The sequence below is a fragment of the Lactuca sativa genome, chromosome 5 (assembly GCF_002870075.4).
Source record: "Lactuca sativa cultivar Salinas chromosome 5, Lsat_Salinas_v11, whole genome shotgun sequence".
Classification (NCBI taxonomy): Eukaryota; Viridiplantae; Streptophyta; class Magnoliopsida; order Asterales; family Asteraceae; genus Lactuca; species Lactuca sativa.
The window spans coordinates 300741283-300813371 of NC_056627.2; the positions used below are offsets into that span (position 1 = coordinate 300741283).

Here is a 72089-nt window from a genome sequence, read left to right on the forward strand (position 1 = left end):
TCAAATGAACCGTATTTGTTGGACTACTCAAGTAAGCTAATAATTTATTTTTTTAACTTAATCTAGTATTTACCAACACCAACTACTAACTTTATGATGTGATGGCAAACTAAATTTCTCACTCAATGACTTAGTATATTCAACAAAATCTTCATTTTAAACGAGTTTGAAATGAAGGTTGATTTCCTCAAGAACAATGCTTCCTTGCCCAAACTTCCATGCTTCGTTCACTTAATAACACCATAAGAGCATAAATGAGCACCAAAATGGACTTAGGAAAGAGGATGATGAACTCCAAAGACTTCAAAAGAGGCAAGAATTTCATTTGGAACGTTCAAAGGGTGTTGAAGGCTAAAAATAACAAAACCCTAGGGATTAATGATCTTAAATAACACTATAAGAGCATAAATGATCCATGCTTCCTTCAAGTAATAACACCATAAAAGCATAAATGAGCACCAAAATGGACTTAGGTAAGAGGATGATGAACTCCAAAGACTTCAAAAGAGGCAAGAATTTCATTTGGAACGTTCAAAGGGTGATGAAGGCTAAAAATAACAAAACCTTAAGGGATTAATGATCTTAAATAGACCCAAATCCTTAGTTGTGATACATCAGTTCAACGAGCCATTAAGCCACAACTCTTACATGAGTTGTGATACCTTAAGCACACCGTGTCAGTTATTTTTTTTATTTTTAAAATGAACTTAAAACTTTTTTTAACTTAAATTTTGTATGTTTTTTTATGGCTTATCACTTTGCATGAAACAATTTTTAAATGAGCATGCCCCATAATGAAAACATCACTCCCCAAACCTATAAGAAAAGAATCTTTTATTAGATCCACATATACGTGTTTCCGTTATATCGATTCATAACTTAAAATGTCGGCCAAAATATTGATTTTTCTTTTGAATGAATTAGTAAAAAAATTCACATGTGTCTCTATTTTGGAAAATCTTCCAAAGGAAAAATGCCACAAATGTAAAACTAAAATCATGAAACTTACCTAATTAACTAGGGTTTGGACCGTCCGCGTGATGTTGTGGAAGCCCTAGTATGTTCAAAAACGCAGATCGACACCATACATATCACGGGGATGATTAAACCATATAATGTGGAGCACAAAAATATCAAAATAAAATTTGGATACAAATAATTATGTACGGAGAAGACAGACGAAAATAAGATTTGAAATTGTATCCTAAAGAAATTGATAAAAAAAAGATTATTTAAAAAATATGTAAGGGATCAAAGTGTAACTTTAAAATATAATAGAGGATCAAATCGAAATGTATAAAATACCAATAAATTAACTTTAAAATTATGAGGGGTGAAAACTGTTAAATAAAAATTAATTAAGAGGAAAAATTATAAATATGAAAATCTTCTATGACCGGAACCTAAATGGCTATTTCCAGAAAACTACTGTTTTACATTTACTAATACATGTTTGACAATATATAACATGATTTGGTTTTAGTAAACTTGAATTTGAAAATAGAAAAAAGAAACATAAATCGTGGCAACATCATAGAAAAAAAAGGAAAAAAAACAAACAATCGACGGATAAAAATAAAAGTTAAGATAAATAGTAATACACCTCACAAACCGATTTTGGTAATTAATAGTATATATATAATGCAACACCCAAGTCTTAAAATGAACCAAAAACGAAATAAAAAGACGAAACGAGAGTTAAAACTTGTATTAGACAAGGGACTGGAAGTAATATTTTTAATATCAGAAGGACTTATTATGTCATTATTGCAAATAAATTTTGTAGTGACCTGGCAAGCAACGTGGCTCAAGTCGAAGCTTTTATTTCTGTGACTTACATTATTTCATTTTCATGCAAAAGCCTTCACACATGCGGCAAAAGCAAAACCAAACAATACATATCGATAATATACTTGGTTATTGACTTATTGTCACTATTATATATACTATACATTTTACACTACATATCAATAATATATCATTGTCACTAGCACATATACTATACATTTTACACTACATATCAATAATATATCGGGTCATTGTAACTTTTATAATTTATTATTGAGAAATCTTAATAAAATTCTAAAGTTTTGGTCCAACTTACGTTTTAGTTCTAAATTAATTTTTGTTTACGAAAAATTCTTAAAAACCGGTAAAAGTTTGCATTTTGACTATTTTTATCGATTGAAACTAGTGACAAATTAATTTGAAATTATTTTGTAAACTAATCCAAAGTATTGAGATTTTTTTGCAAACAAAAATATTATGATTTTTCTGTAAACAAAAACTTTGTTATCATTATTATTATTATTATTATTATTATTATTATTGTTGTTGTTGTTAAAAATGTAAATAAGTATACTATTTTTTTAATTTTTTATTATTAATATTGTTAGTAATATATATATAAACACATTTAAAAGAATATTAATAAAAAAATTTAAGAGTGAAGGTGGAGGGAATAGTGATTGTATGATTATATATGATCATTTCATATTTGTAACTATTCTTTTCAATTCAGAATATTAACATTTTATTGTTTTAAATTCAGAATATTAACCTTTAACAATTTTAAAAAGTTGTATATTTTTAAAATTATTTATAAATAGTGATTTTGCGTTATGGACTATCAATATTATCATTAAATTATATGTTCTTTTCTTTTCGTTCTCTAAGCGGACATTTCTTATATATATATATATATATATATATATATATATATATATTCTTGAATCGAGTTTGGGTCTGTAACTAGGATAAGATCAAGATTAGGACTACTACCACATGTATTAGTGTGTGGGCGTGTGCTATGTTTGTATGTGTTGTGTGTAAGTAGTTAGAATTTTGTCCTTTTCATTACTTTATTATTATGGTTTTTTGGAAACATAGCAGATCTAATGTCATAAAGCAAAAAATGTAATATTACTTTTTAGTAAATAAGATATTGTAATTAATACTTTTGAATTTTGATATAGGCTACTTATGTAAATGTTCGCAATGGATCTGTTGGATTTGAAAAAAAAAAAAAAAAAAAAACAACATTTTAGCTTAAACAAATTTATATACAAAATGAGAAATATTTCTACCTTAAACTATTTATAAACAGTTTTACAAATATGCAACTTCTTTTAAATCGTTAAATGTCAATATTATGAATTAAAAACAATAATAACAAATATGAAATTACCAAATACAAAGTGAGAATATACAAGCAGACATTCATGATTTCAATGTTTAAAGCATCACCACCCCCTCCACCTTCACCCTTAAAAAATATTTTTAATATTTTTTTTTCATTTAAACATATTTATATGTATTATTAACAATATTAATAATAACGAATTTAAAAAATAGTATATTTATTTACATTTTTAATAAATAATAGTAAAAATGATGATGATGATGATGATGATGATAATAAAGTTTTTGTTTGCAGAAAAGTCATAATATTTTTGTAACACCCTATTTTTACTACTTTCATAGATGATAATTACAAGCAGTTATTATGAAATACAAAGTAGAAATACATTACTTTTTAATCCTCATCATTATGTAGAAAACATCAACATGACTTTCGTGTGTGTGTGTCTATATATATATATATATATATATATATATATATATATATATATATATATATATATATATATATATATAGAGAGAGAGAGAGAGAGAGAGAGAAAGAACGTGTAAATTCGACTTCGTATGAAGAAGTTATGCTTCTCTGACGTTTCGCAATTACACCAACATGGTCATGCGAGTCGTAAAATACGAATCGAAGATATATTACTTATTAGCCTTAGTTATCTAAACAAGAGTCATAGTAGTCGTCAAAGCATATAGAGAATGTCCAAATCTGACTTCAACTGGGGAAATTATGATTTTTAGCAGTTATAGTGTAACAGTGTGCAACATAGAAACCGAATTGGAGATCGGTCGATTGCTAGAAAAAACGATCTAAACGAGAGTAGAATATCTCCTTCATACCTATCCGTCATTATAAAGACAGTTGAGAATATATATTGTATGAGGGAGTTATGATTTTTACACAAACTTTAATAGTCTAAGCCTGTGAATGTAACACCCGGTTCTAGGTATGGTATTATTTTCAAGTACATATGACAATCTTCTTTGGCAACCATGATGTGGTGGAGCCTCACCACGACGTAGCATTGAATTTTGGGCCTCGGGATTTAATGAGTCACCAAGACGTGGTGATTGTGCCACGACGTGGTAGTAGCTGTTAGAGAAAACCCTAGATTTTAAGGGTTGAGCCTTATTTAAAGATCCTTAGCCCCCTTCTAGCCTTTTCCCATCAGCCTCCATCTCTCAAAATCGTTCCTTGAAAACCCTAGAGCCATTTTGTGATTTTAGCCTTAAAAGTGTGAGTTTTTGGTGCTTGTGAAGGAAGAAGGTGGTGGAATACCTCATTAGGAATCCAAGGTAAAGAAGATCCAGGAGTTCACCTTCCTCTAGCATCTCAAGGAGGTATAAAGTCTTCATATTGATGAGTTTATGAGTAGATCTATGGATATTCCCTTTCTTTCTCTAGATCTTATTGCCTCGGGTTGTTAGTCTTCATAAAGCTTGCACCTTTACGAGTCTCTAGGCCATTTGGAACATTTGGCTCTTTGGATCTAGTCTAGAATTGAGTTTGAGGGTCATGCATGAAATCTTGGCCTTTTTGCTAATAAGAGTTCAAGACATGCATTGGACATGCATGTTTGAAAAACACTGACTTTTATGGTGTTAGAGAGTCTCTTGTAGCTTTGGTCAAGTAACCCCATGGATTGGACAATTATTGGCGAAGGCATGTAGTGCTTTAGACTTTAAAAGTCAAGATTTATGCATTTAGAGGGTTCCATTGGATAAAGTTGGAAACTTTATCCATATAGAACCTATCTTGGACCATATCTGAATTTAAGACCTTTTGGAATCAAATGAGGTGGCTGAATGCAGTAAGTTGCTGAAATCAACATAACCACGACGCAACAAGGTCACCACGACGTGGTACAAGGGTACCACAATGTGGCATCCGAGCTGAGTTAACTTTTATTGACCTTTTGCTCTTTTGGCTAAGTTTGATCTTAATGGTACTTTGGGTATTTTGGAAATTTGATGGAAATTGGTCACTTGGTGGTTGTAGGCTTTGAGTAGAGAGTTAAGATTCGGAGTCAGACCTTGTCAGATCTATGCAGCTTTTGATGTGAGTTTTCCTCACTGTACTTATGTGTCGAAGGCACCAAGGGTGACCCTTTGGATTGTTATCCTGGTTTATCGTGTGATTGAGTATTGTGGTGATCTGTTAGATCTGTATCCTGCTAGATAGGATGATGTTATGCTTAGTGATCTGTTAGATCTGCCTGTTATCTGTTCTAGCTATATGTTTTCTAGTAACATGTGTTGATGTAGTGAGGTTGGGTTGAGACTGTGTTGCTTTGTGTTGCTAGTCAACAAACCCGGTAATGTTTATATTGGTACATTATATGTATGCTTATTTGTTATGAAAATGCCAATATGGTTTGTGTATGTATGTGTGTGGTTGGGTTGAGGTGGACCTACTTTGTGCTGAAGGCCAACAGACCAAGGGCGGCCCGGATAGACTAAAGGCCTACGTGGCGGGCCAGTTAGGCCGAAGGCCCTGAGAACGGCCCAGATAGGCTGAAGGACCGGTGAGGCGGTCCAGACACGCTGAAGGTTCTTTGAGCGGTCCAAACAGGTTGAAGGTCTGGTGAGGCGGTCCAAACATGTTGAAGGCTTTGTATGCATGTTGTTATTTGTATTTGTTATCGGTTTGGTTGTTGGTACCTTGTGGGAACTCACTAAGCTTTGTGCTTATAGTTTTGGTTTATGGTTTCAGAAACTTCAATGTATCTTGTCAGGGTGAAGGCGTGACCATACACATTCTCGTGTTTTTGGATTAATGATTTTTGGGATGCTCTTATATTGACAAAGTTTTGAAAACTATGTGAAAATGATTCTGATTTTTAAACATTGTTTTGGGAACAATGGTTTTTGTAAACACTTGTTTTGAAAAGTTTAAATTTTATGAATTTTTATGGATGTTACAAGTTGGTATCAGAGCCTTGGTTTAAGTGAATTGGAGGAACACTCGTGTGAATCTATTCTCAAACTAAGGCAAAAGATTTTTTAAATGGTTTTCAAAATATGTAAGGAGGATGCGATGTCTATGATCAGTCGGAGCCAGTAAGTAGACCTCAAAATACCATATTGTTATTTGATATTGTGATTTGTTAGAACAACATGCTAGTGCTAGGCTAGGGATCTTCAAGAACTGCATGATAGAATTGCCAGATTATATGATACCTGATAACCCAGGATTCCTCTTTATATGAAATTGACATCATTACTGAAGTTGCTTAGCGTATGCATCATAGTTGTACACAATTAAGATTTTATAGCCTGAGAATGTTTGGTTTGGCCTTAATTCCTGTTCTTGTTTGATGAAGGGCTTAGGGTAGGATCATGTATTCAACTGTCTATAGGATCCGTTGTTATGTATGGCTAGCATACACGAGTGTTGCAGGGTTGGTGGAAGTTTCATGAGTGGGTGTAGTGTTTAGCAGGTCAGCGCGAGTAATGATTAGCCACTCTGGGGAGAGTGAGAATAGGGTTAACGTGTACCCGTGGTGTGGGTAGTTGAAGATCGAGGATTTCGTATGAGGATCTGTCCGATTTTATTGCATTTTAGTGTCAGTCGACTCCTCTGCATGAATGTTGCTTGCTTTGTGCTTTGCGGAACTCATGGGTAATGTGAGTTAGCTATTGGGTGAATATGTCAAGTCAAAAGTGGAAAAGGTTGGATAATCTCAAAGTAATGGATTTGACTCTAATGCGCAACTCTCGTTTGGGTCCAACCGTTGTAGGGATGAGTCTGTTACTTGAAGGATTATCGGAGCTTTGTTGCATGTGATTGTATTCATGTGATAGCTAATTGACATTGTGAGGAGTTCTTCAACAGCTGATGGTAGAGAAGTGTGGAACCTTAGGATAGCAGTTGTTTCACTGTTGCGCAGGTTTCAGGAGTATTTTGTGACTAGGTCTTAGAGGACCCGCGATGATTCTTAAGGAAGTATGGATAGGTGTGTAAGGTAGTATTGGGCCCATACTACTGGAAGCATAGGATCCATACTCGATTCAATGAAGATTTCGGAGATTCTAAGGACTGGTTAAACAAGATAGCATGGTTGGATGCCATGGTTCGAGGCAGTGGTTCCGTATATGTCGGTCTTTTGGCATGGGCTGCCCAGGAAAGGATGGGTTTTGTGTTTGTTCAGGCCTTTGTGGTGATATTGATGTGGGTTGAGTGGTTCAGACCAGGATGAGTATGTTGGTTGGAGGTCTCGAAGGTTTGGTTAGAGGTCGTGCCTTGGGCCTTGAGGCACAAGAAGGAAGCAGTTGATATGATCGGTTTGGAATTGCATTTGGAACTTAAGTGGCAGGTTTTCGAATTAGATTTTCGTTATTGGTGGCAAGGACCTTGACCTTCAATTTTTCCAAATTAGAAGGAGTGGATAGGCTTGTGACCTCCCGAGTTAGGTTGGATTCTCAGCTTGAGGTATGTTGGTCGCAATAGTTGGGAACAACATGTCAGTGCTGGTGTGCATAAGTGGTTTGATGTGGCACAAGTATCTTAGCAATGTGAGCAAGGGTTGTGTCCTTGGGAGATGGGAAAGCCAGGTGTCGGATTGTTGTGTGGGTGGCAAGCAAGGGGTGTATGTTTGGTTTGTACAATCGGTATTTTCCTATGTTTTGTACGTGGTCATTATGGGAAATTAAGAGGTTTTTAGCTGAAATTTAGGTTTTTATTGGGGTTCGTTTTATTTGTATCTGGAGAACCATTCTGTGGATGATATCCATTTCATGGTCAAGTATGGTTGTACCTGGTTGGGCTGTTTGGGTTATGTTTTGGTTTCACCACTAGTGGGCGGTAGTTCAAGTTCTAAATAGGGGATAATTGGGATTCTTAGGTGGAGCGTCAGTCATTGAGGGTTCTATTAGTTTGTTGTTTGGTTTGCTTCTTTCAGATTTGTTGGGTAGATGTTGATCGGTGAACCCTTTCCAAAAGCAGGTATGTTCAGCTCCAGGTGGGTCGCGGTTCTCTGGCTTAGGTCTCAAGGTGTCCTAGACCATTGGTCGTTGACTTCGTCTTTCAGCGGGAATTATCTGAACGATTCAAGTAGTGACAGTTTAGAGCAAGGAATGTGTCACCTACCCTCCCGTGCAGTTTATTTATGTTCCCTTGGTCTCTACGTATATTTACCCTCAATGATGAAGTGGATTTTTGAATTCGTAGCAGACTCAGATTTTGGTAACCTATAGGATCATCTTAGAGGACTTCTTGAGCTAGTGGTGTAGTGACGGAATCCGTTCAGTCATAAACAAGTATGGGGTCTTGTTTGAACTATCATGAGGATATTTTATGTTTTGAGTAAGGTGGCCTTTTCGATTATCTTTGGTGTTTCTTTTCTCTTCGGATGAGATTATGGGTTCTTAAGTATGTGTATGGGGGTACTCCTTGTGAGCTGGGCTAGAGGGCATTGGGGATCTTGGTTCAAATTATGTGCATGGTTCTCTTGGGTTACAACTTCTGATTTGGATCAAGATTGCAATCGTTATCCTATCTGCGGATCGTGTGTGACTTTGTTTTCATAAGGTTTTGCTTGGTGGCTATTTTGTGGTGCTTAGTTGGGATTGTAAGGAAGTTGTTTAGGTTCCTTCAAGGTAATGGAATGAAGTGGGTATCTTCAGGCCTGTAATGTTGGGCCAATGATGCGATGACAACAATATCGGTTGGTTATCGAGAACATTTTAACCATAGGTTGTGGGCCTAGTGATCTTAATGGTTCATTTCTTCTGTTTGTAGTGCTTTCGGTGTGGATGCGTTAATAGGGGTCAGGTGAGTCGTAAATCAGTTGGTTGGATAAAGAAAGCGGTAAGGATTGATGAAAGTATCAGTTTGGTATTAGAAAGTCTCGGCATGTTGTAGGCATTATAATTCCAGTTATTCGCAAGCTGTTGTTAGATTGTGATTCTCAAGTTGGAAATTTCTTATGCAATCGTAAGTCGTAAAGTACTTGGTGTTTGTATTGAGTGGATGCCTGGGTGGGGGTGCACCGGAACCGGTAAGGGTTGGATGTATCGCAGAAGTTCGTGGTTTGATCATCGTTGCTCGTCAAAGCAGTGGTTGGTAACAACATAGCAAAAAGTCAAGGATTGTTAAGATTTTGGGTTCATCATATGTTTTGGTTTTGGGTTAAGTTCGCGATCGGTGTGTTTTGAGGATCATTCTTCATGGTTCTAGTACTTCCCTGGTTAGGGAATGGGGGTAGATTCAAATGGACATTCATCAGTTTAAGGGAAGGTTCTGTGAGGAGGTATCATGGGTAGCCATTCTCGAGCATGCTTTTGGTGGGAACTCGTGTCGGGAATCGCGAGTGGTTCGTGCAAGGTTCATATCCAGAGCAGAGGGGTTAAGAACTCTGTATATCAAAGGCATCAGTTGGAGGATTCGAGATTTAGCTTATGTGTCTGCACTCCAGGATGGCTTCATCTTGTGAATAAAGGGCAAGTGATGAGGGTTCGGGCTCTTAGCAGCAGTGTATCGACCCGATAGTCGAGGAAGTCTGTATTTTATATCTCCTGTGTGTTTATGGAATTGTTATCATCAATGGATGAATAGATTGTTCAATGGATAGGTGTCATGGTTTTAGCAATTGGTTTAGTTTGGGAGGTTTGTCAGGGAATCAGACCAATTCGATACCCAAGTTTGGATATATAAGGTTGGGTCTTTGCATGGTATTATGGGTTATTCTTCTTCTGGTTGGCAGTTTTTGTTTGGGTTTCATTATTTTGGGAAGGTCGTTTTATGTACAAAATTTTCGGGTGCATTCCTCAAGTGTTGTTTTGTCATGAGTGTTAGTAAGCAGCGATTTCGAGGATGAAATCTAATTAAATGGGGGAGAGTTCTAACACCTGATTCCAGATATGGTATTATTTTCAAGTACATATAGTAATCTTCTTTGGAAACCACAACGTTGTGGAGCCTCACTACAACGTGGCGTTGAGTTTTGGGCCGCGGGATTTAATGAGTCACCACGACGTAGTAGTGGCTGTTGGGGAAAACCTGTCACACCCCAAAACCGGAACGGCGGAAACGTTCTGGGGTGGATGACGTCATGTCAAGTATCACAACACATGCATTATAGTAATCAAAGTACAACAAAACATTGCATTAATAGTAATAATTTTACATGGTTACATTAATACATCAATTCAAAGTAATACAAGTAATAGAATAGATACAACATGATACTAAGCTATCTTCATCAACAGCTCCGAGATGTACCTGTCTAATGCTAACCTGAGAATACAAGTTATTTGAAAAGCGAGTATCAGCATTTTCACAAATACTGGTGAGTTCATAAGTATTTAGTGACATTTCATTCAAATAACTTTATAAAGTAATAGTTTAAGTGTTTACCGTGTATTAGAGTTCTTTCCAGAAAATCCTATATTTTCTTTAATCAAAGCAGCCTTCTACCAAGACTGGTCAGTGTTATGTGGTAAAAAGTGGTTTTCCCTTAATTGCTATCATTATCAAAATACTGAATTTGATTATTAAAGAAAGCAAGAGACAACAGGGAAATAACATATGCCTCAGCAGTGAGGACTGCTGACTATGGCAAAGGAATCATAGACTCCAGGAGAGTATTGAACGAACGACACGCCTGGTTCAGTCTAACAAATAGAGACACAGACCCTATAAGGTACCAAATGAAAGGTACAGCTGGTAAGGTCCAAAACAGTGAATGCAGACCGCAAACAATATCAAATGAAAGATATGTCTAGCAAGGTCTAAAATAGTGAATACCATGAATACAGTGAATATAGTGGATACTCTGAATACAGTGGATACAGACCCCAGACACCATCAAATGAGAGATACGTCTTGTAAGGTCAAAACAGTGTGACTTTGAAATTGAATTACCAGCATACAGTGCAGATTGCTGGCGAAATACCGTTACCTTAAGGCCATGAATTATAAGGCAACCTGGGATACTCGTAACCATACTGACTAGAGTTCCAGACGCCCTACAAGCGTCTATAAGATGTGACATTTGTCACCCGTTGGCTTGGTAGGCCGGGACTGTAGCTAGCAGTCTGGGTGCGGGGTTGTCAATCCCATATAGATCTATACACACAATGTCCGCTCTCCCTACAGGAGACTCTGGTTACCAACTAGACTACGGAGAAGGTCGTGTCCTGAAGATGCATCCCAAATAGTGGGTAGAGACTTCCAACTAATGGGTTTCTAATGTAAGTGTTGAACTAGAGGCAGAGACTCTTAACTGAATTGACTGAAGTAAACCCGTATGTCTATGCTTGTGTACATAATATATAAGTAATGAATCAAACGACCTTTGGATGGACATCCGATCCCACCAGACCATATCTCAACGAAGAAAAGGAAATAGGGCTGACAAGCCTTCCTAAGTCCTTTAATCATTATTTATATGCATCTATACAAGCACAGACATACATCTAACTACAACTGAGTGCGTATCAAGTAGAAGTGGTTCTTGTGAAATAGGAGTGTCTAATATGTGAAGTAGGAGCGGTCGCAAGTGAAGTAGGAGTGTCTAATATGTGAAGTAGGAGCGGTCGCAAGTGAAGTAGGAGTGTCGAACAAGTGAAGTAAAAGCGGTCGCAAGTGAAGTGGGAGTGTCGAACAAGTATAAGCGTATCACAAAGTAGAGACGACTATAAGTGAAGTAAGAGCGTCTATCGGTATAAGCGACTACAAGTATAAGTGAAAACGTTACTAAGTAGGAGTATAAAATAAGTATAAGCGAAGCAACAGTATCTAATAGGTAAAAGTATACGTCGTGAAAGAGAAACTTTGATGAAAAACCTTTATGTTCGGAGAAAATCACAATTTATATCCTTTTGTAAAAACATGTTTGAAAACCTTTGGAAATCTTTCATAAATCAGTTTAGAATGAATTTATACAAAACAGTATAAGTAAGAGTTTTGAAACGAATGAAATCCTTTTAGAAAACCATTATAGTGTCCTACTCAGTAAAACAGTGTACAGTGTCGTAAAATCTTGTGCATGCGGGTTATCAATCACATGTGATTGATATGATAACTGGCATGTTTAACTTGTATTCCCCCCTATAAAACATGTAAAAACATTTAAAAGGTTCATTCAGGGGTATGAACTCACCTGGTGTAAGTAGGTCCGACGAAGGTGTCGTTTGGGCGTTCGGTGTCACGCAAGGACTTGAACACACACAATGACCTATTTAACACATGATAACATATGTTCACATACAATTAGTATATTTAATACTAATTAAGCAAATATACGCGCTCAAAGGAGCGGAAAACACTTTGGATAAGTGTTTGGGTGTCCCGGGTAGCGTCTAAAGGCGTGTATGGCTAGGGAATGGAGTTTACTATCTGAGAGTAAACCCCTTTATATGATGTTTACGGCCCAAGGACTACTCACCATGAGTTTACGACCGTAAACTCATGGTGATGGGTTCTAGGGTGTTTTAAGGCTTCTACTTGCTCATGGAATTATTCTAAGTACTTTTCCAAAAAGGCATGAGTGGGTTTAAGGCTTCTAAGGGCATTATATTGGAGTTTACGGCCTAGGGACAACTCCTAAGGGAGTTTACGGCCGTAAACTCTCATCCCTTTAGTTTGGTGAAGTTTCAAGCCCTTATTGCCTTGCTAGTAATTTATAATGAAGTATGATGCCATTTTGGGGGATTAAATCAATGTTTTGAGCATGTTTAAGGGTGTTTACGGCCTTGACACATGTCTGGGCCGTAAACTCCTTTTGCTCCTTCATTTTATTGAGTTTAATTGATCCAAACCCAAAGGACTAGCCCCTAATTTATGTCTTAAGCCTTGGTATGAATTTAGGGCACCCTTTAACATGTTTTTATGAGTTTACGGCCCTGGAACTATTTCTTGGGAAGCTTTGGCCGTAAACTCCTAAATGGAGGGTGTTTGACATGTTTAAGGTCCCCAAACTATTTTTAGATGATTCTAGGATTTATTCCAAGGCTATTGGTGGAGTTCTATGGCTTTTAAGCATGTAAAAATGAGTTTACACCCCATGTTTGAGGGGTTTACGGCCCAAGCACATTCCTTGGCCGTAAACTGCTATTTGCTCCTCAAAATTCATGACTAGGGTGTTCTAAGTCCGGATTTGCAAGCCATAAGGTCGTATCTAAGTCCCAATGTTGGTTTGGAGGGGTTAAATTGCTTAAAAACCCACTTATTAAGTGTCTACAGCCCAAGCATGCTCCTTGGCCGTAAACACATGTTCCAAGTCCAATTCTATGCTATAAACACGAATCATAATGTTTAGAGTAAGCTAGGGTAAGCGGACTTACAATTTGGAAGCGTTTGGTTGCGGATTTGGGGCGAAAACGGGTCTAGAGTGAGAGTATAGAGAGAGAGGGTGGAAAAGCTCCAAATGGAGTTTACTCCCCTTTATATATGGGTGGGAGTTGGAGCTCAGTGGAATTCTACCCAATACTGCCGTTAAACGGGGCTTTTGGTCGCACCCGATTTAGTGGTCGTAACAATAAAACTTAACATTTTCCAAATAAATGGAAATGGGTGTTATGTGTTTTTATTTCTTTTTATCACGACTTAACGACATATTAAATGTAAACAAATGGGATGTTTATTAAATTTGACGACCTCTAATTAACGGAACTTTATAAACTGGAATATTCCGTTAACGGTAACGGGGAAATGTAACGGAACAACTTGGGTTGTCACAAAACCCTAGAGTTTAAGGGTTGAGCCCTATTTAAAGATCCTTACCCCCTTTAAGCCTCCTCCTATCAGCTCCATCTCTCAAAAATCGTTCCTTAAAAACCCTACCCTAGAGCCCTTTTGTGATTTTAGCCTTAAAAGTGTGAGTTTTTTGGTGCTTGTGAAGGAAGAAGGTGGTGGAAGACCTCATTAGGAGTCCAAGGCAAAGAAGATCCAGGAGTTCACCTTCCTCTAGCATCTCAAGGAAGTATAAAGTCTTCATCTTGATGATTTTATGAGTAGATCGATGGAAATTTCCCTTTCTTTCTCTAGATCTTATTGCCTTGAGTTGTTGAACTTCATAAAGCTTGCAACTCTATGAGTCTCCAGACCATTTGGAGCATTTTACTCTTTGGATCTAGTCTAGAATTGACTTTGAGGGTCATGCATGAAATCTTGGATTTTTTGCCCTATTTTGACCTACTAAGAGTTCAAGACATGCATTGGACATGCATGTTTGAAAAACACCAACTTTTATGGTGTTAGAGAAAATTTTGTTTAAAGCACCGATTATTTCTTTACCTTACAGAGTTGAAGACTTTGCAGTTTATAGTGATGCATCTGGAGTTGGGTTAGGTTGTGTTCTGACCTAGAGAGATAAAGTGATATCATATGCATCTCGACAAGTGAAACACCACTAGAAGAACTACCCCACTCATGATCTGGAGTTGGCAGTGCTAGTTTTTGCACTAAAGATATGAAGACATTATCTTTATGGCATGAGGTGTAAGCTTTACACCGATCATAAGAGTCTCTAGTATCTCTATGGTCAAAAGGAATTGAATATTAGGCAACGATGTTGGCTAGAGTTACTCAAAGACTATGATTGTGATATAATTTACCACCCTGGTAAGGCAAATGTCGTAGCATATGCTTTTAGTAGAAAGATAAATTTGGAAAGGAAAAGGCCAAGGGCGTTGAGAATTGAAATTGTCTCAACAAGTGTGGATAATATTAAGAAAGCTTAGGAAGAAGTTTTGGAAGGAGATAACCGAAAAGAATAACGTTTAGGCAAAACATTGGAATCCGGTTCGAACGACCAAGAGTTGAAGGTATTCCAAAACAGGATATAGGTGCCTAAGATAGGAGGAATGAGAGATATTCTTATGGAATAAGCTCAAAAGACCATGTACACGATTCATCTAGGAAGCACCAAGATGTATAGGGATTTGAAAACTTATTACTGGTGGCCAATGATGAAGCTCGATGTTGCAAAATATGTTGTTGATTGTGTGACTTGCGCAAGAGTTAAAGCACAACATCAGAAACCTTACGGGAGCTTGGAACCTTTACATGTACCCATGGGTAAATGGGAAGACATCACCTTGGATTTTGTAACCAAATTGCCCAGGACAAAGAAAGGTCGCGATATGATTTGGGTAATCATAGATTGATTGATGAAGAGTGCACATTGCATAACGGTTAATGATAAGTGGTCTATGGATAAGATTGCAAATGTCTACTTGAAGGAGATAGCAAGACTTCATGGTGTTTCTTTAATGATTTTGTCGCATCGTGATAGTCATTTCATGTCGAGGTTTTGGACGAGCCTACAAAAAGAAATGGGTACGAAGTTGTGTTTGAGTACAACCTACCATCCACAGACTGATGGTCAGAGTGAAAGGACAATTCAAACACTGGAATATATGTTGAGAGCATGTACCCTAGAATTACAAGGTAATTGGGATTATCATCTACCCATGGTACAATTTTCCTACAACAATAGTTACCATTAGAGCATTAATATGACACCTTATAAAGCCTTGTACGGACAGAAGTTTCGTAGGCCATCTTGTTGGCTTGATGCTGGAGAAAAACAGTTTATGGCTCCCGCAATGGTCCATCAGACTGCTGAAAAGATAAAGGTGATTAGAGAAAGGATGTTAGCATCTCAAGATCGTCAGAAGAGCTATGCTGTCAAGAAGCGACAAACAATGACCTTCAAAGTTAGAGATTTGGTGTTGCTCAACGTCTCACCATGGAAGGTACTTGTACAATTTGGAAAGAGAGGAAAGTTGAGTCCAAGATTTATTAGGCCATTCAAGGTTCTTTAGAGAGTTGGGAATCAAGCTTACAAGCTGGAACTGCCAGAAGAACTGGATGGTATTCATAACACTTTCCATGTGTGTTATTTGAGGAAGTTCACGGGAGAAATTCCCTATATAATTCCGCTTTCGGAGATAAGGATTGATGAAGACAAGAGGTTAATCGAAGAGTCTGAAGCGATTTCTAATTACGAGACGAAGAAGTTACGATGTAAGATGGTTGATTTAGTGTTTGTGCGATGGAAACATACGTTAGGGTCGAACCTCACCTGGGAGACAGAAAGTGAGATGAAGAATCGCTATAACATCTATTTGTTAACGCATGATTTTGATGATGGAATCATCCTAAGGGGGAGAGAATTGTAACGCCTGCGTTTTCCCGCTAGACATTAATAAGATAATGTAATAGTTAGGGTCAACAATTGTAACCTTTATAGAAAATAAATAAAGAAAATTATTGGAGTATTATGTGTAATTATTTGTAGTGCACGTGCTTATAGTAATATAATAAAATAGGAATAAAATACGCATCTAAATAGAATAATAATTAGGACGGATATCCTTGACGAAAGTTGAAGTAGTCATAGCAAGGATTCCGGAAAATATATAGAACGCTTAAATCAGACTTATAACAAAGCAGTTATGATCATTTAAAGTTTCACGATTCGACCCGATACGGCAACGCTCGTCGTAAAAAACAAATTTTTGTTAGGTTACTTTTTAGCCTTAGTGATCTAAACGAAAGTCGTAGTAGTTGTCAAACTAATAGCATGCATAGAGAGAACATCCAAATTTGACTTCGTGAGAGGAAGTTATGATTTCTTGAAGTTTCAGCAAAACATTGCGGGCACAAAAATTGAACTTTTGATCAGCCAATTTTTAGCCGAACCAATCTAAACGAGAATTGAAGATCTCATTAATAGGAGTTCAACGATATAAAGAAAGTCGAAAACAGACGCCAGATGAGAGAGTTATGCATTTTATACGGACTTTAATAGTTTAAGCATGTGTAAAATTAATAAAGTCAAAATTAGCTGACGGAGTCTAAATGAAATTTATAGATCTTGTAGATAGATACGCGTGGATATAAAATATGTCAAAAATGGAGTTCGTATGAAGAAGTTATGCAATTTTGAAAATCCATGTGCGCGTATGCGCGACGCGCACGACCTTCTAAAAGCCGCCACATCGCTCCACCTATTGATCGCCATGTGTCAAGTTTTCAGAGGGGAAGAGTAGCGCCCAAGCAGGTTTGCGGCGCGCACCTGCCCTGTATGCGGCGTGCATGGGTATTTTCCTTCTTATAAATAACATTCCGATCCTTTGCCTCATTCCCTACAAGTTTCTCTCTCGAATTCTCTCTGTTGTAGCCCCATTTTGTAGCTAATAGCCCGGAGTTCCACCAATGGAATTTCTGGACTTTTGTCTAGAAAATCCCTGTAATTTAAATTACACTTAGCCTTGTTTTAGTGTAATTTATATTTGTTGTCATAGTCGTTGTTATGAACTTATAAATAAGAACTATCTGTAATTCCAAGTTATAATACTGATTGATCTACTTATGTGAGAGGTGACTAAAATGGTCATGTTGATTTAGTTGTTGGATTTCAGAAAAGGCTATACACCGAAATGCTCCTGCCTCCTAACTGTCCTGCCTGATTGATCCTTATTTGATAGAACCATCAATATTCACTGGAATGATTGATAGGTCTAGGCTATTTTTAGTTACGTAAAATATTAGACTAAGACTTAGTGATAATGATACTAGGTTACGTCAAAGGAAAAGTCAGTTGTTAAAAGCGAAGTGTTGTCCAAGTTTTGAGGCATCACTTTAACAAAGTGAGTGCATGGTCACTTTCATCTTATACATAGGTATGAAATATTTAATATTCATCTATGTTAGATGAATGATCTATACATGTTTTATCTGATTTAAACTGTATACATATTTTTATACCGATAAATATATTAGGTATAGATATGTAGATGAAAGATGAAATAGATGAAAGGGGCCTCAACTTTTTGGTATGACACGTGCTTGATGTTGAGTCATCTAGTGGAGTATAGATAACGACCACAAACTATTCTAGACAGTCCAGTGGAACGCTAGCAGACTCGCAACCTGTAGGTGTTTTTTGAACTAAGTGTTCACTAAGTGTACTCCACCCCCCATGGTTTCCTTATTGACATATATTGCCAAGGAATCCCCTAAGCATTATTTTCTATCCCGAAGATGATCCTTATGATAGGTCCCTTAAATTAGATGCTTTAGCGACAAAAAGTGAGGATAACGAGAATATGTAATCGGGTTGAATGATTTGAAAAAAGTATATAATTAAAAAAAAATTACTTATTGTGGGTTGAAAACCCTATGTGCAGGTAGTGATACGAGAGCACATGTGTGATAATCAGATGATATATTCATGGATTATTGGTGAGTAGAATAATAGATGTTTGTAAGGCTTGTATTATTTCAGTTTATGCTTGTGTACTATATTAATGATGACATCCCAAAGTTTTTAATATAAATAAAATACATTTATTTGGAAATGCATTAATAATATCATTATCATGTTTTTGGGAACAATTCCGCAATATTATTTTTCAAAAAGGATAATCTGATTTTAAATAAGCATAAATAAATCGGTCTTTTTTGGCAGTAAAATTGGGGATTTCGCACCATCTTCACAAGTATGAATCCCACATCCATGACTTTGACCTTTTGACCATTCATCGGAATAAGCATATCCGGTGTAGAATCGATACACACCAAATCCATGTCTCAATCCTTTCTTGTATTAAGCTTTATACTGGCTTCCCCTGACATGTTTGTGAGGTGTTGATCTAGGAGTTGGGATGACAACTAAATCGTAATCAAAATCACCGCCATCGATCATATTTGATGCTCATAATTAGGGTTGGTTGAAATCGAAAAACGGAGAACAGAGTGAAGAGCTGTCATCGATCAAAATTTGATGTTCATGATCAGGCGACTCTTTTGATAACAAAGAAGACGGAGAACAAAATGAAGAGCCAAAATAATGTTGATTGAAATCAGAAGAGACACCGATAATTTCTTTTCTGATTTGAACCTCCGATTTCTTATGATGTAGTTCATACATGATTAGTGATTTTTTTTTTCTAAAACGAGAAGCATACGAAGTCTTTGTTGAGTTCATGGCCTTGGCTATTGAATTTAGAGTTATTGACGCCCAATTATTGTATGTGGCAATTGAGTGGGAGTTTAATAGTTGGTTTGACATATTAAACATGCTGAATAGGAAGGGTTAACCGGGTGACCCCTTCATTTTTTCCAAAAGGACTTTTAACAAACTTTTTGCCAAAATAGGACATACGAAAAACTAAGGGTATCAAACTAGAATACTAGAAGGTTTGTGGTAGTTTTTGTAACTATTCCATCAAAAGGGGTGACATGCAAACAAATATGACCCATCGAGGGAAAACCCAAAACCCTAATTTTACTTTTTCGTCCAGACAGAACGGGCAGAAATGGTGGTGAGGCTGAGATTGGCGAGGTTGGGATGCCGGAACAGGCCATTTTACAGAGTAATGGCTGCCGATAGCAGATCTCCGAGGGACGGAAAGCATATAGAGGTCTTGGGTTACTTTAATCCTTTGCCAGGTTCTTCGTTCTTTCTTGATTTCTTATATTTTCTGATAATATCGACTAATTCTAATGTGTAACCATCCTGGGATTTGATCAGAACCTATTAATATCTGATTTTCAACATGAAATTCTCGAATCTCAAGGGCAAGATTAAAACTGAATGTTTGTATACGTCAATTGCGAAACAGTCTAAAGATTATAGATGACAAACTTTCAAGATTTGGACCAAATTTGGGTTCTTTCGGTTGGGATTATTTTCAGTTAATGGTATTTGGAGTTGCGATTGATTGAAACAGGACTCTTCCGTGAAATGATTTCTTCTATAATCATATGGTGTTTGAATTTGCATTTTTGAAGCAATTGTTATGTCGTTAATTGTTGGTTAATTCCCTTGTTAATGCAGGCCAAGATGGTGGCAAACGAATGGGGCTTAATTTTGAGCGAGTGAAGTAAGTTACTTGATACACCATTTTCTTATTAATTTTTCTTAATATTGATAAAATTTCTTGATTTATATATGAAACAAAATAATTTGGTTTTTGTGGTTGACCAATTTGCGATGATCTTTTGATGAAAAAGAAGAAATACAGTTATTGCCCCTAATAAAGATAATGATCCATATAAGAGTTTATTATAGCATCCAATTTTCATTTCTTTTTCCTATTACAACATTGTATTATCAATTTTTATTCATAGTAACACATTGTACTTTGAATGTTTTTCTCATCTATAGCATTGTACTTAATGAAAGTAGGTTGCTATAAATCTATAATAAAACAAATATATGAAAGTAGGTTGCTATATTTTGCATCTAACCATTTTATGTGCTACAGATACTGGCTATCGGTTGGTGCACAACCCTCGGACCCGGTCCAACGTTTGCTATTTAGGGCGGGGATACTGCCGCCACCACCCATGGTGGCAATGGGGCGGAAAGGTGGGCCCCGTGACACACGTCCGGTGGACCCGCTGAGTGGACGTGTCATGATGCCTGACCTACCAACCAAACCTAGTATTGAATCTGGTGATCAAGAAAATAAATCTTAAACTTCGCGAAGAGAAGATATGGTGGTAGTTTTAGGTTGTTGGGTTGGTGATTCTGGTTATAAACATTTTGTAGTGATATGAAAAGCATACGAGGGATAAATTGAATCTTTGGTTTTTAAAGATTGTGTAGCAAAGAACTATTATGTTGATTTGAATTACTATGTTAAGGTGGCATTCTTGTTACAAGGAGTGTGCGTATTTATATGATAAACTTGATGTTTCTGATGATATTTGGGTGACATTAAATATTAATTAATAGAGCATAAACTAAATAAATTTGAGTATTGAAACTTGTTTTGTTCTTTCTCATTGTTGGTAGGTAACTGGTTCATTGTTTCGATAAACGTGAATTTTCACTGATGATATTTGACTGGTTCATTGTTGGCATGCCCAAACATGGTCTCAACCAAGACTCACAACGCAAGAAACAAGAAAAAAAAAAAAAAAACCCGTTGGATATTTAAAAGAAATTATTTTATATTTTCCTTATAAATATTAACCAATTAACAGCAATACTTCCATACTACGGTTTTTCATTCTATACTCTCTAAACTTTATATTTTCTCGTCTACTTTTTTACTCAAACAATGAAGCAAAACCCAAACACACCACCTAACCCAAACCCAACACCACATACCAAGACAAGAGAGTCAACTCACACTAAATAAAAGACCTAGTTGAATCCCATGTTTCGATTCGTCGAGTGGTAGCTTCATGAATATGCTACAAGGTTCACCAATTCAACATCAAAACTTTTTTCAGCAACCATTTCAAAAACACTTTTTCCAATAACGCTATCTACCTAATCCTTAGAAACAACCAATCTAATTCCCACAACAACTCCCATTCCAACTAAACACCGTCTAACAACAATAATTTCTAGACCCCAACCTTCTCAACAACAAGAGCATGAATCGATATTAGATTCGGTACCCAAAACGTAATCAGAGGAACAACCCAAAGCTTAAAAAATAAGAGGCAAAAAAAAAAAAAAAACAACAACAACAACGATGACACAAAAAGGTACTAGGACTTGGTCCAAAGCCAAGGAAGTTGCATTAGTATGTGTGTGATATTCGTCTCCTAAGATAACTTTATCATGAAGACAGACATGAACCACCAAAATTCGCCAAAAGTTTTGGCAAAGAATTTTAGATCATTTCCACACGGAAATGAAAAAGGGAGTACATCAAAATAACAACTCTTTTTCCCAAATGACACTACTTGAGAGCTAGTTGCATCAAATTCAATTGTTTTTTCAACATTCTTAGCAATCTGTATAAAAGTGGAAGAAATGATTTTGACATCTTAACTAACACTGTCCGACAATATCATAACGATAACGATTGTAAAACATTTACCGATCACAATCCTTGAGAAGTTCTCAAAATGGATCCAAAATGAGCACTTTAGGCGGATATACTTACAAAATCAACCAGATCCAACAAACAATCCAAAGCGTCCGAATCAAACGAGTACACACAAACTGTGGATGCATGTACATAAATCGACCTCAACAATGATGTTGAAGAGATTTTACCTGAAGAACCCATCCAACGGCCTATTAGAAGAGATAAAGAAAAACGAAAGCAAAAGCAACCAAATAACTTAGACTTTTTTAAGTAAAAGTTTGAAGAACATCTTCGATCGCAAAATCAAAACATAGAGCTTTAAAAGGAAAGCAAGATGTAAAAAGAACTCCTACGTGATATATAAGTGTTAATACATCAATTAGTGATGTTGTGTCGCCGTGGACCTCGAAACAATGTTAGCGGTGATGTGGAATGGTGAATAATTTTATTTGACTTTAATGCAATTTTCATTTATGTAATTCATATTTAAATAATGATAAAATTGCAAAAATGGTCCCTATGGTATGCATTTTTTTGGGGTTTTAGTCCAAACCACGATTTTTTTGGCTTCGTGGTCTTTTTGGACTAGTTTGTATGTGAAAATAGTCCATCCGAAAATTGAAATGACTATAATACACTTGGGGTATTTAATTTTCATTTTTCTTTCATTTTTTTTTAAAAATTTAATATTTATTTATTTATTTTAACAATTAAAAATAATAGAGGACCTCTCTCTCTCTCTCTCTCTCTCTCTCTATCTCTCTCTTAATTTTTAATCTTCCTAACTATGGATTTGGCATCAAGATCCCGTTCACACAACCCTGGAGAACCTCCAGGTCAATCGCTGCCTAGAGTTGAGCTACCCAAACCACCGTCGTTTTGTGCTTGTTCACTGAAACAACCTTGGGGAAACATACAAGGAGAACGGTGGCTCTGTATCAAATGAAATCGCAAACAAAACATCAACGTCCTTTTGCCCTTTTGCTTCTAAATATACTCAGACCCGGTGCAAGTGCACACCTCTGTTTTTCTTCTCAAATCACCTGCCAGAGTAGTCACAGAAACACCTTAAAATTGTCCATCGTTGCACTAATGGAGTTCATATCAGGATTCAATACGCAACTGAAGCAAAATCAAGTCCAAGCCAATCTTCAATGGCGATGTGATAAGAACAGGGCTTCAATTAAACGACATGTTCACGCCCAGATTATGGATTCCACTCTAAAACTTGCAACTACTTCCAATGAGTTTTTTGCTCTTTCTTTGAAGATCTTTTCTCTGGAGCAAAATTGAATCTCATGAACTCCCCCTCCCCCTTGAAGATTGTTGCGATCGTTGCTGCCTTTCCCCCTTTCATCCTCCATTTTTTCTTCATTCCTAGTCCTGAACTCACCACCGAAGTGGGTGTTTCCCCAGAGCAAACATCGGAGCTGGAAACCCCCTTTTAATTCCCCACCTTCGCACCTTCCTTCCGAGACAGAAGAAGCGCAGGAGTTGCTTAAGCAGCCCTTGCTGCTTTCCTTACTCCCCAGCTACAAACCAATAAGGCACCAGAGGTGCTCTTCTTCTCAAAGGGTCTTTCACCACCGAGTCACTGCCTCATTCATGATTATCCTTCTCGATCAGACGAAAACCAAAGACCGGAGGTCCTTTTTCCCATCGTCGGTAGCTTAAGCTTCCCCCGTTCTCCTATTTCCTTTCTCAACAGATGAACCATTGGAGACGATTGATTAAAATAAATTGCTTTAGGGTTTCTGATTCAGACTGAAAAAACAAATTAAAAGGAGAGAGAGAGAGAGAGAGAGAGAGAGAGAGAGAGAGAGAGAGAGAGAGAGAGATTTATTTTTTTAATTAGTTAAATAAATAAATAAGTTTTTAGATTTAAAAAAAATAAAAGAAATGAAAAATAAATAACTCAAGGGTATTATAGTCATTTCACTATTCAGATGGACCAAAAAAGCAATGAAACTAACTCAAAAGGACCACGAAGCCAAAAAAATTGAGGTTTGAACTAAAACCCCAAAAAAATGCATACCACAGGGACCATTTTTGCAATTTTGTCTTAAATAATTAAAAAGTTAAAAGTAATCGTATGTGAGGTGAAAGTCATACGTATTTCGTAGATAAATAGTGGAAAAATAATAAAAAGAGTAAGGGATATGAAAACTTTTGTTGTGTTTGGAAAGTTGACAGCTGTCTAAAGTCCAAACTCCAAACTATTGAAAGAAAACCGATTTTTCAAAGACTCCAAAGTCCAAAATAAAAATTCGAACCAAATAAACTCCTTGGTCCTTTCTCTCAAAGTCTCAACATCCTTTCAGCCATTATTGGTTAAAGCCCAAAAGAATGGGAACTTTGATCCATAATTATCGTTTAAGCCCCTCCAACTTTGTCACTCCAACGATAAATTGCTACCCATCAGATTTTCGTCTTAAGCAGGCTCTACTTGTCCAACAAGTAAGCTATTGGAATCGTTGCAAAAGCAGAGAAGCGAAGATGTCCGCGGCCGTCGCTGCTACCGGCGACGCCAATTCCACCCACACTGAGCAAAACCCAGGTGAGTTTCCGGTGACCAGTAACCGATTAGTTTAATTGATCAAAAGTGAAACAACCCGCCAACCCAGATAGAATAATGCGAATTTGATTATAAGATTTTGGGGTTTTACGTTTTTTCTTTCAGGAATCCGTCAGGAGAAAATAGTTTTACGAAACAACCATGGGGAGAAACTAGTGGGTATATTGCATGAAACTGGATCCAGGGAGATTGTGATATTGTGCCATGGATTTCAATCAACAAAGGTTTGCTACACCCGGGACACTTTTACTCATCATCTTCCAGTTATTTTTCTTAGGGTTACTTGACCCTATAGCAACCAATTAAACCAGTAAACTAACATGTTTATGTCAAATATGTGACTATAGTATTGATTACTGGTGGCTATAAATGAAATCAAATCTAATTTTCCATTGATCAATCTCACATGCTTAGATGAATCCTTTAGGGGGAAATCTATTCTTATCGAAATTGATCTATAATCCTTTAATAATCTCAAGTGTTGTTAGTTTCATCGCGACAATCATGGGCTTGTCATTGATCGTTTGTTTACTCAAGATCCAATTAGGACCATGAGAAATTGTTGTTGCCTTGTGATTTAAGATCAGTGGAGTGAATTGTTGTGGCAATTTCATAATTCGTTATTGATTCTTGATTTTGTAGGAAACCAATACCATGATGAACCTTGCTTCTGCCCTGGAGAAAGAAGGGATCACTGCATTTCGTTTTGATTTTGCTGGAAACGGGTAAGTTTCAGCATTAAACAGACATCTGCAATTCATTTGAAACAACTGTAAAATCACCTATACACCCCTAACTTTAACCAACTGATTATCTGATTTTAATCCTTGTATATACATTAATCCTATAGCTATGAGATAGATGGAGTTGGAATTTGATAACATTTTTTGTCATCTGGCATGTTAAATAGCATATATTTTGTTTCAGGGAAAGTGAAGGAACATTTCAATATGGCAACTATTGTAGAGAGGCTGATGACTTACATTCAGTAATCCAACACTTTTCTGAAGCTAATCGTGTCACAAGTGCAATCCTTGGACACAGTAAAGGTAAGCCACACATTACACATGGAAAAAGACGTAAACGCCCTTCTCATCCTCATCACATCTTATTACTTGTAGGTGGGAATGTGGTGCTCTTATACGCTGCCAAGTATCATGACATACACTGTGTCATCAACGTATCAGGGCGTTATAAAACAGAAGGGGGTGTGGAAGAGCGATTGGGAAAAGGGTATTTGGAAAAAGTAAAAAAAGATGGTTTTATCGATGTTAAAGCCAAAACCGGTATATCTGAAACTTTCGTGCCAAATTTGCAATAACCATAATCTTGTGGACTTAAAACGTAAATACTATATATTGTTTTAATAATAATATTGGTGTGTAGGGGAGGTCTTGTATCGTGTGACTGAAGAAAGTTTGATGGATCGTTTGAATACAAATATGCATGAAGCATGTTTGCAGATTGATAAAGATTGCAGGTAACACATAAAAAGTAAAAACTACTTAATTAACTTAAAATCAAATTCTTTGAGTGAAATAATTTTTTGAAAATAAAGTGACCAAGTGTCTTGTTTGATTTGTGGGATGTTTTTGTAGGGTGTTGACAATTCATGGATCCAATGATTCAATTGTGAGAGTTGAAGAGGCATTAGAGTTTGCAAAGATTATACCAAATCACAAGTTGCATATCATTAAAGGAGCCAATCATGGATTCTCAATGCATCAAAATGAATTAGTTTCAGTTGTTTTGTCTTTCATAAGAGAATGTTCGAGATAATGCAAAGTAAAGGTAGGTAGGTGAATTAGGCTCCATTTTTGGGATTTCACATTGTTTTTTAAATGCTATGTTTTGTTTGTTAGACTCGACAAAGATTGGGCATACAATGTTCTTTTGGTTATTTTGAGGATGAGGATGAGAAGGGTATTCATGTCTTTTGCATGTATGAAAACCGAGAACAAATTATATTGATGATGAGGTGTTTGAATATGTGTCTAAAGTGTTTGTTAGATTTGAAGTTGTGATAACTAAGCGTGAGTTGTGTGGAAAATGGTTCTAGTTTTATCAGATTTGGAAAATAAGATACAAAGATAAGTTGATTTATTAAGATAATCAAAGATTATTTTTAACCTCAACCAACAAGATTATTTAATTAGATAATTTGAATTCTTTAAATCATAATAATTATTTTGTAAACATACATCCAAACAATACACGTAATTACTATAATAAAAAGATGCAATTTACAAATTTGGACAAATGTGGCTCATTGTTTAATAGCTGCTTATTGAGCCAAACATTTATGTCTGTCGTTGACTTAGCCCTAAATCTAACCGAGTAAGAGACATTTTAGAAGAGTCCCAATAAAATAGAGACTTATAAATATGATATTAAATATGTATCAAAGTAAGAGACATGTTAGAAGTGGCAACATTAAAATAGCCACTTTTAAATATGATATCAAATAGATTAAATATGATTGAATCATACCCAAGTTCTTAAAAGGCCTAATAAAAAACATATAAAATGACCAAATAAAATGTGTTTGCTCTTTGTCAATTTGCACTCGCTAAGTTGGTTATGATGTATAATACTATTCTTCTTAATAAATCAAGTTTTTTTTTTTTTTTTCTTTTCTTCACATGTCAACCTCTCATGAGTTTTGACACTTGTCATTTTATGGTATTTTTGAAATAAATATTAGCTACTTGTCAATTTTTGGTTTGTTTTAATTTTTAAAATTAAAGTCATATACTTACATATGTAAAATATTAAATATTCTATATATGATATTAAATTTGAATAAATACGTTTTTTTCTTTTTTATTTTAAAGTTGTACATTAATTTTTTTTTTTTTTTTTACATTTTAATGTTTAATCTTTTTTTTAAATCAACCCGTGTAATACATGGGTCTCACACCTAATTATATAAACAATTAAAGGATATATTGAGATTAAAATATGCATCACAAAAAAAAAAATATATTCGTTCGGAGAAGTCCAAACGTTTAGGAGCATAAAAATTCAACATGTGCCTGCAGGACTTTAGATGCGGGATAATATTTGGAAAGAGTGAATGGGGAGCTTGATCCAAAAGGTTTATTTTATACACTCAAATTTGATAAATACTTCCAAAACTTCCTGTTTATCAGATTCTCCCTTCAAACAATCGATACGCATCAATCACCACTCACACACTCTCAACAGTAGAACAAACAGAATCAGCCTGCAGATGGCCGCCGGCGACTCCACCACCTCCTCCGTAAACGTCGAGCAAAACCCAGGTCAGTTTTCGATTTTCAGGCAATTTTTTCCTACACCCATTTCAAATTTACTTCAAATTCACTTGCTCTTAGGGTTAAATTCTGATTTGATGATTAGCAGCACATCACCAGATTTCATCCTATGGACTCATTTGCTTCATATATTACTAAATTAAGTCTTGTCCCCATTAAGTTCACACCTATTTCCTCATTTCAACCGCTAATTGAGTAGTAACCTTGCCATATTCATCTGGGCTCTATATATTTGGGGCATTAGATGGATCTTGTTTACGCATTCTCTATTTTTACATTAATAATATATATGAGAATTGGCATTTAAAGATAATTGCAATCCTCTCGCATTGTTTTAGGGATTGAACTGCAAAGAATCATCATACAAAACAAACACGGAGAAAAACTTGTGGGTTTGTTACACGAAACAGGGTCTAAAGAGATTGTAATCATATGCCATGGCTTCCAATGCACAAAGGTATGATATGAACCTCTTTTTTGCCACTTTTCATGTTCAACTTTTTAAATATTTAGGTAAATAATAAGAATACCATAACAATTAACAAAGTAAAACCATATAGCTTATAAAATAGCAAAGCTTTAGCTCCACATGGCTATAAAAAACAAGAATATTGCATCAAAAAAAATCATCTTTTAGCTGCTGCAGCAACAAAAAGACAACAATTCATTGCCTTATATTGAATTTGGTACTCTGGATTCAGTGGGATTTGGCTGGAATTGGAATTCGATTCCATTCCAATACCATGTTTGGTTGCAAATGAATGTGGATCTGAATTCCGTTGGAACTCATGAAATCCTTTGATCGATGTATTCCAACTTTCCATCCTAAAACCCATGGAATAATTCAGTTCACAACATTTACTTGTTGTTCAAAAATACTTAAATATCTTTTTAACCCTACAATTTCATGAGTATTATTGATTTTATGGATGATTCATTGTGAGTGTGTTCTTGTTTCTAGGAGTATAGTATGATGGTGGATCTTGCACTTGCATTGGAAAAACAAGGAATTACTGTATTTCGCTTTGATTTTTCAGGAAATGGGTGAGTCCATCATTTTACACAATACATTTAATTTAATATTTTTTTTTTTTTGGAAAATGATACATTTTGACTTTCGAGGTCAAATAGACTTATTATCAACTTCAAAGCGGGAATGAATCATCTTAGTTTCACGAAATTGTTTAATTACACTAAAGTTGATTAAAAAAGATACAATTAGAAACACTTTGTTATAGAATTTGATGCTAAATTGCAACATAAATTTCATTTACTTGTTGTGTATTACAGCATCCAGCTTTTGTTTCTTTCTATTCCAGCATCATACTTTCCGATTTACATTTTTCTTAAGGCATTGTACTTTGAAAAATCTACCAAATTATCACATTTTACTTTCAAGATTTTTATTTTATTTTTTATTGCAAAATTGTACTTCAAAAATTCTATCCAAACATAACAATGCAAAAATTCTAATAGTAATAATTTGTTGTATTCCAGTGAAAGTGAAGGCTCATTTGAATTTGGAAACTATAGTAAGGAGGTTGATGACTTAAAAGCAGTAATCCAACACTTCACTGCAGCAAATCGTGTTGTAACTTCAGTCATTGGACACAGTAAAGGTAAAAAATAAATCTTGTAAAGTGTCATCCAGATAAATAATGTTTAAAAACAATTTGATAACTTGACTTCACACTTGAGCATAATGGAAGTAAAAAATAGACGAATACAAACAGTTTAAGACTTAATGGAGAAAGCCTCCTTTTCTTTGACTTTTTCTATCAAGTCGTTCTATCTGTATTAAGTTAAAAAGAAACACTTTTTACAGGTGGGAATGTGGTGGTCTTATATGCATCTTTACATCACGATATCAAGACAGTTGTCAACGTGTCTGGTCGCTATAAGATGGATAGGGGCATCGAGGAGAGATTAGGAAAAGATTATTTAGAAAGAGCAAAAAAAGACGGATTTATTGACATTAAATCCAAAACAGGTTATAACCATTTGCAATTATGATAAAAGTTAAAAACACAGGAGACCCTTATGCAGATTTACAGTTATGTTTAATAAAATGTAGGAGAAGTTTTGTTTCGTGTGACTGAAGAAAGTCTGATGGAACGTCTGAATACAAACATGCATGAAGCAGGACTTAAAATTGATAAAGATTGCAGGGTGTTGACTGTTCATGGATCAGTTGATGAGGTCATCCCAGTTGAAGATGCCATGGAGTTTGCCAAGATTATACCAAACCATGAGTTAAAAATCATTGAAGGGGCTAACCATGGTTACAACAAACACAGGGACGAATTATGTTCGGTTGTTGTGGCTTTCATAAAGGACTAGTTGTCCTAACAGAAGGAGGTGAGAATCCATAAGTAAAATCGCTGGCTAAACTATAAAAGAGTTCATTTTGTGGTGTTTTGAGACTTAAAGCAATTCCTGTTGTTTTTTGTATAGTTTGTTTGGAAACAATGATGAATCATGTATTTGAGCAAAGATTGTACTTGACTTTAGTGAATGTCATGTATTTGGGATGTTGAACTAAAGGTATTTAGTTATATAGCTATTCTCCTATCCCCTTCTTGAACGTAGGAACAACCATCCACAATTCCACAAAATAGGCTTGAAATTTATGGAGTTTTGGAAGGAAAAATCCCTATCAAGAGTTGTTCCTTATATTGAAATGAAAAACTGTTAGGAAGCCAGATGACACTTATCAAGAATCAGTACAAATCTTATGCCGTTTGTCAAGATTTGATGACCTTTGTTAGGAAGTAATGCGGATAACACACAAAACAAAAAGCACACAAAGACATAATATTTACATGGTTTAGTCAATGTGATCTATGTCCACGGGTTGGAGGAGAATATTTTTTATTCACAAAGCTCTCAAACAGAGGTTACAAGTACAATTCAATAGAGATTCGTCCTACTCACTAAGGATACAATAGACACTTTTTTTTAAAGAGAGATACAATAGACACTTAACAAATGACTAGTAGACATCCCTATTTATAAACTAGGGATCGAACCTAGAGCCCTAATAGGCCAAACCCATTAATCCATAGTCCCATGAAAGGTGTTAACCAATCACAAGCCGCCAGACAACTGCTTCTAGAACCTTCATCCTTAAGAGACATTGCATTGACACTATCAATACACCACTGGCACATCAGGTGTCATTGAGTGTCACCTCCTGTTAATTTGTGACACTTCTAGTGCATGACACGTCATTGAGGTGCCATGACGGCACATCATGTGCCATGGAGTGACACCTCTTATGCATGTCCTTGAGCATCTTCAACTTTTGAGCATCCATGGACAATCTTGAGAATCATAGTGTACATTATAGTATAAGTGGCACATAAAGGGATGTCATGGCACATCAGGAACACATGTGGCACACTAGGAACATATGTGGCACATCAAGCCACCTAATGACACATCATGATGCCCTAGTGGTGCATCATGATCATTAGTGGCACATCCATGCTTCAACAACACGTCAACAGAACATTAATACTCCAGAGTACACCATGGCACACCAAAGTCACACACCTTGTTCTAGGATGACGCATCCACCTTCAATATGGCACATCCTCCTTTAAGATGGCACATCTTCCTTCAAGATGGTGCACCCTCCTCAATTGTGGCGCATGTTCCTCTATGCTGGTGCATCCCCCTTCAAGATGGCACAACCTCCTTCTTGATGACACATCTTGATTCCAAAGTGGCACACCTTGTCTATAGGTGGCACACCCTCTTCCTAAATGGCGCATCCAACATTCTAAGTGGTGCATCTTCATCATGGATGGCACATCCATGCTCCAAGATGCTCCATTCCTTTCCCAGGTGCTCCATGCCCCCTTTAAGATGATTTGTTCCTTTGTTACATGATCCGTCCTGTAACACATGTTTTATTGTGTAGGTCAGCCGAGAGCTTGAAAGAATCAAAGGAAGGATTCGTGAGAAAGACTGAGTGCCAGGGCGTGGAGTATAGACGGCCACAGTGTGGCATGAAAGTTTCATGCACGTATTTTTAGATGCCTTCCACGACGTGGCAATGTATAGCCACAACGTGGTAGCTGGTGCAGCCCCGACCCACAAAGTTTTAGGGTTTATGTCATATTGATTGTGTTTTATGTGCACTAGTTTTTTATTTATAAAATCCTATCTAATCTCAACTAGTCTTAAACACAAATAGGCAGTGTACCTAGTCGTGAAGTAATATAATTTAAGGTAAGAAAGGGTGTCGAACACAGAGAACGTGATGGTTTAGATCAAATGATTCACATGCTAATTAAATTAATAACTATGAAAAGTAAAGATGGGGTTTTTGTTCAAAACAACTAAACTTGATCTAACTAAAAACAAACGAAAGTAGAGAATCAATTAGAAACAACAGATAAGAAGTAATTCCACTAGAATTCGAATTCCCCAAGTTTTTATGTTAGATTTATTAGAAGTGCAATGGATTAACGAGTTGATTACCAAATTGTAATATTACTTGTTATCTTGATCGGATTTTCTAATACTAATAATTAATGAACAACTAACACAATGATCATGCAATTATTGAAAACATTATTAATTAAATATATTCGAACTATGAATGATAAGATCTAGTGATTTCTCGTCAATGATCATGACAATCGATCTAAACATAGCATGGATATCTAATTCTATCTAACACAATCAAAGTCGCCGATTAATATTATCTAATCCTAGGCTTATGATCAAAGTCCCAGTCATACAAAACTAATGATCATAGATTCATATGATTCAATTACATCAAGATAGAATGATCATCTAATCCTAATAATACTCAGAAATAAACAATAAAAATCATAACTTTAACATGAAAGGTAAAACAATCAATTGAACACAAGTAAAAACCAAATTCAGTTAATCATACTAATGAAATCAAAGCATATAAACAAGGGTTCATCAATATCTAGTGAAAGTAAAGGCTTTTACACCATATTCAGTAAAATAAAGTAGAAAGCATTACCAAACGATTGCGAGACATGATCATCAAGCTAACCCGAAGTGAAATCTCGATACAATAGCGCTTGAATCTTCAAATCCTTGCTCTTATCGACTCTCTAGCTTCAAAATCAACCCCAAAGGGTTTTAGGACGTCAAAAACGAAGTAAAAATTGTAGCCCTAAGGCCTCTACCTTCTAGAATCGATCTAATGTCTAATATATATATATATATATATATATATATATATATATATATATATATATATATATATATATATATATAATTACCAAAATTTGGCCACCACATCGTGGTTGACCTCCACCGCGACATGGTACTAGAGTATATCCCGTATTCTCCAAGTTAGCGTAAAAAATCATGAAGATTCCATTCACCACGTCTTGGTGTGATCACCATGTAGTGGTTATCGAGAATCAACATTTTCTCAAAACATGAAAGTTGTCCGAAATTGTGTCTAGTTTTCAGCACATTTTCAATCTCATCAATTGGAGTTACGAGTCATGGGATATGGCCAAAATACTGACGAGGGGTCAAGCTTCTAGCAACATCCTTTTTGTGTCTTTTTCAGCTTCGTTCTCCTCCTTTTGCATCACAACTCCCATTTTAACTGTAATTGAACATTTTCAAGCATATTAATTGTCATATATCTAAAAATATAATATTTTAATCAAATATATTAAGATAATGGCCTAAAATTATAGTTAAATAAGGCCATATCAAAATACCCCACACTTATCTTTTGTTTGCCCTCAAGAAAAACTGATTCTATTTTAGATTATTATTTCAAATCTTTCTAATAATTTTTTTTGTTAAAAATCCTAGTCATTTTTTTTCCAATTTTTATTAGTAAGCTTTCATTCCTATATCCGATCCCTACCTCACACTTCAATTATAGAATGCCCTCACTGTATAAAAACAATTAAAAACTTTGTTAGGGTCGAATATTATTGTGAGGTGTTGAAACTTTCTAAGTCATTCCGATTGTCGAATGTCAGTATGTTAGTTTATTGTAAGGGAATTTATGTTTCAAAATTGTAATGTCTAGTCCCTTATATTTATTGTATGCTTTCTTGATCCCTATAAATATAGGATGAGTACTAGAGTTAGATAGAGCTTTTGAAGAACAACTTGTATTCTCTATTTCCTCTACGTACTCCGTGAAAGCAATATATTGAGCCAACCAGATTATATTTAGATTGTGTTCTAAATCTTTTCTTTACTCTAATTTGTATTTCAAACTTGATTCAATCTACACTACATTTGATATCAGAGCAGGAATCATTATGCATTGATCTGATTTTCTCTAGTTTCAAAAGTATTTTAAGTCTTGTTCTAAATTCAAAAGTTTATGCACTTTTGATTATGAAAATTTTATTAGATCTTTAGTAGTGATTTGATTATGCGTTTAGATTGTTTAATCGAGTGTTCGATTTCTGATTTCTGGTTGATTCATCAATTAATTTTCAAATTCCTGAAGCTTTTCTCAAAAACCTTCCGTACAACAATGTCGAACTTTAACATGAACACCATGACCTCTTTTTCTCATCTTCTAGGATCATCGACAAAGATTCCTATATGGATTCCTGAGTATTACAATCAATGGGCTGGCCGTATGGAGGACTACTTGAATGGAATTGATGAGGAACTCTGGAAATGCATCACTGATGATGTTCATCCTCCTTCAGCTGTTCGAAGTGTTGGAACTTCTGCTACAAATTCAAATGTTAATGAACAAACTGAAAATTGCTGAAAAATGAAAAGAAAATGTATGCGAGAACACCGTGGTGCTCTTCCACCAGTTATATACAATTATGTTTGTAGCTGCAAAACTTCAAAGGAGATCTGGAACACCTTGAAGGAGAAGTACCAGGGCAGTGAGAAAACAAAAATCAGTTCAGTCAAACAATGTCTGTTGGAGTTAAGAAAGTTTAAGCAGAAAGAAGGAGAATCCATTGAATTATATTATGACCGTCTGAATGAACTCATATACAAGTGCAACAGATATGGAATCACAAGGTCAACAATGGAGTTCAATATAGCATTCATCATGGGGATTCGAAAAGAGTGGTGAAATGTCAGTCTTATGGTAAAGACTCAACAAATTTTTGACTAATTTTCATTGAAGGATCTCTACAATGTGTTGAAAGCACATAAATCAGAAGTGAATGAGATAGCTGAAGAAATGAGGATTAGTCTGGGTGGTCCTCTTGCTCTTGTGTCAAAAGTGTCTGGAATAGAGATTGAGAAAGAAGTAGCTGAGAAGGAGCATTCGGAAGATGAAGGTTTGATCGTCAAATCTGATGACGAAGCTGTTGCGTTTTATTCAAACAATCGAGTGAAGAAGTTTTAGAAAAAGCCTTTTAATGCGATGTCAAGAGAAGGTGAAGCGAATGGAGCCTTTTCTAGGAAGATAAATGAAGAGAAGAAGATTAAGAAGAAGGAAATAAATGGTGCAGCGGTGAAGGTGGAGAAAAAAACTCAAAGGTGATTCTTGAATTGGTTGTCATTACTGTAGTGGAGCAAATCACATGGAAAATGATTGCATGTTGCGAAAGAAATATGAAAAGAAAAACAGAGTCAAGGATGAAGCTTATTATTCAGAGAGGTTAGAGGAAGTAAGAGCAAAAACGAAATGAGTATCCCTTGTTGTGAAAGGGGATGAAGAAGAGGGAACATATCGGATTTGGTCGTCCGGATCTGATGATGAAGAAATGTGAAATCCTTCTCATGGAGCTATGTTCGCAAGCTATGAGAAAGTGGAAGAAGAAAAAGTCACAGGAAGCTATTTTGTATCTACCAATGCTGAAAAAACACCAATGACTTTGAAGGTTCGTATTCTTCTTCATTCTTTTAATATTCCCTCTATTGCATATAATTCGATATTAACTGAGTTTGATGATGCTATTACTTATGTTAATAATCTGGTTATTTCTGCTAGTAATGATGCCAAAAAGTTCAATACACAACTCTTAGAAACTTAGAGGATATTGGAGACCAAGAATACCATGATAGATCAATTATTAGATTTTTAGTTGACTAATGTAATGGCAAATCGTGATGATATTAGGTCTATTAATAAAGAGTTACATAAACAAAGTAACATCTACTGTAACACTGCTAAGAGATTGTATGCCAAATTAACTACTTTACATCATTCACCAGATATTAACAAAGAACATCATAGGAAACTTTTGCCCTTTTTAGCTTTCGAAAGGGAGAAAATAGATTCAACTTCCTATGAATGTGAAAAGAAAATATTAGAATATGACAAAGTCCCAAATGATTCATATGCTTATGATATAGTGAAAATTGATAAACGTTTGGATGCAAATGAATTAGTTAAAATTGTGAATGAGACCTTGACCAAAACTGAACCAATCAGGATTTTAAAAAGAACTGAGAATTCGACATCTGAATCCCAAAACAATTTTGCTGACATTGAAGATGATTTTAACAATATCACTGAAATTGAAGAAGACGAAGTTGTTGAATGCTCTCAATTTTCTGTCATTAATGTCCAATATTTAGCTAAGGGTAAAGAAAATGTTGTGATTCTTCGGTTAAAGTTGACAAAGACCAACCCTTTACTTCGAAAGTTCATGATTCTGACTATGTGACTATCAGAGAAAGTCAAACACATAGTGATGATGATGAAGAAGTTTCGAATGAAACAACCATTCCTCGAGTTGTTGTTGATCAGGTCTACGAAGAAATAGAGAAATTTGACAAAATCCTGAAAGAAAAGGGTTCTCATTATCTTGAACCAAATTCTGTTGCTTATCTGAATTGCAAGTGCACTAATAATGTCATCTTTCCAAATCAAGTATTTGTCACAACTAGAAATGGAGAGAATGTTAAACCTGAAGTTAATAAAATTGTTGAAGAAGATAACAAGAAAGTTTCGAAAGAAGGATTTTTCTCTAATCAAAGTACTGTAGAAAATAATCTCACCAAGAACTTATACACTTTTCAAAGAGAAAAACCAAGTCGAACTTGGGTTGTTAAAACAGAAAAATCAAAGGTTGAACAACAAACGAATGCCAATGTTTTTAAAAAACCATCTCAAAATGCTCAATGTTCAAAAGAAGATATTCAAAAGATGTCTAAAGAAAATGGAATTTCAATGAACAGAGCTCGAAAGAAAGATTATTGGTAGAATTTTGAAGCTAAAAAGAAACAACACACTTTAACAAAAATGTCTAAACCGAAAAAGACTGATCATGTTAAGACAAAAACTCAAAATTCATTTAATGTTCAAAACAATTCAATTTCAAAACCCACTCAGTCACAAAAAGATTTTTTTTAAAAACGAAAGCAAAAGTTTTGAATTTCAATCAAACATCAAATGTTCAAATTTCTTATCATGACAATTATATGAAACACCAATAATCAAAGAACTTTGTTCATAATTTTCAAAACAAAAGGTTTTCACAAAACAATTTTCAAAGAAATGGTTTTCAATCAAATGGACAGAAGAATTATCATCGTGTTTCACATCAAAATAGATTTTTGAATACATAAAAAGTCTTTGCAAGAACAAATGCTGGTTATCAAAATCATTTTCAAACATGTTTCAACTAGATTGCTAACAAGAAATTTTGTTAAGTTGGAAGTTCAAGAGAAACGAAAAGAATAGTTTAAGCCAGAACAACCTCATTTTCCAAACCCGCCTTTGAAACAAACACATAAAGCTTCATATGTCAAAGGAAAACTGATGTGAAGAATATCAATCACTGGTTAGAAGGAAAAGGAAAAATTTTCAATCCAGGAAATTTTCTCAAGAATAGATCAAGGATGCTTATGAGAAGTATTTGAATGAATCTTCTCATGGAAGTTCGTCATCCAAAGAATGAAATCCTACTGTTCAACAATGGAGAGCTATTCCGAAAGAAAAAGTCAGTGAGAAACGAACTCAGAAGAAAGAGGCGAAAGTTAATGTTGATTCTAAACTCTCGAATGATTACACTTCTGTACTTTTATTTAACGAAGTGGACTTGATTGATAGTTTAAAATCAAAATTTCGAAATTGGATTTTAGGGTCTTCGTTTCATCATGCAGTTTGTTCTAATAACCAAGGACCCAAACAACCTTAGGGACCTAAATTCTTTTATTGATTGCATGTAACATCCCGAAAATTCAGAAGCATAGTTGAAGGGCTAAAGTGTAAATAAGAAGGTCGACTCGGCGAGTCGAGTCGCGTGTTAAGTGACCAACTCGGCGAGTCGCATAGGTGGACTCAGCGAGTTGGTGCTGTATGGAGAAAACCCTAATCCTGGGAGTTGTGCCCTATATAAAGAACATAACACCTCTTCCCCAGCTTCTTTACCTTCCCTTTGAGTTCCAGAAACCCTAGATTCGTGTGAGCTTTCCTTGGTGAGAGATTAAAGCATTGGAGGAGGGAATCTTGGAAGGAAATTGAAGAGCAAGAAGATTGGAGCAAGGGGCTTTGCAGAGATTTGGTTCATTCTTCAGTTGGAGCTTTCTTTTGAGGTAATAATCTATTGCTTAAGCTCCTTGATCCTTTGTTGCTTGAGTTTTGGGGCATTCCTAGAGTTATTTCGGGTTTGGAGGTTGGATCTGAGGTTGCTACCTCCGATCTGGACTTGAGATGGTCCAGAAGATCATAAAGTCCCCGTTCTTGAGTTGTGGGTGAAGCTTTCTTGTCCCAGACCCTAGCCTAGAGTGTGTATGGCTTAGATCTCTTTGGATTCACGTAAAATTTGCCACTTTACGTGATGGGTGGCTTGTAGGAGAGTAGATCTATGGATTGGAGCCCCTGCATGGCCTGGAAAGCCTCTGTATTGATTGAGAGCTAGAGGTACTTGACGAGTCACATGGGTGAACTCGACGAGTCGTTGAGTCCTAACCTTTTTGGGTTGAGCTGTGAATTAGTGAGTCGAGGGACGACTCGGTGAGTTGAGTGAGAAACGACTCAGAGTTTGTTGGACTCGGCGAGTCTTGGGGCGACTCGGCGAGTTAAGTCGTGGATTGGGAAGTTCTGAGTATAGGGACTCGACGAGTCAGCGGGTTGACTCGGCGAGTAGAGTCAGTCATGGAGGTTGACTTTGACTAAGGACTTTGACTTTGACCAAGAGTTGACCAGTTGACTTACAGGGGTATTTTGGTAATTGTTGGCATTTATTTTGAGTTCAGTGGTTTGGTGTTGGCTAGTGGTGGAGATCGTGTCAGTGGTTGGAGTAGCTCGGTCTTATCTTTTCAGTCGGCAGTTGCGTGGTGAGTTATCCTCACTATATCAACAGGGTCTAGGGCACCAAGGCCGGCCCTTTATCGGATTGTAATCCGGGTGTTGTTGTTATGTTATTGCTTTGCTATGCTTACATCATGGTAGTTAGGATGGTATATGTTAGAGACCTGGTTAAGGTCGGTATCCTGGTATATAGGATGATGCTATGCTAGTGACCGGTTAGGTCGGTATCCTGGTTATGATGATGTTATGTTATGTGATCTGCTAGATCGGTTTGGTTGGATGCATATTGTTATATGATTGTATATTTATGTGCACATGGTTGTTGGGCTGGAGTTGGGTTGAGGAGGGTCCTGCTTTGTGCTGTAGGCCAACATACCCATGGCAGACCAGTTATCCCGCAGGCCCAATGAGCTGTCCGGATAGGCTGTAGCCCCACGAGGGCGGACCAGACGTGCCGAGGCTCGGAGAGTGGACCAGGCCGACTGAAGGCCCGGTGTGGGCGGACCAGTCATACTGTAGACTCAGAGAGTGGACCAGGTGGATTGAAGGCCTGGTGCGGGCAAACCAATCACACTGTAGACTCGATGTATATGGCTAGACTTGGAGGGTGGACCAGGTGGACTGTAGGCCGGTGCGGCGAACCAGTCACACAGTAGACCCGAAGTGCATGGCTGTTCTGTATCGATTATATGATATGGTTATGTTTGTATGGCGTTGGTATTTTGGGGGTATCTCACTAAGCTTTCGGGCTTACAGTTGTTGTTTAAATGTTTTAGGTACTTCAGGAGACCGTGGTAAGGCATAGGCATGATCGTACTGCTCCTCGAGTTTTTATGTGTTTACGATGTGGTTTCTGGGAAACACTCTGATAATAATTGTATTGAAAACCTTTTTGTAATAACTTTATGAAATTGGGTTGTTTTTGAAAAGTTTAAATAGGTTGGAATTTTTAGAGTGTTACAAGTTGGTATCAGAGCCTTGGTTTGAGTGAATTGGAGGACCATTCATGTGAATCCAGTCTCAAATCAAGGAGAGTTTTCAAAAGAGAATTTAAAAAGGGTTTTCAAAAATAAGTAAAGGAGGACGCAGAGGTACGATCAGCCGGAGCCAGTAAGTAACCCCAAAATACCATACAATTTATTTGTTTATGAGATATGATAGAACAACATGCTAGTACTAGGCTAGGGATCTTCAGGAATTGCATGATAGAGTTGCCTGATTTATGATGCCTGCTAGCCTAGGGTTTCCTTCTGTATGAGATTTCTAGTGTTCCTCTAGGAGTGAGGGTTGAGTGCTTGTTATGCCTGTTCTTCACTTGGGCGTTGTGGTGATACTTGATATAAATATGGGTAGGTGTGGAAGGTAGTATGGGCCCGTACTACCGAAAGCACAGGATCCATATGTGTATCAAGGAAGTCACAACCCCTAGGGTTGGGTCGAGAGTCGGTTCTTGGGTTAGTAAGAAGCGTCTGATGTTTTGTGGTAATTTCAATATGGTGGTTACGAGGCATGTTGGGAGCGGATCCAGATCAGGATCGGGAGCAGGAGAGGGCGGTTAGGGTGGGTCAGTACCGCCCGAGGTTATTGGTCAGATGAGCACAGGCGAGTTGGATGCTAGGATTCGTGAGATCCTGCATGATGAGGTTGCTGCGTTGTTCCGTGCCGAGTTGCCGGAATTGTTTGGGTCAATCAAGTATTTTGATGAGCGCTATGCAGCTCTTAGAGAGACGGCTGCCGCGGCGGCTACGACGGCTGTAGCAGCGGCAGGGGAGGAGCCGGTAGAGGTTTTCAGTATTAGGACTTCGATAATATGAAGCCCCCTACCTTCGATGGAGTTCAGGACCCGATTGTTGCTATGAGATGGTTGTCAGACGTGGAGGGGTGTTTCTTCACGTGTTCATGCCCTGCTGATCAGAGAGTGAGGTGTGCTCTGAACCTGTTGAGGCTCGGGGTGAAGGATTGGTGGAGATTGACCACGGGGTCATATTCGGATGCGCAGAGGGTTGCGGTTTCATGGGATCAGTTCCGGGAGATGTTCAATACCTGTTATGTTCCACGGGTTGGGAGGGAGAGGCTGGCTCAGGAGTTCCTGGAGCTAAAGCAGGATTCGGAGTCGGTGACGGAGATCACCAGAATGTTCAATGAGAGGGAAATGTTTTGCCCAGAGTTTGCTTCGAAGCAGGCTCAGATGTCCCGATATCTGAGTATGCTCAAGAGGGATATCAGGCAGTTTGTGTCTACGCAGAGGTGCAAGACCTTGCTGGAATTGCAGGAGGCCGCTCGGCGGCGTGAGTTGGAGATTGAGTTACAGTTGAGAGAGCAGAGGCAGGCCCCAACACAGTCGCAGCCGGCGCCGAAACGGTCCAAGACCGTTGATTATAGGTTGGGAGATCAGAGCAGCCGCACTTGTGGGAAGTGCGGGAAGGGTCACACTGGAGTTTGTAGGTCCGGTGGTGCGTACCACAAGTGCGGGAGAGAGGGGCATTATGCGAGGGATTGCCGTCAGTCAGCCCCAGTTCAGGATATGAGGATTTGTTATCAGTGTCATCAGGTTGGTCACATGAGGGCCAACTGTCCACAACTTGCTGCAGGACCGGTGCAGGCTCCAGCACCGGCCACTTCGAGGATTTCGGGTGGAGTTCAGGGTGGAGCAGAGCCCCCGAGGGCTCAGGGGCGTGCTTTTCAGCTTATAGAAAAGGAGGTCAGGGCAGAGCCGGATGCAGCTGCGGGTATGTTTCCTTCTTGATATCTTTTTATCTTATGGTTGTTATGGAGTATTATATCTGCTAGCCTTGTTTGCATAATTTATGGCATTGTATTCGTTCGATCTTTCGGGTTTATGGTATTATTGAGGGGTCGGTAGTTAGGGGTTGAATTCATTTAGCATCCAAGGGATTGATGGTCAGATTTGGTTGATTTATCTTGTTGTCAAGTATAGCAATTGTGTTTTGAGAAGTGTCAGCAGGGAGTCGAACTCCCTTAGAGTTCGAGGTGCGCAACGCCGGTTGGGTCACTGGTGGTCGGTAGTTAGTGCTCTAATTGGGGAGAATTGGAAAATTCCCAGGAGGATCGACAAATATTTGAGGTTGATTAGCTGATTGGAAGTCAACGGTGTTTCAGTTAGCCAGGAGTGTGGGCTGGTATGAGTAAGTGGCAGACTAGTGGGGGCACGGAGCCGACCATGGATTCAGGAAAGATAGTGTTTAATGATAGGCCTGGGTTTAGGCCATGGAAAAGATTCCAGGATCGGAACGAGAGTTTGGAACCCCCTAAGGGGATAGAACAGTATGAATGGGAAGGACTCCCGGGAAGGGTAGTTAGAATGATGTATGATAGTTGAGCAGACCGGGAAGACTGAAGGCCAGAAGGTGTACCAGTCAGGTCGAAGGCTCGGGAGAACGGTCCAGACAGGCTGAAGGCCCAGAGAGGCGGTCCAAACATGCTGATGGTTCTAAGAACGGTCCAGACAGGCTGAAGGCCCAGAGAGGCAGTCCAGACATGCTGAAGGTTCCGAGAGTGGTCCAGATAGGCTGAAGGCCTGGAGGGGCGGTCCAGACATACTGAAGACTCTGTACGTGTTAGTGGATCGATATGAGGAGAATGAGGAAATGCGTCGCAAGGGAATGATGATTGATATGGGCTGGCCCTAAATGTTGATCAAGTTAGTGGAAAGCAGTGCATGGACTCGAGAGTCCTTGCGAGCAGATTCAGAGCATGTACGATGCACGAAGTAACGGTTACTCTACAAGGGATAGTGTAGAGTGGGGTGTGTACAATGTGGCACTTGTCTAAAGTGGCAAGGTTAGCAAATAGATTTCCTTGGATAAGGAAAGGGAAAGATATGTAACTCCGAGAGGGAGTATTAGTTCATGGAAGTGGAAAGCAGTAGTGAGAATGGATGATTGAGAGTATTACAATTATGGTTGCTGAGAACTGTAATGATACCAGCGGTATGCAAGTGCATCCGGATTGGGTGTCTGTCGAGGTTGCGGATGAATTCCCGGTGGTATAGAACCATAGGAGTTCGGAAGGGAGGCAAGGATGGAGCCATGGATTTTCAGTATGGTTGTGATTAGGAGGTTGTGTATATAGCGGTAATTCATCCTGAAGGATGTTTGGAGGTATCGTCAGTGTGTCGGGTTTTCCAGCCTGAGGTTGTTAGAGCAGGTTCAACATGTGTATGTGATTGCAGAGGAGAGCTCATGGGAGTTGCTCAGGAGCTGAAGGATGTGTCATCCTGTTAGCGTGGAAAGAAAAGAGTTGGATTTGGAGTGGAAGCGGGATGAGTCCCAGAAATGAATTCGATAAAGGTTATGCTAGTCAAGGAAAGGGATGGCAGTTTGGTACCGGGTCAGGACCCGATGGTTCAAGGTGGTGCCTAGTTTTGTGAAGGGCGAGTGATGGTTGTGATCTGGGGTGGTGAATGTATCCTCGGGTGATCTTTGGTTAAGGAGGGTTTTTAGCAAGGAAAGAAGCCGGTGGCCGGCATGAAGTAGTTGTCATGACTCTGTGAGAAAGAGTTGGTCTTTATAGGGGTTTGATAGCAGTGTTTGGAAGAACCTGAGTTGATTGGGAAGTCAGAGTCCACAGTGCGAGAGTTTGTTCTGAAGTGTATGCAGCAGTACGCTTCGAGGACGAAGCCTAATTTAAGTGGGGGAGAATTGTAACATTTCGAAAATTCAGAAGCATAGTTGAAGGGCTAAAGTGTAAATAAGAAGGTCGACTCGGCGAGTCGATGGGGTAGACTCGGCAAGTCGAGTCACATTTCGGGTCGCGTGTTAAGTGACCAACTCGGCGAGTCGCATAGGTGGACTCGGTGAGTTGGTGCTGTATGGAGAAAACCTTAATCCCAGGAGTTGTGCCCTATATAAAGAACATAACACCTCTTCCCCAGCCTCTTTACCTTCCCTTTGAGTTCCAGAAACCCTAGATTCGTGTGAGCTTTCCTTGGTGAGAGATTAAAGCCTTGGAGGAGGGAATCTTGGAAGGAAATTGAAGAGCAAGAAGATTGGAGCAAGGGGCTTTGCAGAGATTTGGTTCATTCTTCAGTTGGAGCTTTCTTTTGAGGTAATAATCTATTGCTTAAGCTCCTTGATCCTTTGTTGCTTGAGTTTTGGGGCATTCCTAGAGTTATTTTGGGTTTGGAGGTTGGATCTGAGGTTGCTACCTCAGATCTAGACTTGAGATGGTCCAGAAGATCATAAAGTCCCCGTTCTTGAGTTGTGGGTGAAGCTTTCTTGTCCCAAACCCTAGCCTAGAGTGGGTATGGCTTAGATCTCTTTGTATTTACATAAAGTTTGCCACTTTACGTGATGGGTGGCTTTTAGGAGAGTAGATCTATGGATTGGAGCCCCTGCATGGCCTGGAAAGCCTCTGTATGGATTGAGAACTAGAGGTACTCGACGAGTCACATGGGTGAACTCGGCGAGTTGGATGAAGATGGGCAGGAACTCGACGAGTTGGAAGAACAACTCGGCGAGTATGTTGAATGTTGCCTTGGACTCGACGAGTCTGTTCTTGGACTCGGCGAGTTTGGTCGTTGAGTCCTAACCTTTTTGGGTTGAGCTGTGAATCATTGAGTCGAGGGACGACTCGGTGAGTTGAGTGAGAAAGGACTCAGAGTTTGTTGGACTCGGCGAGTCTTGGGGCGACTCGGCGAGTTGAGTCATGGATTGGGAAGTTCTGAGTATAGGGACTCGACGAGTCAGCGGGTTGACTCGGCGAGTAGAGTCAGTCAGGAAGGTTGACTTTGACTGAGGACTTTGACTTTGACCAAGAGTTGACCAGTTGACTTCCAGGGGTATTTTGGTAATTGTTGGCATTTATTTTGAGTTCAGTGGTTTGGTGTTGGCTAGTGGTGGAGATTGTGTCAGTGGTCGGAGTAGCTCGGTCTTATCTTTTCAGTCGGCAGTTGCGTGGTGAGTTATCCTCACTATATCAACAGGGTCAAAGGCACCAAGGCCGGCCCTTTATTGGATTGTAATCCGGGTGTTGTTGTTATGTTATTGCTTTGCTATGTTTACATCCTGGTAGTTAGGATGGTATATGTTAGAGACCTGGTTAAGTTCGGTATCTTGGTATATAGGATGATGCTATGCTAGTGACCGGTTAGGTTGGTACCCTGGTTATGATGATGTTATGTTATGTGATCTGCTAGATCGGTTTGGTTGGATGCGTATTGTTATATGATTGTATATTTATGTGCACATGGTTGTTAGGCTGGAGTTGGGTTGAGGAGGGTCCTGCTTTGTGCTATAGGCCAACATACCCAGGGCGGACCGGTTATCCCGCAGACCCAACGAGCGGTCCGGATAGGCTGTAGGCCCCACGAGGGCGGACCAGACGTGCCGAGGCTCGGAGAGTGGACCACGCCGACTGAAGGCCCGGTGCGAGCGAACCAGTCATACTGTAGACCCAGAGAGTGGACCAGGTGGATTGAAGGTCCGGTGCGGGCGGACCAATCACACTGTAGACTCGATGTATATGGCTAGACTCGGAGGGTGGACCAGGTGGACTGTAGGCCGGTGCAGCAGACCAGTCACACAGTAGACCCGAAGTGCATGGCTGTTCTGTATCGATTATATGATATGGTTATGTTTGTATGGCGTTGGTATTTTGGGGGTATCTCACTAAGCTTTCGGGCTTACAGTTGTGGTTTAAATGTTTTAGGTACTTCAGGAGACCGTGGCAAGGCAAAGACATGATCGTACTGCTCCTCGAGTTTTTATGTGTTTACGTTGTGGTTTCTGGGAAATACTCTGATAATAAATGTATTCAAAACCTTTTTGTAATAACTTTATGAAATTGGGTTGTTTTTGAAAAGTTTAAATAGGTTGGAATTTTTAGAGTGTTACATTGCAAGTCTTGAGTGACGAGCAATATGATGATAAATGGAATATCGATAGTGGTTGCTCTCATCACATGACTGGAAAAAAGGAAAAGCTGAGAGACTTTTGAAGTTTGGAAAATGCAAGTGTAGTAAAGTTTGGAAGCAATAACAAATGCAAGGTTAAAGGATATGGTAAGGTGACAGATGGCAAGTTTACAGTTAACAAGGTTGCTTATGTCGAAGGTCTTCAACACAATTTGATAAGTGTTTCACAACTTCGTTGTAGGCACTGGAAATCAAGTTGTTTTTGACAAAAAAGGAAGTGTAATATCGAAATAAGAAACAAAAGAAGTTCTTCTGAAATCTAAACGAAAAGGTGATATGTTTACACTTGACATCAAACCCATTGTTGGTGTTCCTTCAGTTTTTCTGCTTTCGAAAGCTTCTTCTAGCATAAGTTGGCTATGGCATCGAAGACTCTCTCTCTTAAATTTTAATAATTTGAATAAGCTGGTGGTAAAAGATCTTGTTTGTGGTTTACTAGTTTTAAAATTTGATAATGATACTTTGTGTGCAACTTGTGAACTAGGAAAACAACACAGACAAGGGCATCCAATTGTTATTGATTTGAAAATCATTGAACCTTTGGAACTTCTTCATATTGACCTTTTTGGTCCTTCCACAGTTGAAACACTTAAAAAAAAGAGTTACATTTTGGTTATTGTTGATGATTTTTCTAGGTTTACTTGGGTATATTTTCTTCGTTTAAAATCAGAAACAGCTCAAGTGATGATTGATTTCATCAAACACATCGAATTAAGTCTGAAGAAAAGGGTTTGCAAGATCAAGAGTGATAATGGCTCAGAGTTTAAGAACAAAGTCCTAGATTCGTTCTTAACAACAAAGGAGTTTCGCATAATTTTTCTTCTCCTTACATACTACAGCAAAATTGTGTTGTTGAAAGAAGAAATCGCTTTCTTTGTGAAGCAGCGAGAACGATGTTGACATATGTGAATCTTCCACAATATCTTTGGGCTGAAGCAGTTTCGACAACTTGTTTTACTTAGATCGGTCTTTTATTCACCGTCTATTTGATATCACTCCATATGAAAACATTAATCGTCGAAAACCAAACATTAATTTTTTCCATGTTTTTAGTTGCAGATGCTTCATTATGAATCCTAAGGATAATCTTTCGAAATTTCAGTCCAAGGCTGATGAAGGAATATTCTTTGGATACCCTCATCATTTGTTGGCATACAGGGTGCTCAACAAGCGAACCAGGAAAATTGAAGAAACATTTAATCTCACATTTGATGATTATTATGTCAAAAGAGTAAAAAAATGTTTTGAACAAAAACCAATCATTAATGAATCAAATGATGAAACCGAAAGTTTGAATTCATTAGATTTTGATTATGATTTAATTTTTGGTGTTCCTGATAATGCTATTGATGCATAAATGCATGCTGATGATAATCAAGTACATGAAGCGTCGAAACATTCTAATATTTCGAATATTACACAAGATGTTGCTGACTTAAATTCATCAATAAATTCTCCAAAACATATCAAAAGTATGCCAGCTTTACCCAATGATCAAGTGGAGGGGAAGCACTTGAGTTCGTCAAATGACATTGTGAGGGAGCAAACTTTCAAAGAAGTGCAACATCAAGAAATTGAAAATGTTGAGGGGAAGCAACATATTATTGATCTAATTGTTGAGGGGGAGCAACATGGATCTTTGCCAAATATTTCAAATGATACACCTGAAGTTTTTCATGATATGACTGATAATATGTCGAAGGCAGGTGAAGGATAAGAAAATAACAAAATGTTCGAAGATGCACCATTAGATTTTGATCCAACATGTCCTCCGATGGATAGATGGACTCAAAGTCATCCACAAGAACAAATTCTTGGTGATCCACATGCCGGAGTATTGACTAGAGCTCAAATTCATGCAAAGAATGAGGTACTCAATACTCATCAAGAATTTTGTATGTTTAATGTGTTTATCTCGAAAATTAAACCAAAGTCAGTTAAGATTGTTATGGAAGATCCTGAATGGATTGTTTCTATGTAATCTAAATTGGCTGAGTTGGAACAAAACAAGGTTTGGAGGCTTGTTCCAAAACCTCAAGATACTTCGATCATAGGTCTTAAATGGATTTTCAAAAATAAAACTAATAAAGAATGTAATATTGTGAGAGATAAGACTAGGCTAGTTGTTAAAGGAGATTCGTAACAAGAAGGTATAGATTATGAAGAAACCTTCGCTCATGTCACAAGACTCGAGGCTATTCGAATCTTTTTATCCTATGCAACTCATAAGGATTTCAATGTATATCAAATGAATGTTAAGTGTGCATTTCTCAATGGTGTGCTCGAAGAAACGGTGTATGTTGAGCAACCCCAGGTTTTGTAAGTACTCAATATCCTGATCATTGCTATGTTTTAGACATAGCTGTTTATGGACTTAAACAAGCACCACATGCCTGGTATGCTACTTTTACAAATTTCTTAAAATCATCGAAATTTAAACAGGGATCTGTTGATCCTACTCTCTTTCGAAAGAAAGTTGGGAATCATCTTATGCTTGTTCAAATTTATGTTGATGATATTATTTTTGGTTCAACTGACCAAATTTGTCAAAAGAGTTTGAAAATATGATGAAGAGTCATTTTGAGATGAGCATGATGGGGAAGATCAACAATTTCTTGGGTTTAAATATTCGTCAAAGCAGAGAAGGTATTTTCATTAATCAGGAAAAGTACACTTGCAATCTGCTTGAAAAGTTTGGAATGACGAATAGCTCAAAGTTGCGAGTAACGATGGAAGTTGGCACGAGAGTTGGTCCTTCGATAGATAAGCCAGCTATTGACCTCACATTGTATCGAAGCATGATAGGTTCGTTACTATACCTAACGGCTAGTCGACCTAATATTATGTTTGATGTATGCAATTGTGCTAGGTGCCAATTAAATCCTAGGGAGCCTCATCTTACAGCTGCATAGAATATTTTTTGCTATCTCAAAGGCACATTTTCGTTGGGCTTGTGGTATCCTTCAAAAACCAGATTTTTCATTCAAGCGTTTTCAGATGCTGATTTGGGTGGTTTCCAGTTTGATTGAAAAATAACAAGTGGAGGTTATAAATTATTGGATGGGAAGCTTGTGAGCTGGTAATCAAAGAAACAAACATGTGTTTCGATTTCCACAGCAGAGGTTGAATATGTTGCTGTTGTAGCTTACACTTCTCAAATCATATGGATTCAAAGTTAGCTTAGAGATTATGCAATAAACATGAAAAGGATTCCTTTATATTGTGATTCTCAAAGTGCCATTCGAGTTTTCCATAATCCTGTGCAACATTCAAAGACCAAACACATTGCACTTCGTTATCACTTTATTAAAGATAATGTCGAAGATGGTAACATTGAAGTTTACTTTGTAAAGAAAACAGATCAGCTTGCTAATATCTTTACAAAACCATTGGATGAAAAGAGTTTTCTACAAATTTTGTTGAGATTGGGTATGTTTGATGCGAATGCAGTTCCTGTGTCGAATTTGTGATAAAGCTGTTGTATGTCGAAAATTTTGATGATCCATTCAAAGGTTACTGTTCATTATTCAACGTTCGACATGCTTCACTTTCACGAGTCCTCTGACCGATTCAACAACATATTTTCGATACTTTAGCAGGTTTAGTGAGGTTCTTTTATTTCGATTGTTTAGTATTATTTTCATTATAAAAACCTAAAAACAACAAAAAAAAATTTCTTAACTTTGTTCTTTCAATTCAAAAATAGAAAATATCAAAAAGATTTTTTTATTTTGGTTATTTTCTTTCAAAAACAAAAAGCCAAAAGTATTTTCTTTTGTTGTGTTTTGTTAACTTGTTTATTTATTTATTTATTTTTTTTATTTATGTAGCGAAAGTGCAAAGGTCTCTAATGATACATGCTATGCAGCTTTAGGGAAAGGTATATTTTCAACATATATGATTTAGTTAGGCGTCCCTAGAAGTATGCTGCATCGTATTGACCTAAGCCTCCTCGACTCAATGAGTTTTCGAAGCCTTAATGGGTCTCTCATCCCGAGGATTCTTCCCAATTAGGCTATATCCTCATTAATCTCTGAGCTACCTTACTCTTCTCAAATGATTTAAGAGTTTTCTACTTGGCCCGATTATTGCAGAGGTACATTTCGAATCTTGAACCAATCTTTTTCAACCTAAAGTTCTTTCACGATCACACACTATGACACATACCCAAGACATCTTTGGTCGACACCAACCAGGTTATAAGTATGTAAACACTCTGTGTTTATGATTTGGATTCATGAGACCATGATGAAAGTGAAACCCAAAATTTCTAAACTTACAAGGAATTGACGGTGAACTTTTCAGTTCAAGTTTTTAAAGAAACACTTGTTTCAGTACCATATATTGATATTCAAAATCATATTCTTTCGTTTTGAGTGGTCTTGATAAAATTTTCTAAACCCACGATATTTTTACCCAAACAGATCCAAGCAATCTTTTTGAATATGATTTCCATATGAACATCTTTTTGATCCTATGTTACTAGATATATTTTTGTAACGACCATAAAATTTCAACCAATTTTAACTTTTCAAAAACAACCCATTTTCTTAATGTTATTACAAGAAGGTTTTCAATACAATTATTATCAGAGTCTTCCCAGAATCACATCATAAAACATAATCATGAGGAGCGGTACGATCACGCCTTTGCCTTGCCACGGTCTCCCGAAGAACCTGAAAAACATTAAACCACAACTGTAAGCCCAAAAGCTTAGTGAGATACCCCCAAAATACCAACCACATATACCATACACGCATAACATACCATATCATATCAGAACACAGAACAGCCATGCACTTCGGGTCTACTGTGTGACTGGTCCGCCGCACCGGCCAACAGTCCACCTGGTCCACCCTCTGAGTCTAGCCATATACATCGAGTCTGCAGTGTGATTGGTCCGCCCGCACCGGTCCTTCAATCCACCTGGTCCACTCTCTGAGTCTACAGTATGACTGGTCCGCCCGCACTGGGCCTTCAGTCGACCTGGTCCACTCTTCGAGCCTCGGCACGTTTGGTCCGCCCTCTTGGGGCCTACAGCCTATCCGGACCGCTCGCGGGGCCTTCGGGACAACCGGTCCGCCCTGGGTATCTCGGCCTACAGCATAAAGCAGGACCCGCCTCAACCCAACCCCAGTCCAACAACCATGTGCACATAAACATACAATCATATAACAATTCACAGTCAACAAGCCGATCTAGCAGATCACATAACATATCATCATCCTACCCAGGATACCGACCTAACCGGTCACTAGCATAGCATCATCCTACATACCAGGATACCGACCTTAACCAGGTCTCTAACATATACCATCCTAGCTACCAGGAAGCAAACATATCAAAGCAATAACATAACAACAAATACCCGGATCTCAATCCGATAAAGGGCCGGCCTTGGTGCCTTAGACCCTGTTGATATAGTGAGGATAACTCACCTTGCCACTGCCGAAACTCTGAACTAAAGAAGCAGATTCTTGAATCACCGACTCACCGAAACTCCCGAACTAGCCAACATAGCAAAAATAATCATTAGGTTAAGCACAATACCCTTCCGAGGGTAAATTGACCAATTTACCCTTATCTCAATCCGGCCCATGACTAAAGCCCACAATCAAATTATGAAAGGCCCATCACTGGATAAGCTCTCAAGCCCACTAATGGCCCAAAGACCAAAAGTCCGAAGCAAAGCCCACTATTGGCCCAATTTACTAAATTGGGCCCACCTCACCAAATGGGCATAGACCCATGGTCCATAATAACTAATGGGTCCACAATACTCCAACCAAAATGTCCAGTCACGGCCCAAAAATCCAGCAGCCCAATAACAGCCGATTCCCTAAGGCCCAAAATGAAAACCCAACAGAGGGAGTATGCTGGGCGTACCCTCCTTGGTACACTGGGCGTACACGCTGATTCGCAATTGGGGATCGGGGCACTGACCCGTTACGCGGGGCGTACTCCTTTGTTACGTGGGGCATAACCTCGCTGCTCAACAAGTCCAAATAACTTCTTAATGGCTTAAGCTCTTAAGCCCAAACTTCAGATCCTTAGGCCAAATATGCCTAAGATTCATAAAGTCTCAAACTTTATCACTTGGGAAGTCCATAAAGCTCTTAATCCAAGGTCTTAATCCATTAAGACCTACTTATCTCACACATGGAACAATCACAGCCCTTGGGACCTCATTTTTCTCACTCAAGACCTCTCCTAAGGTCTGAAAGGACAGATAATCTCGACCAACTCAAAACATGCATCAAGATGAGGACTTTTGGGACAAGAATGATGTCAAAACTTCACAACACTTAGATCTATGCAATATAAATGTCAAGCAAGAAGCTTTATACCTCAGATAGACTCCAAAGGATGATATCTTTCCAGATCTATAAGCTCCAACCACTCAACTCCTTCTTTGACAACTTCCTCTTTCTTCTTCTAGCCTTTCTTTTGCCAAAACAAGCTTTCCAAGGCCAAACACACCCAACAATGGAGGTGGAACGACTATCTAGGGTTTCTGAGGTTAAGAGAGTGCTTATGGAGGCTAGGGTAAGAACCAACATGTTCCTTATATAGTGGCTGACCCTAATTTTAGGGTTTTAGGACTCTGAGAGTACGCTGGGCGTACTCGACCTTGCACCCCCGTCCATTTATTCACTTACGCTGGGTGTAACCCAGCCTACGATGGGCGTACTCGGCGTGTCCCAATTTTCATATTTGGCCTTCTTTTTCCACTTTTCCCATAAAAGGACCAAAATACTCTTCCTCTTAAATCCCGGGGACTCATAAGTAAGTACTTCTAAGGACGGGGCGTTACAATTCTCCCCCACTTAAATTAGGCTTCGCCCTCGAAGCCTGTGGCAACTTGTCTCCAGAACTTCTCCCGCAACGCACTCCCTGGCATTAACCAGACCAGGTTCCTCAAGACACAACCATCGAAACCCGAAACTCACTTTCTCCCTTCTTGCGGTGTCCTAACCACCGCCTCAAGCCGGCCACCGACTTTACCCTCTGATAACCACACCTATCAGGTTCTACACTTATCAACCAAGTACCACTCCATGGCACTTTTCTCGATCCTGATCACAACAAGCAGTTGACTCTTACGACCTAGATATAACCTTGAACCACCGGGTTCCCGATCCGAGTCCAACTTTATCCACTCCATGCTGACATGATGACACATTCTTCAGCCTCAGAGCAACTCCCATGAGTTCTCCTCTTGCAATCGCATACACATGCTGAACTAGCTCTAGCACCCTCGGGTTGGGAAAACCCGTCACACTGACGACACCTCCAATCATCCCCCAGGATGAATCACCACTACATACGCAATTCTTTGAGCAGAATCAAACTGGGAATCCAAGACTTCATCCCTGCATCCCTTCCGAGCCTCTTGGCTCTACACCCGTGGAATTCCTTCCGCGACCTCAGCATACATCCAATCCGGATGTGATCCCATACCACTGCCGCAATCATGCTGCTCAATGACCATAATTGGATTACTCCAATCATAACTCTGTGCTGCTGCTTTCACTTTCGTGAATTTACACTCCCTCTCGGAGCTACATTCCTCTATCTTTCGTTACCAAGGAAATCCACTTGGCCACCTTGTCACTATGACAAGGGCCATGGTGCTCGCCCAACGCTACACCACTTCCCTATAGCATAACCGCTACCCCATGCAACACACATGCTCTGAATATGCTCGCAAGGACTCTCGAGTCCATGCACTATCTCCATTAATCGAGATTAATACCAGGGGCCAGACCTTCTAATGCTAACACATCGCGACATACTCAATCCATTTCCTCGAACCGATCTAACGACACCTGCAGAGTCTTCAGCATGACTGGACCGCCTTACCAGGCCTTCAGCCAATCTGGACCACTCTCAGAACATTCAGCCGATCTGGACCGCCCTCCAGGGCCTTCAGCCTGGCTGGACCGTTCTTCGAGCCTTCGGCCTGACTGGTACGCCTATCGGCCTTCAGTCTACCCGGACCGCTCAACTAGCATTCATCCTTCTGAGTTATCTCTCCGGGAAAACCTCCCATGCATATTATTCTAGCCCTCTAGGGGTTTCGAACTCTATCTCCATCATACATACTCAATCTCGGCCTGATCCCAAGCCCTCCACAACCAAATACCCTTGGTCTGTATCCCGCCCCGCATGCCTGCCACTATACCAGCCTATGCTCTTGGCTGACAGAAACACTGCTGAATCCCAAGCAGCTAAACAACCTCACATGCTCATCGATCCTCCGGAGAATTTTCCAATTCTCCCCCACTTATAGCACTGACTATCAACCACCGGTCGCCATCACCGACCTCCCTCAACAACCCTACACAATACAAACACTTACACACGAACTGCTTCCCACTAGCACGGTCAACCTTCACAAAATCACATATCAACACTGATCATCCCGAGCTCGAAAGAAACTCGATCTTCAGCTAACCACTCCTCAGAATGCAGTTGCTACCTGACATTCAAACCAAACACCAGATTTCCACTAATAACCCTCATGCATGATAACCAACGAAATTCCTAACACTAAACCCATAACCATACCAACCCTCAAAGAACAACGAATACCATACCGAAAACCACACAACAAGACTAACAGATAAACAATACTCCACAATAATCACAGGATAACAAGACATCAAGAAGGAAACATACCTGCAGTTGCATCCGGCACAGCTCTGACCTCCTCCGCTGTAAGCTGAAAAGCATGACCATGAGCCCTTGGGGGCTCCGCTCCACCCTGACCTCCACCCGTGATCCTCAAAGTGGCCGGTGCTGGAGCCTGCACCGGTCCTGCAGCAAGCTGTGGACAGTTGACCCTCAAGTGTCCAACCTGATGGAAATGATAACAAATCCTCAAATCCCGAACCGGGGCTAACTGCCGACAATCCCTCGCATAGTGCCCCTCCCTTCCCCACTTGCAGCATGCACCACCGGACCTACATACTCCTGTGTGACCCTTCCCACACTTTCCACAAGCATGGCTGCTCTGATCTCCCACCCTAGAATCAACGGTCTTGGACCGTTTCGGCGCCGGCTGCGACTGCACCGGAGCCTGCCTCAGCTCTCGCAACTACAACTCAATCTCCAACTCACGCCGCCTGGCGGCCTCCTGCAACTCCAACAAGGTCTCGCACCTCTGCGTAGACACAAACTGTCTGATATCCCTCTTGAGCATACTCAGATATCGGGACATCTGAGCCTACTCCGAAGCGAACTCAGGGCAAAACATCACCCTCTCAGTGAACATCCTGGTGATCTCCATCACCGACTCCGAATCCTGCTTCAGCTCAAGGAACTCCTAAGCCAATCTCTCCCTCTCAACCCGCGGAACATAATGACTGCTGGACATCTCTCTGAACTGATCCCATGAAACCGCAGCCCTCTGCGCATCCGAATATGACCCCGTGGTCAATCTCCACCAATCCTTCTCCCCGAGCCTCAACAGGTTCAGAGCACACCTCACCCTCTGATCAGCAGGACATGAACACGTGAAGAAACACCCCTCCACGTCCAACAACCATCTCATAGCAACAATCAGGTCCTGCACCCCATCGAAGGTAGGAGGCTTCGTATTATCGAAGTCCTGATACTGAAAACCTCGACCGGCTCCTCCCCTTGCCGCTGCTACAGCCGCTGTAGCCGCCGCGGCAACCGTCTTAGTGAGAGCCACATAGCGCTCATCAAAATACTCAACCATGGCGGTCTTGATCGACCCAAACAGTTCCAGCAGCTCGGCCCGGAACAACGCATCAACCTCATCATGTAGGATCTCACGAATCCTAGCATCCAACTCGCCTGTGCTCATCTGACCAATAACCTCGGACGGTACTGACCCGCACTGACCTCCCTCTCCTGCTCCTGATCCTGACCCGGATCCACTCCCAGCGTGTCTCGTGACCACCATATGGAAAAACACCACAAGATCTCAGATACTTCCCACTATCCGGGAACTAACTCCCAACCCAACCCTAGAGGTCATGGTTCCCCTGATACGCGTATGGGTCCTGTGCTTTCAGTAGTACGGTCCCATACTACCTTCCACACCTACCCATATTTGTATGAAGTACTACCACAACACCCTAGTGAAAAACATACAAAACAAGCGCTCAATCACTCACTCCTAGACGAACACCGACAATCTCCCACAGAGGAACCCTAGGCTAGCAGGCATCATACATCAGGCAACACTATCATGAAATCCTGAAGATCTCTAGTCTAATACTAGCATGCTGTTCTATCAAAGCTCAAAAACAAATATCATGCATGGTATTTTGGGGTTACTTACTGGCTCCGACTGATCGTACCTCCGCGTCCTTGTTTTACTCATTTTGAAAACCATTTTAAATTCTCTTTTAAAAACTCTCCTTGATTTGAGACTGGATTCACACGAATGTTCCTCCAATTCACTCAAACCAAGGCTTTGATACCAACATGTAACGACCATAAAATTTCAACCAATTTTAACTTTTCAAAAACAACCCATTTTCTTAATGTTAATACAAGAAGGTTTTCAATACAATTATTATCAGAGTCTTCCCAAAATCACATCATAAAACATAGTCATGAGGAGCGGTACGATCACGCCTTTGCCATGCCACGGTCTCCTGAAGAACCTGAAAAACATTAAACCACAACTGTAAGCCCAAAAGCTTAGTGAGACACCCCCAAAATACCAACCACATATACCATACACGCATAACATGCCATATCATATCAGAACACAGAACAACCATGCACTTCGGGTCTACTGTGTGACTGGTCCGCCGCACCGGCCAATAGTCCACCTGGTCCACCCTCCGAGTCTAGCCATATACATCGAGTCTGCAGTGTGATTGGTCCGCCCGCACCGAGCCTTCAATCCACCTGGTCCATTCTCTGAGTCTACAGTATGACTGGTCCGCCCGCATTGGGCCTTCAGTCGACCTGGTCCACTCTCCGAGCCTCGGCACGCCTGGTCCGCTCTCTTGGGGCCTACAGCCTATCCGGACCGCTCGCTAGGTCTTCGGGACAACCGGTCCGCCCTGGGTATCTCGGCCTACAGCACAAAGCAGGACCCGCCTCAACCCAACCCCAGTCCAACAACCATGTGCACATAAACATACAATCATATAACAATTCACAGTCAACAAGCCGATCTAGCAGATCACATAACATATCATCATCCTAACCAGGATACCGACCTAACCGGTCACTAGCATAGCATCATCCTACATACCAGGATACCGACCTTAACCAGGTCTCTAACACATACCATCCTAGCTACCAGGAAGCAAACATATCAAAGCAATAACATAACAACAAATACCCGGATCTCAATCCGATAAAGGGCCGGCCTTGGTGCCTTAGACCCTGTTGATATAGTGAGGATAACTCACCTTGCCACTGAAGAAACTCTGAACTGAAGAAGCGGATTCTCGAATCATCGACTCACCGAAACTCCCGAACTAGCCAACATAGCAAAAATAATCATTAGGTTAAGCACAATACCCTTCCAAGGGTAAATTGACCAATTTACCCTTATCTCAATCCAACCCATGACTAAAGCCCACAATCAAATTATGAAAGTCCCAACACTGGATAAGCTCTTAAGCCCACTAATGGCCCAAAGACCAAAAGTCCGAAACAAAGCCCACTATTGGCCCAATTTACTAAATTGGGCCCAACTCACCAAATGGGCCTAGACCCATGGTCCATAATAACTAATGGGTCCACAATACTCCAACCAAAATGTCCACTCACGGCCCAAAAATCCAGCAGCCCAATAACAGCCCATTCCTTAAGGCCCAAAATGAAAACCCAACAAAGGGAGTATGTTGGGCGTACACGCTGATTCGTAATTGGGGATCGGGGCACTGACCCGTTACGCGGGGCGTACTCCTTTGTTACGCGGGGCGTAACCTCGCTGCTCAACAAGTCCACATAACTTCTTAATGGCTTAAGCTCTTAAGCCCAAACTTCAGATCCTTAGGCCAAATATGCCTAAGATTCATAAAGTCTCAAACTTTATCACTTGGGACGTCCATAAAGCTATTAATCCAAGGTCTTAACTCACACATGGAACAACCACAGCCCTTGGGACCTCATTTTTCTCACTCAAGACCTCTCCTAAGGTCTGAAAGGACAGATAATCTCAACCAACTCAAAACATGCATCAAGATGAGGACTTTTGGGACAAGAATGATGTCAAACCTTCACAACACTTAGATCTATGCAATATAAATGTCAAGCAAGAAGCTTTATACCTCAGATAGGCTCCAAAGGATGAAATCTTTCCAGATCTATAAGCTCCAGCCACTCAAATCCTTCTTTGACACCTCCCTCTTTCTTCTTCTAGCCTCTTTTTTTGCCAAAACAAGCTTTCCAAGGCCAAACACACCCAACAATGGAGGTTAAACGACTATCTAGGGTTTCTGAGGTTAAGATAGTGCTTATGGAGGCTAGGGTAAGAACCAACATGTTCCTTATATAGTGGCTGACCCTAATTTTAGGGTTTTAGGACTCTGAGAGTACGCTGGGCGTACCTCTAGTACGCTGGGCGTACTCGACCTTGCACCCGCGTCCATTTATTCACTTATGCTGGGCGTAACCCAGCCTACGCTGGGCGTACTCGGCGTGTCCTAATTTTCATATTTGGCCTTCTTTTTCCACTTTTCCCATAAAAGGACCAAAATACTCTTCCTCTTAAATCCCGGGGACTCATAAGTAAGTACTTCTAAGGATGGGGCGTTACAATTTTTCCAAAGCCTACTTGTCACTGACTACACTGGTCAAACAGGTAATTTCGTTTACAAATTTCCACACTTATGTTTTGTTGTGAAATGTAACGAAATTTGTTATCCACCCGCGAAGCCAATTATAAGAATTCCTTCGATACTCCTCTATGAGTATTCGATTGTAATCCACAGGAAACAACACAAGCTATTCGACATATCTCCTAGAATGAAGCAATCTTTGCCCGGGATCTTATAGCTTTTGTGTCAATTTCAAATTGACATCACATATCTAAATTTTATTATACTTGTTTCTTATCTTAATTTTTGGCACATATTGCTCTCATGAAATCCTTGAGGTTTTGAGTAATACCAACTCAGGCTGATGATTTCGCAAGTCTGGCACATGATTTCTCTTCCCAAAAGTGAAAGATCCAACTTCCATGTCGAAGGTTACTGACGGTTCTTTTTCCATTGGGGCATGTGAAAAGTCTGTTGGATGTGACGTTCTGGTTCCGGTGTAGTTTTTAAGGAAAAAGTGCTCATTACTCTTTCAGACGTGGCTATTTTTATGGCTACTGGTTCGGTTTTCAAGGAGCCACATAAACTGCATTTAATGCAAAACCACTTTACATTCAAATTGGGTTTAAGTATAAAAGGGGTTTTCGGGGTTTTATTTCAACTTTACGCAGTCAGATTATCCCCATATTTTACTCTGTCTCCCTCTTTAATTTCTCAAACCCTAAAAATGGCGGCCACACATGCTAATGTTGATCCATCTCAGACAACTGATGATATTACTTCTCAACCCCTTATGAAGATTCAGAGCACTAATATCCAAGTTCAATATTATGTGGTGTCGAATGAAAAAGTTCTTCATATGTTCAACGAGATGGGTTATCAACTGGTTCTTACCAAGATAAGTGATTTCAAGAAATCTTGGTTACCATGTTTATGGAATTTTCTTTTTGGAATTTATATTTGATGCTTGACTGGTTGAAGTGTCGGATTAGATAAGGCGAAGTTGGAAATTTATGCCTTAGTGGCAGGCATCGATTATGATCTTCTTGTTGATTATACAACTCAGTTATGGGAAGAGTTTGTAAAAAGTATTAGCAATACGAATATGGTGGATGGGATCTCTTGTGCTCGCTATTGGACTTTGATCATACAATATGCCTATAAGAAGGAAGGTATTCAAGTTCCTGAGGATGACGAAAAAGCTGCATTTTTTTCGCATCACTTTCCAAATACAGTGGATGATGATCCGGATATGTTTCCAACCGTTGCTCGTATTTCGGATGGCATACTTAGAAAAGTTGATTCTTCTGATCCAGTGTTAGTGGCATATTTGAAAACAATCAATCCCTCGATTGTAACGAATGTTTTGATACCTAAGAACATTGGTGGTCCATCGAAGAAGCGTAAGGAATCCAAGAAGGCGATTACAGGTAGTCCTTCGAAACCCAGTCTTGAGAAAGTGGAGACAGTTGTTAAAGATACTGCAAAGAAGGTTGTTAAATTGGAACCACCTTCAATGAAGGTCATTAAGCATGTTATTGACGAATTTGCTACACCTGTCATAGAATTTGTACCTACGAAATCTGGTGTATTGAAAAGGTTAAAGAAAATGGCTCACAAGCCTCGTCATTAACTAGAGCGATCTAGCAGTTTTTTGCCAAAAGGCATATCAAAGATTACTCGCAAGCCTCAGCTAAAATGGCAAGGAGTTGTTATTCGCGAGATTCCAACCCCTATTTCTCCTGCTTCTAAGAAGCAAATTGCTAAGGATTTGGCGAAAATATTCCCAAGAAGAAGTGAAGGAAGATTGTTGAAGATTCTTTGGACAAAGTGGTTCTTGAATCGCTACTTCATGATACAAATATGGGTGTTCCTTCACCAACGAGGGAATATCCAATCAAGTCAAATTTTGAGGAGAATGGAAATCTTGGTGGCTCTGTGAAAACATATGATGTGGACACAACTACTACTCAAGGTGAACATGTGAAACAATCCACTCTAGAGCAGACAGTCGTCATACCAACTGGAGTTTCGAATGACGAATCAGTTTTTGAGGAGGTTCTAACTTCAGGCATCCCTGTCAACATATCTAATATGGATACAAATGTCACAAAGGGTGATGGAGTGTTGAATAACGAAGCCCAAGGTAATCCTCCTTTCATTACCTCATCTACTTTCGAAACATCTAACATTGATACATCTACATCTCTTCCACCATTTCACTCAACCATTTCCACTTCTACCTACTCACCTACTTTTGAAAGCATACCCAATCAACCTATCACTTCTCTATTTTCATCCCAATCCACCAAACCCAAAACTGTTCAAGAGGAAGACACCACTGAAGACAGTGAGTTTGTGGGAACGTTTGCTGATATTGCATTTAATCCTGAAGAAGAAAATATTCCCGATCATATGTTGATGTCTGGGAAACAGTTTAAAAATTTCAATTGAAAGTGTAACTCTTTGTTACAGCTTCAAGCGGATGTGGGGGTTAAGCATTTTGTGTCCAGTATCGAGGTTGATGTAATGCTAAAGGTTTAAGAGCATCGACTTCGAGATGCAATTGACTTGCTTGATCAGAATAATGAAAAGTGGGTGAAAGCACAATCTTCTTCCTTTCATGCAGTGTTAAAAGATTTAAAAGCTATTGCCAAGGAAATACATGTTTTGTTCATTCAAGATGTCAAAAAGATTCGAGAAGATGTCAACTTGAAAATTGAAGAATTGTGAGTAGATATGGCGAATGAGATTGCAACATTGGGTCACAATTATTCTTCTCTTCACAAGAAGGTGGATATTATTGTTGATGCTATTACTAAAGTTGTGGAATGGTATCATTCTCTAATTCCGCACGTTGAAAAGATGGCAGAAGATGAAGTTAACAGTTTTGGGAGTATTAAAAAAGTGTTGGTTGAGTTGAAGGCGTTAGTGTTGAAATTTGGATTTGTATCCTCTTTGTTGATTACTCCAGAACTTTTGTCTGAGAAGTTTCAGTTGTTGGAGTCCACTATACAAAAGGAACTTGCACCACTAGCGGAGCCCATCAACCTAATGCCAACTAATGCCCCGCCTGTTAACACATGGATGAAAGGGGGAGACATGGGTGGTGTTGGCATTGGACTGAAATTTGGTACAAGAGGAAGTGGTTCAAGCAGAATAGATGATGATGCGAAAGTTGCAAAAGTTTTGACTACTCAAATTCCAACTTCATTACCAAAAACTTCCACAATAACATCATCATCAACAACAAAACCAATAACCAAAGGTATTGTGATTAGATATGCTAGTGGAGGATCAAGTTCATCGAAACCAACTCCTACAACTGAAGAAATGCAAAATACAGGAAAGGGTATTTTTACTGAGCCTTCAGTTGATAAAAAGAAAGCTGCTATTGAAAAGGAGATGGAGAAACAGAGACAAATCCAAAGTATCCTTCGTCAAAGGGAAAATGATCCTCCTTATCGAAGCTTTGGTTGCAACAGGGGAGATGCATGATTTTCAAAAAGTCCCCAAGAAGAGTTATGATACAGAGAACACTGATTTCAATCAGTTAGACTTTCCTATTAATTAGATGATGTTCTTGGATGACCAGTTTGAAATAGCAGAAAAGTATAAATACAAAATTGAGTTTAAACGCATGAAGTTTCTAGTCAAGATAGTTCATGTTCTCAATATATCCAAAGATATTCTATTTGAGGGTATGTTGCATAATTAGCGATTTCATGCAGTCTGAGCCAACAACATTGCATTTGATTTCTCGGTTGCATTCCTTTCCCTTAATGAATCTTCATGATTTGCTATGTGTTGCAAAGATTTTGAAGAATGTTGATGTATCGAAGCTACAAGTGACAAAAAAAGAAGATTTTGAAATTGGTTTTGCTCACTTGAAGGTATTTATTGATGGATACTATGGTTCTTTGGCATTAATAGATGTTGAGCTAGCTCTAGCATAGGGAAAACAGGTCATATTTCCCCAATCCATGTTAAAAAGTCAGGCTAGTTTGAAAAAAATATGAAGATGGAGAGATTTGCTTGAAACCTATAGGAATTGTGTTTATTGGAAAAAACAAGATGAGAAACAACACAAAATTCCTGTTTCAAGTATGTGATGTTGAGAGTTATACCACGCCTCATTATACAAATCTTATGGGCGAATAATTAGTTGTGTCAAGAACAATGATAAAGAAAAGGCTGAAATTCGAAAGGTGATTGATTGGTATGTTGAAGTTCGAAGAGTAATTCACCAAGAAGCTCAGTTGATAATGTCTTAGATTCGACACTTCTCACAAAGGGGGAGAAAGTTGGGGTTGAATATTATTGTGAGGTGTCGAAACTGTTTAAGTCATTCCGAGTGTCGAATGTCAGTATGTTAGTTTATTATAAGGGAATTTATGTTTCAAAATTGTAATGCCTAGTCCCTTATATTTTTTGTATGCTTTCTTGATCCCTATAAATATGGGATGAGTACTAGAGTTAGAGAGAACTTTTGAAGAGCAACTTGTATTCTCTATTTCCTCTCTGTACTTCGTGAAAGCAATATATTGAGCCAATCAGATTATATTTAGATTGTATTCTAAATCTTTTCTTTACTCTGATTTTTTTCAAACTTGATTCAATCTACACTACAAACTTATAAAATAAAAGAAGGAGAAAAGGAAGAAACTCGCCTTGGTTATGTAGTCGTGAGATCGGATGACTATCGTGGGTTGCTTATCAATACTAAGCTTGACTTTGTCTACTGGAACACTCCGTAATCTGAACGTCCTTATTGAAATTGGTGAACTCTTGGCAAAAAAATAAGAGGCGGACAGCTAAACTTCATAGCTCAAAAATCAACTAGGGAGTTGCCACGTCGTGGCAAGTTGTTAGCCACGACATGGTCCCTCTAAAAACTGGAACTCAATCACGATAAAGTCTTCAACACGACGTGTAGTGAGAATTGATGCATCGTGATATTCAAATGACAGGATAGTAGTCATGATGTGATAAAAAGTCACATCTCGAGATAGCTAGGCTACCGTCGTATCTTCATGAAAACTCTAAATTCCTCATCGTTGAATGAATCGAATAGTCTCCAAGTAGCTAAATTCTCGACTGGTCTCTCGTATATGTGTCTTCCCATATGCAACATTAGTAGCACAAAAGACTCCTCGTTTTTGCTCTACGTCTGTTGTATACCCTACACTTATTTGTGTGTCATGCTTCTTGACTTCTTCTCATAATACTCCACCTTACTCTTGCTGTCACAGTCACACCCCTAAACCAGAGCGGCAAAAACGTCCAGGGGTGGATGACTTCATTTTGAGTATCATAACACATGTATCATAGTAATCAAACAACAACAACCATTGCATTAATCAAGTATAATTTTTACATGTGTGTTCAATCATTGTATACTGACACCAAAATAGATGTAGTAAAAGACAAAAGACGTAACTCTATATTGCTCCATCTTCTCAAAATCTTGCGAATGTACCTGTCTACTAGTTCACTGAGAATACAAGTATTTTGAAAAAAAAGAGAGTATCAACATTTAAGTTGGTGAGTTTATAAGTATTTATGTATAAAAGCTTATTTTCTGTTCCTTGAAATAGTGAGTATGTTTACTGTTTCCAGAAAATCCAATATTTTCTAACATAATTGAATGTAGTTTTAATACCATAAAACCGTTCTGTGTAAGTGATGTTGTACTATGAAATAGTGTAACATAGTTTTAGTTCACAATAAAACTATAAGAAGTCTGTTTTCTGTATTGTTTATGTTTTCCAAGTTCTGTTATTGTACTCTTTTAAAACCCTGTAAATGTGAGTCTGCCGGGCTCCACCAACTGTAATTGCAAACTATAATGTAATATTGTAACTCGTATTATTGTAAAAACAGTACTTTGTATTCGTACTCTTTAGTTTAATTATGTATACACTAAACATATTGTTAATATCTTTTTGTGAGTTATTATAACCATGCTATGACTAGTAGGCCTGATACGGCGCCTTGTAGGCGCCGGAACTGTAACGACATTTGTCACTTATAGGCATACCAGCCTAACTGTAGCAAACTGTCTGAGTGCGGGATTGTCAATCCGATATAGATCTATACACATTTGTCTCGCTCTATGTCGAGAGATTTTGGTTACAATCATCAGGACTTCAATAGTATTGCGTAAATGAATAAGTGATTGAACATTGTCATGGTAAAAACCATATTGATGCTTACGTGTATAATAATGATGAACAGTCATTCTGAAATAAATGAACTGATAGTATGTTCCTTTCTTTAGTATACTTGAAGTGTAAAGTATTTTTACGAGAGTATACCGTTAAGCTTTGTATAACTGATTAGTGAAAATAGTATGAGAATTTCCATAAAATATACTTATTATAAGTTATATGTGTGTTTTGTTCGATATGTAATATTCATGAAAGTACCCCCTTTGCTCGACATGTTACAAAGGGTAATGAATCTGGTTGAAGTAACCTTTATATATATATATATATATATATATATATATATATATATATATATATATATAATTCAAAATGAAACGACATTCGGACAAATAACTCTACCCTAAGCCCATCCAAACAAGGAAATGGAAATAAAGAGAATTATTAGTCCTAAGCCCTTTAAATCTTATATATATATAATATATATATATATATATATATATATATATATATATATATATATATATATGATTTTGGAAAAATCTAAGTTTAAATGAGTTTTTAAAACATGTTAAGTTGTTTAGAAATATTTAGAAAATCATTTATGTGTAAACACAATGTTCTTGTGTTAGACTTGTATCCCCCCCCCCCTAAGACAGTGAAAAAGTAGTAAAAACGTAGGGGTATGAACTCACCTTTTGTGAGTTTCCGGTTGAAGATACGGTGTAGTAGATCTAAATCCACAAGTTAGAACTCGTGATAAAAACCGAATCCTAATTTATATTAATATACAATCAAGTATAAATTAGATAATCTAATGAAGTTTAAGTGTTAATCAACACTTAATCAATGTAAGAAGACTTAAAATAATCTTTAGAATAGTGTGCGGTTGTTCTTCGTGTTCTTCGCATTCTTCGTGAAAACTAGTGATTTTATGAGTTTTCGGCCCAATACTTGAAGATTGGAAGGTGTTTTTGCAATGAAAACAAGATCAATAGTTTGATACTTGTAAGATTCTAAGAAGAATCAAGTGACATTCGTATGATGATCAAGAAAATAAGAGGCTTCACATGATATTGAGAGGAGAGAGGTGTTTTCGGTTGGATTCCTTGAGAGAAAAGTTGGAGTTTTTGGATGTAATATGTAAGAATGATGGAAGTTTTTGGTTTACACACACACACACACACACACACACACACATATATATATATATATATATATATATATATATATATATGAAGTATAAAGTGGTGGCGGTTAGAGGTTCTCGGCCGAGAACCCAAACCGAGGAAAGGTTGTTGGTTGGGAGCTCAAACCGAGAAGATAAGGCTGCTGAGTTGGTCTCGCATGTTTGCGGTCAGATGAGTTTGCGGCCGATAACCAGTTTGCGGTCCAAGGCTAACTGTTCCTTCTTGCGAATGTTTTCGGTCTGAGAGAAGAAGAAAGAAGAAGAGGGGCTGCGAGGGTTTTCGTTCATGCGAGAATCCTTAGTTTTCCTTGGTTTTCAACTTCTTATTTTTACAAAACTTTTACTAAGTGTTTATATGTATCAAAACAATAATTTAAATTTTATCAAAATAACAAATCAATAAGTTTGACTTTAATTTGAGATGTTTTATTTGAGTTGACTTTTTGTTGAATTTTACAAGATAGAAAATAACGGGTTGTCACATTATCCGTCCGTTAAAGGGAATTTCGTCCTGAAATTAGGACTATAGAGATACAGTAAGACTAGGGAAAAAGATGTAGGTACTTACGCTTCATGTGGGTACTTTGTTTAGTTCTCTTTACTTCCATGTCTAGGATTTCTTCTGGTTCTTCCATGAAGTTGAGGCTCTCATTTATCTCGATTTCATCGAGTGGGATAAAAAGAGTCTCTTCGGATAAACACTTCTTTAGATTAGACACGTGGAAGGTAGGGTGTATGTTACTGAGTTCTTGAGGTAGTTTGAGTTTTTAAGCTACCGGACCGATTCTAGCAAGAATCTCGAATGGTCTGATGTACCTTGGATTTAATTTTCTACACTTTCCAAAGCGTATCATGCCCTTCTAGGGTGAGACCTTTAACATGACGTGCTCACCAACCTGGAATTCCAAGGGTTTTCTTCTCTTGTGAGCGTAGCTTTTCTGTCTGTCTCTGGAAGATTTAAGTCGTTCTCTGATTTGTACTATCTTCTTAGTAGTTTCTCGAATGATCTCTGGACCAGTGAGAGTACTGTCTGGAACTTGACCTCTAGGCAATTGCGTGTCACCCACTTCATCCCAACACAGAGGTGGTCTGCACTTGTGACCTTAAAGGGCTTCAAATGGAACAACCTTAATGCCAGTAAGGTAATTGTTGCTGTACGAGAACTCGAATAGTGGTAAATGGGTGTCCCATGCTTTACCATAGTCGATCACAAATGCTCTTAGCATGTCTTCTAACGTTTGAATCGTTCTCTCACTCTGCCTGTTAGTTTGAGGATGGTAGGCTATACTCATGTCTAGCCTAGTTCCCAGAGATTTCTGTAGTGACTGCCAGAGTCGTGAGGTGAATCTACACTCTCGGTTAGAGATAATAGATATTGGTACACCGTGTAGTCTAACTATCTATCTGATGTATGTTCTAGTTAGCTTCTCCATCTTGTCTGTTTCCTTTATTGGTAGGAAGTGCGTGGATTTGGTTAATCTGTCGATGATTACCCAAATGGTATCATGACCACCCGTTGTCATGGGTAACTTAGTTATGAAATCCATTGTAATATGTTCCCACACGCATTCGGGGATTTCTGGTTGCTGTAGTAGACCCGAAGGCTTTTGGTATTCTATACTGACTTTGGCACAAGTAAGACACTTGCCCACAAAGGTAGCAATCTCAGCTTTCATGTTAGGCCACCGATAAAGTTTCTTAAGGTCCAGATACATCTTGTTTGATCCCGGGGGAACGAAGTATCGTGTCTTGTGTGCTTCACTCATGACAACCTCTCTATAACCACCGAACTTTGGTGTCCAAATCCGCTTCATGAAATATCAGACTCCATCACCTTTGATTTCTAAGTTCCTATCCATTCCTCTTAAAGATTCACCTGCCACATTTTCAGGTTTCAAGGCCTCAAGTTGAGCCTTTTTGATCTATGTGGACAGGTGTGAATGGATAGTCATGGTCAACGACTTTACTCGACGTCCCAAGTATTTTTTTTCTGCTAAGGGAATCAACTACTACATTAGATTTACCAGGATGATAACGTATTTCGTATTCGTAATTGCTTAGTAGCTCCACCCAACGTCGTTATCTCATGTTCAGCTCTTTCTGGTCGAAGATATGCTAAAGACTTTTATGGTCCGTGAATATTATGCATTTCATGCCATACAAGTGATGTCTGCAGATCTTCAGAGCAAATATTACTGGTCCCAGTTCAAGGTCGTGAGTTGTATAATTGATCTCATGTGTCTTAAGCTGTCTCGAGGCATATTATATGACCTTTCCTCACTGCATAAGAACACAACCTAGCCCTTGGTTAGACGCATCGCAATATACTACATAGTCTTCTGTCCCTTCTGGTAGAGATAAAATAGGCGCGCTACACAGGGATCGCTTTAGCGTTTGGAACGTTGTTTCTTGTTTCACTCCCCAGCTAAAAGTTACACTCTTTTGTGTTAGGGTGGTAAGTATCTTAGCAATCTAGGAGAAATTCTGAATAAATCTGTGATAGTAGCCAGCAAGGCCTAAGAATTGGCGGATTTCTCTAGGCATTTTGGGTGCTGATCAGTTCTTGATTGCCTTTATTTTGGAAGGGTCCACGTGTATTCCCTCTTCACTGACCACGTGACCTAGGAAACCTACTTTCCTAATCCAAAATTCGCACTTTGAGAACTTCACATATAACTTCTCTGCTCTCAATGTTTACAAGACTTGTCAGAGATGTTGGCTATGCTCCTCATTACTTTGTGAGTAGATAAGGATATCAAATATGAAGACTATTATGAACTTGTCCAAGTATGGATGACACACCCTGTTCATCAAGTCCATGAACACTGCGGGTGTATTTGTTAATCCGAAAGGCATCACTACAAACTGTAGCGACCATAATGAGTTCGGAAGGCTATTTTGGGAACATCTTTCTCTATAACTCATAATTGGTGATACCCAGATCTTAAGTAAATCTTTGACAAGAAACTTTCACCCTGTAATTAGTAGAATAGATAATCTATACAAGGTAGAGGGTATTAGTTCTTGATAGTAAGTTTATTTAGCTCGCGATAGTCTATTCACATACGGAAAGATCTATCCTTCTTCTTCACGAACAAGACCGGTGCTCCCCAAGGTAAGAAGCTTTGTCTAATGAATCCCTTGCTAAGAAGTTCGTTCAGCTGGATGGATAGTTCCTATATTTCTGTTGGTGCAAGACGATAAGGTGATTTGGCTACGGGGGTAGCTCCAGGGATTAAATCGATTTTGAATTTGACTTGTCTTTCTGGTGGGACTCCTGGAAGATCATCGAGGAAAATGTCGGGGAAATTACAGACTTCGGGAATGCTCTCGAAGTCCTTCACTTCTTGATTCTTGTCTATAACGTGAGCTAGAAAAGCACAGGACTCCTTGCGAAGATACTTTTGTGCCTCGATACAGGAAATGATTTGTAGGTTTGCGCCGAATTTGTTGCCGTAAATGATTAGGATTTCGTTATTTGGCAGGTTAAGGTGAATGCTTTCTCGTAATATAGGATGTCAGCGCGATTAGGACTTAACCAATCCATCTCAATAATGACGTCGAAACTTTTTATGGATTCCGACATTAGGTCGATAGGGAAGGAAAAGTTATTTAAGATAAGGGTACATCCTATGTATATATCGTTAGTACTCTCGATTTTCTCGTTAGCCATTTCTATAGTGAAGGTATCTGTGACATCCCCATTTTCACGACCAGAAAAGACCGATTTTGTTTATGCTTTATAAAAATCAGAGTATCTCTTTTAAGAAAAACGTTGCGGAATTTGTTCCCCGAAAAACATGATAATTACATTATCAAGGCGTTTTCGAAGAAAGTATTTGTATTTATTTTAAAACGTTTGGGATGTCATCGTCAATACAGAAACATAAACATAAACAGAACTTACATTCATTATCACTAGTGATCTATATCTCCTTAATCTCTCAGTGTAATGTGACTTCATATCAACACCTGTGATATAAATAAAACTGAGTGGGTCAGGTTGGGAAACCTGGTGAGTACATAGGGTTTTCACCCCACAATAATATAATTATTATGTTTAATCATCAAACAGTTAACCTAATTACCCATCCCCATTATCTTCTTTACTCTTAAGGGTCTACCCTAAGAATCAGCTATTTCTCGTTCATTCATTCCTAAGGATTTTCCTAAGGAATACGTACGAAGTCCATCGTTGCCTATGACACAACTGTCAAGCACATATGCTGGTTCCATCACTTAGGCGCAGCTTCCAGAATTTTGACATTCTCTATAAGGCGCATCTGCCGGTATAGTCCTTTAGGCGCATCTGCCGGGGTTATGAGGTTCTCTATTAGGCGCTTCTGTCGGTAGAGTCCTTTAGGTGCATCTGCCAGGGTTTTATTGACAATATCATTTTTGAGATTCCACTTGCAATACATGTCAATGGGTTTTTAGAGTACACCGATGAACACATCGTTCACAACACCCACAGGTTGCGAGTCTGCTAGTGTTGCATTGGACTGTCTAAAATACTCTGTGGTTGTCATCTATACTCTGCTAGATGACGGGGCCAACATTTGGGTACAAGGCTTCTCACATTGTCCACCTCTCACCCTCACCTCATGGTCTATGTCACCTCTCACCTCATCATCCAACTCATATTTCATCTATTACATCTACCCATGTTTTACCCCAACATTTTCGTAGATACAAAATAAATATACAGTTTAATTCATTTAAAACGTGTATGAAATTGTTCATCTAGCATAGACAGCAAGTACTCAGATAATATGCACACATAGCACGTAATTTATATATAATACTTCATATCTATGTGTAAGATGAAAATAACTATGCACTCACCCGATACGGTGGTGACCCGGTACTCGGACAACACTTCGTTACTCTTAAAACAATTTCCCTCGACAAAACTGGGTATCATTACCACTAGGGTTTAGTTCAGTATTTACCGAGACTAATTTAATAGTCTAGTTGTTATTATTATTATATAAGCGTTAAACAACACTATATAACTCATAATAATAGCCCAAATAATTATTTTAAGGTCCTAATAATGTTACTATAATTAATTAGAAGCTATATTAAAAATAGCGTAGGTGTAGCTCACTTACAGTGGGTTTTATCGAAAATCGGGCTTCGCTTGGAGCAGCGTTTCGAAACCGAAAGACCTCTCGGGACTCCTTCGGGTGCTAGGGGTTCACCTAGGTCTTAAGGGGGGGGGGGGTTAAAACCCTTAGAGAGAGAAAGTATTTTAGAGAGAGAAGGATAATGGTGTGGAAAATCCGAGAAATCTCGCATGTATTTATAGGCTGCGAGGTTCGGACTTACGCTGCATGTCGGACTCAACTACGCTGGGCGTAGCTCGGATAGGGTTGCCAACGGTGCACAACTGGCTCGCACTCGGACAGGACCTGGATAAGACCGAAGATACACTGGGCATACCATCCTCGGATGCGGGGCGTAATAGAGAGGGCTAAGCGGCATGATCCGAAGCGCGTTTCTTCATCAGCGATGGGTGGCCCAGATGCTGCCACGTCACCAACTCCTCACCAGGCTTCACAAATTCGACTACAAACTTTAAAAACTCATAACTTTTGTGTACGAGCTCCGTTTTCGACGTTCTTTATATCCACGCAAAGGTGGGAACGTACTCTACAACTTTCGTTTAGACTCTGTCGGCTAATTTTTACTTTTTTTAAAAGTTGTATTATTAACAGGCCGGGACAGGATTGGTCCGTTAAAAATTCGTAACTTCTTCATCCGACGTCCGTTTTCGTCTGTCTTTTTATCGTTACACTACAAATAACGAGATATTAGATTCTCATTTAGGTCGTGTCGGCTAAAAAATGTTCGATCTAATATTCGAAATTCGGGCTGTACACGCTAAGCCGAAACTTCGAAAAATAGTAACTATCTCATACGAAGTCGGATTTGGGCGTTCTTTTTATGGACGCTCTCGGTTTAACGTATTCTATGAATTTTTTTAGATTGCTAAGGCTAAAAATCGCTCTATCGT

The 72089-nt window shown here is 38.6% G+C and overlaps 3 protein-coding genes across 4 annotated transcripts; all 3 read left to right on the forward strand.

Moving 5' to 3' along the window:
* Window positions 1–19357: 19357 nt before the first annotated feature.
* LOC111892560 (30S ribosomal protein S16-2, chloroplastic/mitochondrial) lies at window positions 19358–20812 on the forward strand. The gene is made up of 3 exons (XM_023888616.2): window positions 19358–19552; window positions 19941–19986; window positions 20371–20812. Exons 1-3 carry the CDS (start codon window positions 19420–19422, stop codon window positions 20582–20584), a joined length of 393 nt encoding a protein of 130 aa, XP_023744384.1. The 5' UTR covers window positions 19358–19419; the 3' UTR covers window positions 20585–20812.
* Window positions 20813–24206: 3394 nt separating this feature from the next.
* LOC111892517 (uncharacterized) lies at window positions 24207–26500 on the forward strand. Of its 2 annotated transcripts, XR_008232595.1 has the most exons (8): window positions 24207–24493; window positions 24617–24735; window positions 25154–25236; window positions 25439–25560; window positions 25633–25797; window positions 25898–26005; window positions 26110–26302; window positions 26374–26500. XR_008232595.1 is itself a non-coding variant. In XM_023888562.3 (7 exons), the coding sequence occupies exons 1-7, from the start codon at window positions 24283–24285 to the stop codon at window positions 26288–26290; spliced, it is 975 nt and encodes a 324-aa protein (XP_023744330.1). In that variant the 5' UTR covers window positions 24209–24282; the 3' UTR covers window positions 26291–26500. The 2 variants fall into 2 exon arrangements, 1 of the variants encoding a protein (XP_023744330.1); XM_023888562.3 differs by having other exon boundaries at window positions 24209–24493; window positions 25898–25991; window positions 26110–26500.
* A 1039-nt stretch (window positions 26501–27539) lies between these two features.
* Window positions 27540–30350, forward strand: LOC111892518 (uncharacterized). The gene is made up of 6 exons (XM_023888563.3): window positions 27540–27795; window positions 28146–28264; window positions 28769–28851; window positions 29305–29426; window positions 29633–29797; window positions 29882–30350. The coding sequence occupies exons 1-6, from the start codon at window positions 27588–27590 to the stop codon at window positions 30145–30147; spliced, it is 963 nt and encodes a 320-aa protein (XP_023744331.1). The 5' UTR covers window positions 27540–27587; the 3' UTR covers window positions 30148–30350.
* The last annotated feature ends 41739 nt before the right edge of the window (window positions 30351–72089 follow it).

Coding starts and splice junctions, on each gene's coding strand:
- LOC111892517 (XM_023888562.3), top strand. CDS start 24,283: ATGGGAACTTTGATCCATAATTATCGTTTAAGCCCCTCCAACTTTGTC. Junction 24,736..25,153: donor ATGGATTTCAATCAACAAAG/GTTTGCTACACC, acceptor TTGATTTTGTAG/GAAACCAATACCATGATGAA. Junction 25,798..25,897: donor CGATGTTAAAGCCAAAACCG/GTATATCTGAAA, acceptor ATTGGTGTGTAG/GGGAGGTCTTGTATCGTGTG.
- LOC111892560 (XM_023888616.2), top strand. CDS start 19,420: ATGGTGGTGAGGCTGAGATTGGCGAGGTTGGGATGCCGGAACAGGCCA. Junction 19,553..19,940: donor TTACTTTAATCCTTTGCCAG/GTTCTTCGTTCT, acceptor TTGTTAATGCAG/GCCAAGATGGTGGCAAACGA. Junction 19,987..20,370: donor CTTAATTTTGAGCGAGTGAA/GTAAGTTACTTG, acceptor TATGTGCTACAG/ATACTGGCTATCGGTTGGTG.
- LOC111892518 (XM_023888563.3), top strand. CDS start 27,588: ATGGGGAGCTTGATCCAAAAGGTTTATTTTATACACTCAAATTTGATA. Junction 28,265..28,768: donor ATGGCTTCCAATGCACAAAG/GTATGATATGAA, acceptor TCTTGTTTCTAG/GAGTATAGTATGATGGTGGA. Junction 29,798..29,881: donor TGACATTAAATCCAAAACAG/GTTATAACCATT, acceptor AATAAAATGTAG/GAGAAGTTTTGTTTCGTGTG.